This window comes from Triticum urartu, chromosome 7A (genome assembly GCF_056163025.1).
Source record: "Triticum urartu cultivar PI428250 chromosome 7A, HENAU_Tu73, whole genome shotgun sequence".
Taxonomy (NCBI): Eukaryota; Viridiplantae; Streptophyta; class Magnoliopsida; order Poales; family Poaceae; genus Triticum; species Triticum urartu.
The window spans coordinates 714,777,197-714,847,699 of NC_141879.1; the positions used below are offsets into that span (position 1 = coordinate 714,777,197).

Consider the following 70,503-nt stretch of genomic DNA (forward strand, 5'->3'; position numbering starts at 1 on the left):
GTTCCGCTACCAGTGACTGTTCCCCTTACAATAGAAGCACTCAGTCTCGGGTTTGGGTTCAACTTTGGGTTCCTTCACTGGAGCGGCAACTGGTTTGCCATCCATGAAGTTTCCCTTCTAGCCCTTGCCCTTCTTGAAACCAGTAGTCTTGACAAACCATCAACACTTGATGCTCCTTCTTGATTTCTACCTTTTGCGGTCTTAAGCACCGCGAACAGCTCCGGGATCAACTCCATCCCTTGCATGTCATAGTTCATCACGAAGATATAGTAGCTTAGTGATAGTGGCTAGAGAACTCTATTAATCGCTATCTTATCTGGAAGTTTAACTCCCACTTGATTTAAGTGATTGTAGCACCCAGACATTCTGAGCACATGCTCACTAGCTGAGCTATTCTCCTCCATCTTGTAGGCAAAGAACTTGTCAGAGGTCTCATACCTCTCAATACGGGCGTGAGCCTGAAATCCCAATTTCAGCTCTTGGAACATCTCATATGTTCTATGGCGTTCAAAACGTCATTGGAATCCCGATTCTAAGCCGTAAAGTATGGTGCACTTAACTATCAAGTAGTCATCAGGACGTATCTGTCAGATGTTCATAACATCCACAGACGACGTTGTAGGGGTTTGCACATCGAGCGGTGCATCAAAGACGTAAGCCTTCTGTGTAGCAGTGAGGACACTCCTCGGACTACGGACCTAGTCCGCATCATTGCTTACAATATCTTTCAACTTAATCTTTCTCTAGGAACGTATTGAAACAGGGAGCTACAACGTGAGCTATTTATCTACAACATATTTGCAAAGACAATTTAGACTATGTTCATGATAATTAAGTTCATCTAATCAAATTATTTAATGAACTCCCACTTAGATAGACATCCCTCTAGTAATCTAAGTGAAACATGATCCGAGTCAACTAGGCCGTGTCCGATCATCACGTGAGACGGACTAGCCAACATCGGTGAACATCTTCATGTTGATCGTATCTTCTATATGACTCATGCTCGACCTTTCGGTCTTCCGTGTTCCGAGGCCATGTCTGTACATGCTAGGCTCGTCAAGTCAACCTAAGTGTATTGCGTGTGTAAATCTGGCTTACACCCGTTGTATTTGAACGTTAGAATCTATCACACCCAATCATCACGTGGTGCTTCGAAACAACGAACCTTCGCAACGGTGCACAGTTAGGGGGAACACTTTTCTTGAAATTTTAGTGAGGATCATCTTATTTAAGCTACCGTCGTTCTAAGCAAATAAGATGTAAAACATGATAAACATCACATGCAATCAAATAGTGACATGATATGGCCAGTATCATTTTGCTCCTTTTGATCTCCATCTTCGGGGCTCCATGATCATCATTGTCACCGGCATGACACCATGATCTCCATCATCGTGTCTTCTTGAAGTTGTCTCGTCATCTATTACTTCTACTACTATGGCTAACGCTTTAGCAATAAAGTAACGTAATTACATGACGTTTATGTTGACACGCAGGTCATAAATTAATTAAGACAACTCCTATGGCTCCTGCCGGTTGTCATACTCATCGACATGCAAGTTGTGATTCCTATTACAAGAACATGATCAATCTCATACATCACATATATCATTCATCACATCCTTTTGGCCATATCACATCACAAGGCATATGCTGCAAAAACAAGTTAGACGTCCTCTAATTATTGTTGCAAGTTTTTACGTGGCTGCTATAGGTTTCTAGCAAGAACGTTTCTTACCTACGCCAAAACCACAACGTGATATGCCAATTTCTATTTACCCTTCATAAGGACCCTTTTCATCGAATCCGATCAGACTAAAGTGGGAGAGACAGACACCCGCTAGCCACCTTATGCAACTAGTGCATGTCAGTCCGTGAAACCAGTCTCACGTAAGAGTACGTGTAAGGTCGGTCTGGGCCGCTTCATCCCACGATGCCGCCGAATCAAGATAAGACTAGTAACGGCAAGCAAATTGACAAAATCGACGCCCACAACAACTTGTGTTCTACTCGTGCATAGAAACTACGCATAGACCTAGCTCATGATGCCACTGTTGGGGATCGTAGCAGAAATTTAAAATTTTCTACGCATCACCAAGATCAATCTATGGAGTAATCTAGCAACGAGGGGAAGGAGAGTGCATCTACATACCCTTGTAGATCGCTAAGCGGAAGCGTTGCAAGAACGCGGATGAAGGAGTCGTACTCGTAGCGATTCAGATCGCGGTTGATTCCGATCTAAGCGCCGAACCACAGCGCCTCCGCGTTCAACACACGTGCAGCCCGGTGACGTGTCCTACGCCTTGATCCAGCAAGGGGAGAAGGAGATGTTGGGGAAGACTCCATCCAGCAGCAGCATGACGGCGTGGTGGTGAAGGAGGAGCGTGGCAATCCTGCAGGGCTTCGCCAAGCACCGCGGGAGAGGAGGAGGACTTGGGAGAGGGGGAGGGCTGCGCCAGAACTTGGGTGCGGCTGCCCTCCCACCCCCCACATAAATATAGGGGCAAGGGAGAGGGGGCCGGCCCCCTCAGATCCAATCTGAGGAGGGGGCGGCAGCCAGGGGGGTTGCCTTGCCCCCCAAGGCAAGGGGGGCGCCCCCTTTTAGGGTTCCCCCAAACCCTAGGCGCATGGGCCCTAGGGGGGGAGGCGCCCAGCCCACTAAGGGGCTGGTCCCTCTCCACACACAGCCCATAGGGCCCTCCGGGGCAGGTGGACCCTCCCGGTGGACCCCCGGAACCCCTCCGGTGGTCTCGGTACAATACCGGTAACCCCCGAATTATTCCGGTGACCATATGATGACTTCCCATATATAAATCTTTACCTCCGGACCATTCCGGAACTCCTCGTGATGTCCGGGATCTCATCCGGGACTCTGAACAACATTCGGTAATCACATACAAGTCTTCCTAACAACCCTAGCGTCACTGAACCTTAAGTGTGTAGACCCTACGGGTTCGGGAGACATACAGACATGACCGAGATGACTCTCCGGTCAATAACCAACAGCGGGATCTGGATACCCATGTTGGTTCCCACATGCTCCACGATGATCTCATCGGATGAACCACGATGTCAAGGATTCAATCAATCCCATATACAATTCCCTTTGTCTAGCGGTACGATACTTGCCCGAGATTCGATCGTCGGTATCCCCATACCTTGTTCAATCTCGTTACCGGCAAGTCTCTTTACTTGTTCCGTAACACATCATCCCGTGATCAACTCCTTGGTCACATTGTGCATATTATGATGATGTCCTACCGAGTGGGCCTAGAGATACCTCTCCGTTTACACGGAGTGACAAATCCCAGTCTCGATTCGTGCCAACCCAACAGACACTTTCGGAGATACTTGTAGTGTACCTTTATAGCCACCCAGTTACGTTGTGACGTTTGGTACACCCAAAGCACTCTTACGGTATCCGGGAGTTGCACAATCTCATGGTCTAAGGAAATGATACTTGACATTAGAAAAGCTTTAGCATACGAACTACACGATCTTTGTGCTAGGCTTAGGATTGGGTCTTGTCCATCACATCATTCTCCTAATGATGTGATCCCGTTATCAACGACATCCAGTGTCCATGGTCAGGAAACCGTAACCATCTATTGATCAACGAGCTAGTCAACTAGAGGCTTACTAGGGACATGGTGTTGTCTATGTATCCACACATGTATCTGAGTTTCCTATCAATACAATTCTAGCATGGATAATAAACGATTATCATGAACAAGGAAATAATAATCACTAATTTATTATTGCCTCTAGGGCATATTTCCAACGTAGGCATCACGTCCGAGACAAGTAGACTGACTCCTGCCTGCATCTACTACTATTACTCCACTCATCGACCGCTATCCAGCATGCATCTAGAGTATTAAGTTAAAAACAAAGTAACGCCTTAAGCAAGAAGACATGATGTAGAGGGATAGACTCATGCAATATGATGAAAACCCCATCTTGTTATCCTCGATGGCAACAATACAATATGTGCCTTGCTGCCCCTACTGTCACTGGGAAAGGACACCGCAAGATTGAACCCAAAGCTAAGCACTTCTCCCATTGCAAGAAAGATCAATCTAGTAGGCCAAACCAAACTGATAATTCGAAGAGACTTGCAAAGATAACCAATCATACATAAAAGAATTCAGAGAAGATTCAAATATTATTCATAGATAGGCTTGATCATAAACCCACAATTCATCGGTCTCAACAAACACACCGCAAAAAGAAGATTACATCGAATAGTTCTCCACAAGAGAGGGGGAGAACATTTTATTGAGATCCAAAAAGAGAGAAAAAGCCATCTAGATACTAACTATGGACCCATAGGTCTGAGGTAAACTACTCACACTTCATCGGAGAGGCTATGGTGTTGATGTAGAAGCCCTCCGTGATCGATGCCCCCTCCGGCGGAGCTCCGGAACAGGCCCCAAGATGGGATCTCGTGGATACAGAAAGTTGCGACAGTGGAATTAGGGTTTTGGCTCCGTATCTGATCGTTTGGGGGTACGTAGATATATATAGGAGGAAGGAGTACGTTGGTGGAGCAACAGGGGGGCCACGAGGGTGGAGGGCGCGCCTAGGGTAGGCAGGCGCGCCCCCCTACCTCGTGGCCTCCTCTTTTCTTTCTTGACGTAGGGTCCAAGTCTCCCAGGTCTTGTTCGTTGAGAAAATCACGTTCCCGAATGTTCCATTCCGTTTGGACTCCGTTTGATATTCCTTTTATTCGAAACCCTAAAACAGGCAAAAAAACAACAATTCTGGGCTAGGCCACCGGTTAATAGGTTAGTCCCAAAAGTAATATAAAAGTGGATAATAAAGCCCAATAATGTCCAAAACAGTAGATAATATAGCATGGAGCAATCAAAAATTATAGATACGTTGGAGACGTATCAGGCGACATGGCGAGGGAGGTGGGGCGCGGGTGGCTCGGGCTCGGATCGGCCCGAGGCAAGCTCCTTTGGCGGCGGCGGTTCTGACCCGGAGAGAGAGAGAGACCTAACAAGGGGGGCCCACCCAGGTCAAAACCGCCGTTGACTAGTGCCTCATCAGCAGTGGGTGGAGAAAACCAGCCCGGTGGGTCTTTTGTTCGGTTTGGGTTTGTTTGGGGGTAAAAGAAGCCGAAAAATAGATCAGGGGGTAAAGTAAACCGCCCACTTTATTCAGGGTAGTAAAATGGACTTTTTCATAATAGAACGATACTCTAAAATAAAATTATCTAATGCACAACCTTGGACGAAATAAAACTATCTAATGTACAACCTCGGACACACCTTACTCCATACCCTTCTCTCAAATCTGAGCCTTTGGATCGCCATCCAGCGGATCAGAGCATCACACCCAAAGTCACCCCTACTATGTAAGAATTTCTTTTATTTTTGGGTAGCTTCCTACCTCCAAAATAGGTAAAACCCTAATCTCTAGCCTTCTTCCCTGAAATCCTAGCCAGGCCTCATATATAAGATCCAGGGCCAAGATTCGGTCACAAAGCGCATCGGACAATGTCCGCCAAAAAGGCGGATGTGTCCGCACCTGCGGGAGCCATTGTCGCCTGCCACAACCGATATTTATACTAAACATTTTTACTTTTGTATTGACCTCTGTAACTAAATATTAATGAGATTTTCTCATTTGTGTCACATTTATAACACATCATTAACTATGATTTGCTTTGTGGTATTTAACATTACAGTTTTGCTAAAGCATATCTAGATGTGCTCTAACTATTGCACATCTAAGTCCTATGTTATTGATTTTATGCTAATATTCGTGCAAGCATTTTCTTATGTCCTTTTTTATTTTTTTCCTAGATTGATTGAGTCACTTAGATGTGAGATAATTAGGGCACATCTAAATATGCCCTAGACAGACCCTTAACATTATTAACATATAATGATGTTGGTAATATTATAATTCAATTTTAAAAAAATTAGATGTATATTAGTACGAATAGAACAATGTTAAATTATGAACCTTTTATACTGGAAATTGCTATATTTTTAGTTTTAGACTTCATATAAAGTGAATTTTATCTAATCTAAACCACATATAAACTATGCGAAAATCACATGCATATATTTGTATGTTATTGTGCCTATTTTTTTAATTTACCCACCTATTTTATTATATATATAAATATCTAGATAGATTCTTATTATATATAATACACGAAAGTAGGAGATACAACAAAAAGTCAAAGAAAAGGGTATAGTTCCAAGTTTTGAAAACATTATTCTTCCAAGAGTGCGCTGTCAGGGTGATGCTTTGTGTACACGTTGGCTTCCCTAATGGCCTACCCTCACAACCATGTGTGTTTTCTTACATTTGTAATAAATATGTGTGTCGTGGGGGCATGGCTATTTCTAAGTTGTTTAAAAATATTGGAGTCAAAATTTTCTCCAATTCTCATGTTCCTAATGCCTTCCTTCTCCTTTTCCTCCATCTTCCTCCACGCCCGCTTGCCTCCATGCATCTCCTTCGGCTATGATGGCACACCTCGCTGCCACACACCGCCTCATCCCCGCCTCTGGCGTGTTTGCTGTCTAATCCAAGCATGATTTTTTTTGGAAAAGCTCGCCTTGCCTCCACCTAAGATGTCACGATTGGTCTCGTCGTCCCCAGCTTGTGCCAAGCTCCACCTCGCCAATGGATCCGCGCCTTGCCGCAGCTCGGCAGCCCCCCCCCCCCCCCCCAATCTTTGGCTCGAGGTCACACTCTCTAGAAATTGACCGCTTAAGTTTGTGGTCAAACAAAAGTGCAGTTGTGCTCGCACTTTAGCGACTCTATATTAAGTGGCAATACAAAATTCAACAGAACGTTGCAAACTACATCCAGTTTGACCCATTCTGTGAATTATATCTAAATTAGTTGTACATGCTCAATACAGTACGATGTGTGAAAATGCGTCTTGGGCCCCGCGTGACATGGGCCCCGTGTCCAGTGTGCACATCCTCCTCCTTGGTTGTGATGCATGCCCTTTTTGGCCTTTGTATTCATCACAACATCATAGTCCGTATCTATTTCAGTTTGGGATTTCGCACAATCCACATGCCCCTCCTTGCATGTGATTTTCTTATGTTGATGGACTGGAGGGATGTTGGACATGGTCTTATTCACTGTTTCGGTTTTATGCAACATAGATGTAAGTTGGACTTACAAGAATATTTTCTGGACTTGATTGACAAGGTAACATACAAATTTGGACTTGATTAACAGAGTAATCTGGAGATCATGTTTAAGCACTCCAACAATTAACAGTGGACATCAAGCAAACATTTGTTAGCATTGAAAAAATTGTCCGTCTAGTGACCAGCAGCTAGCTGCTAGTCCACAAGACAGTGATTACAACTTAATCCAACACGTGAAATAAAAAAACACACAAGAAAAGATCATCAAAACGTAAGAAGGGAAGTAGAACCAGCCACCTCATCGCCGAGCTCCGCATCCAGAGCGTGCCAAACAACATCACTGCCGCTTGGCTTTACATAAGTGCAGTACAAGATGCATATACCGGTTGGAGTTGGAGTTAAACCCTATTTTGTTTTGGTCTTCTCCGATCCGTGGATACCGCTTTATTCGTTCCGGCAAGGGCGCATAACTCCAGCACCGACAACGTCGACGCATGCACAATCGACATGTGCGGGGTAGGGAGCATGGAGGGCTCCCGAGGACTGGAGTGTATTTCCTTTTCTTCTAGGGTTGTGTATGATTTCGGCTCCATTGTAGGGAAAAGAAAAGGTTAAGTACTTTTTAGGGGTACTTTTATTTTTCTTTGAGCATGGCGTGTTTGACAACCACATCCCACCTCCTCATCGCCTCCCTGTCCAACCCACGTGGCTGGGCTAAGAAACCCAGGGTAAGCCGCACCGCACAACACGCCCATGCCCGGCCGGCCTGGCTCCGCTCCATCTCTTTCTAGGTTTCCTACTCATGTATTTGTGTAGGGATCGTTTTGTTTGATGTCCACGAATTCGATTCTATAGAGGTGCGGTAGTACTACTTTGAGATGAAATTTAGCTTCTTTGCTAGATTGGTTCACTCTCACAATTGTTTAAGCAGGAAAATCCACCGCCATGTGAAGTTCATATACCAAAAATTTTTTGGGTGTGCAACTAAGACTGATTTTTATAATCATTCATTGGACACACAATATCATTCTGCAGAACTGGCATGGAAGATGAGAAATCATACGAGATGAGAGTTGTGTTTGTGAGGATCATTGGTTTAATTCTTGCGGTTCCATTTATTGCTAATACCAGTTAATCAAATGTTGGTCAATTTCATCTCTTGCTTACAGTTTACTGGTGGGACAATCGGTATTGGTAGGAGGCCGATAGCGGGTTGGATGGACTGCGGAAGCATGCTGTCGGAGATGCAAATATAATGATCGGTGAGTGTTTTTGCTTGGATCACTTATGCACACCCATGAAATTTTAGGTTCATAGTACTTGACTGGTCTAAATATGACGCCATATTTTAATAATGAATGTGAGTGATGGAGGATTCTTAACTTTCATGTTATGTCCATTTTCCTTTAGTGGCCTGATATTTGTTGTGTAAGAAATGCAAAAAAAAAAAACTATGCGTTCATCAAGCTCTTTTGCGTATACCTAGCATATATAGGTTATATCATCGTATCAAGAAAAGGCTGCAGAATCCGCAATAAAACACATTAGGTGCAACAACTAATTTTGGTGTCAAACACATGAACCTGCCATGGAAGCACAACTTTAGATTGACATGGTTTAACTTTGTAGCAGAGAACATGACAAGTTCATCTTAATATGGGGAAAAGAAAAACAAGACGGGTCATGCTAGCAAACTAATTTTAACAAAGAAGATCTATGAAAAGGCTGAATTCTACATGGTTGCTCATGGTAAGGATGGGGGAAGTGTTAAATATTCCTTCAAGTCGAATAGACCCTTACCGGCATGTCTTTTCAAAAAGGCATTACTAAGTCAGTACTCACTTTTATTCATGTTCTTTACTCACCTAATTTGTTTTTATTTTAGGTTGCGTTACAAGTGGAGTTTCAAAACTCTTTTTTATATATACACACAGGAAGTGTAGTTTCAATAATTCTTTTGTCATGCCTGCTGACGGCAGTACCATTGTATAAGTAGGGAAACCTACAATGTGGGTTATGTGGTTCCCTTCTCAAGCATGAGTCGGCAGTTGCTGCTTGAGGGCATATAATGGTAGACGAGAGCGCTTCTTTCCATGATTTATGCACTAACCTCTATACTGCACGAGCTTGACTTCCATAATATTTGTAGGTGGACATATATGAGTAGATTTATAATATAATTTAAATGCTTATCTATTTCTTGGGCACTCTGTCCGTGTATAAAGTAGATGCATGTTGCATATAAAGCTACTCATATAAGGGATAGTTATTGCCCATTTCTTGGATAGAAATTGGCTTCACTGTGCCTCCATGATTATTTTCTCATTGTGTTGGTTAGGCAAGATTAATGTGAGCCACACAATAAAAAAGCAGGCGCATACGCACCGTAATCATTGTTTAGCATGAGAGCAACATGTGATTCAGTTCACATGGCTTCAGTTTTGGTTAAATGATGAAGTCACTCTTTTTGCAAATTTTGAGTTTGAGTTTACATTATTTTGTTTTAAGTAGAACTAAATTATTTATTTTTGAATGCTTTCTGCAATATTTACACGCCCAAGGTTATACATGCTGGAGCCTGAAAGTTTGACCACATTATGTTGACAAGCCTAGTCTTGATGTATCCGTTGCTTTTCATGTTTTGTGGTGGTTAGGTGAAATGAAGAGCATGATGGTGACTTTCAGCCTAATCTACTATTGTGTTGATGATAGGTAGACAAATGAACAAGAGAGTAGTTATTTAGACAAATGATATTTCTGTTCTAAGTACATAATCTACAGTTTTGTATATGCAAGAAATGTCCAAGATTTCATATATGTTTCGTATGTTACTCACTAATGATGGAAGGGCTGGGCAACACATAGCCATTCTTCCATGTGCTCTTACCAATTGTCAAACACAAGTATGCTTTTTAATGTCGTTCTAACTTTTATGTTTGACACCCTAATAATGTCTTGCCCCATTATCAGTTCTTATGGTTGGGAGTAATTTTTGTCATAATAAAGTTTCACTAATAAAAAAGGTTGTAAACATATATGCTTGCATAAGGTTGGTCAGAGAGTAAACTGAAGAATAAAAAACTGTGCGGCAAGGCGCGCGTCACACACTAGTCGTCATCTATTTACACTAAACAATTTTGCCTTCTATATTGACCTCTACAACAAAATATTAATGAGATTTTTTCATTGGTGTCATATTTACTGCTCTGTGATATTTAACACTATTAACCATATAATTATGTTGGTGACGTTACAATTGAACGTTACAAAATCGGATGTATATAGTATGAATACAACAATTATAAAGTATATAAACCTTTTATCTTGTAAATTGTCATATTTTTAGTTTTAGACCTTTTAAAAAGTGACTTCTATCTAATGTAAACCACATATAAAGAATAAAGATGAAAAAAACCCGCATATGGTATATTTATATGTTACTACGCCTTTCTTTTACTTTTCCCTCCTATTTTATTATATATAAATATCTTGATAGATTCTTCTATAATGCACGAAACTAGGAGATATTAAAAAGTCAAAGAAAGAAGTATTGTTTCAAAATTTGAAAATACTATTCTTCCAAAAAAAAGTATACATAACCCCCTAAAGTATCACATTTTAGCCACATCACCCCCTCACCTCTAAAACCAGATACTTAATCCCCTGAAGTTTACAAAACCAGACAGAACACCCCCTCCCAAGATCATCTAAAGTTGTTTTGGCAGGTTGTTTTGCTGACGTGGACATCTAGCTCCGCCTATATACCGTGTTCAGGTCCTTCTTTATCCCGGTGTCTCCTTGTCCATCGCTGCATCAACACTGGGACTCCTATACTCAACACTCAGTAGCTCGTTGTAGATGACATGGCGCTCTCGGATGCTTCATTCATAGGTGGATATTGTGCTCCACCACAGACGTCGTGCGGGCATAACTATTTCTGCAACTAGTTCCTTCATCGGGGCTCCGTCAGGACGCGTCCTCTCCTCTACCAATAAGGACTCTCGATGCCAGCCCTTGGCTGGTGAGGCGTACCGCGTATGACTCCACGACGACATGTGTCGCGACCATGGCGGCCTTCGACGAAGAGGAGGGAGTGGAGGGAGAACGCGATGGGGGGGGGGAGGTAGGCGTCGACATGGCCGGACTGCAAGATCAAGATATGATCTGTGTAGGCGGTCGTGGGGTCTATCTCAGACCAACGTAGCTATTGTCTGGTCTTTGACTATCCCAATGCATGCCACATAGACAATACCGCCCACAGAAACTACTTAAAACAGGCCGAGGGGGTGTTTTGTATGGTTTAAAAACTTCAGAGGATTAAGATGTCAGTTTTAGAGGTGAGGGGGTGATGTAGCCGAAAGGTGATACTTTAGGGGGTTATGTATACTTTTTTCCTTCTTCCAAGAGTCCGCAGTCAGCCTGATTCTTTCGATGCAAGCTCCCCTACCGGCCTACCCCTCATAGCCATGTGCTTTTCCTACATTCATGTTTGCAAATAAGCTCTTAAGATAAAACTCATCAGTTAAGTGAACTAACAAACCTGGCCTATACAATAACATATGTGTCATAGGGGAGTGGCTATCTGTAAGTTGTCTATGATGCCAGCCAATTTTTTTCTCCCGCTCCTCCTCTTGCTCCTGGCTCCCTTCTTCCTTCCCTTCATCTTCATCATCCCTTCTTTCTCTTCCGACCATTCGCGTCCATGCTTCTCCTATGGTTGCAATTGGCGCGTATTGCTACCGCTCATCGCCTCATCCTTGCTCCTGGCAAGGTCGTTGTATAATCCAACCAGTAGTTAAAAAAAGCCCTACCTGCACCTATCAAGCCCCCACCTGAGATGTCATGACTGGTCCCGTCGTCTACGACTTCGGCTCGTTCTAGGCTCGACTCGTCGTCGGCTCTGCACCTTGCCACGGCTCGTGGCAAGCCCCCATCTCTGCCTCAGGGTCGCGCCATCTAGAAATAGACTGACACGAGTTACAAATTCAGGCAACTTACTGCTAGCAAATGCGGTGTCATAGATCAACGTCCATCTAGTACATTATTCAAACCATAGATGACACAAACAATTTCTACAACTATATTTTACACGGTGGAACAAGAAAGCACGTGATACTTAAGTTTGCGGTCAAACAAAAGTGGAGTTATGACCGCATTTTTATGACCCACTATTAAGTGGCAATGCATATTTCAACCGAACATGGAAACTACCTCTAGTTGACCCATTCTGTGACTTATATTTAAATTAATTCTAGATGCTCAATAGAGTATGAAGTGTGAAAATGCATTTTGCCCCCAGTGTTATCGGGCCTGGTATCTAGCCGCACATCTGCGTCCTGATTGCGACGCATGCCCTTTTTGGCCTTCGTATTCATTACAGTATAGACCATATCAATTACAGTTCGGGATTTCACACAATCTACATGCCCCTCCCCCGCCCGTGGTTTCCTTATGTTCACAGGCTTGAGGAACATTGGACATGGCCTCATTCACAATTATGGTTTTACAACATAAACATAAGTTGGACTTAAAAAGATGTTTCGGGACTTTATTGGCAAGATAACATCAAATTTTGGGTAGGAGATCATGTTCAAGCATTGCAACAATTAACGATGAAAATTAAGCAAGTATTTGTTGGAATTGAAGATTGCCTGTCCAATGAACCGTCAGCTACCCGCTAGTCCACAAGACAGTGATTACAACTTAATCCAACACGTGAAACAAAAAAATCAACATGAAAAGATCATCAAACTTCCGAAGGGAAGTAGGACCAGCCACCTCCTCACCGAGGTCCGCATCCAGAACGCGCCAAACAGCATCACCGCCGCTTGGCCTTACATAAGTGCAACACGAGATGTATATACCGGTTGGAGTTGGGGTTCTCTTCTTCCCCGATCCGTGGATATCGCTTTCTCCGTTCCGGCAAGGGCACATAACTCCAGCGCCGGCAACGCCGATGCACGCGCAATCGACATGTGCGGGGTAGGGAGGATGAAGGACTCCCAAGGAGTGGACTGTATTTTCCTTTTCTTCTAGGGTTGTGTACTGGTGTTTGATTTCGGCTCTTCTGGAAAAAGGAAAAAGGAAAAAAGAAAGTTACCTCCTTTTTTTCTTTGGCGTGGCGTGTCTGACAACCCTGTCCCACCTCCTCATCTCCTCCCTGTCCAAGCCGCGTGGCTGGGCTGAGAAACCCAGGCTGAGCCGCACCGCACGGCACGCCCACGCCCGGCCGGCCCATCCCCCCACTCCCACCAACGCCACGGCGAAGAAGCTGCTGGGTCTGGGAGGGTGGCGTTGACAGTTAGATTCGCCACCGCCGCGGGAGCCTCCGCCTCCGCCTCCGCCCCCGCCCCCGCCCCAGCTCCAATCTCCCTCTCGGGGCCGTCGGCGCGGAGGACTCCGCCCCACCCCGCCCCCAGCTCGATCCCGCCGCCCCGCCCCGCCCCGGAGGAGGGAGAGGCAGCGGGCCCGGCGATGGCGTCGGCGTCGTCGTCGTCCGCGGCCGCGAGGAGGACGCCCCGCGGCAGCCCCCCGAAGCACCGCCACGACGGCACCTCGCCGCTGCCGCTCGGCATGGACTGGAGCCCGCCCCCCAAGCGATGGGTAAGCAGCTCCCGCGATCCCCCTCCCCCCTCCCTGAATTCCCCGCCTCGATCCCGCCCGCGCTCTGATCCGTCCGGAGGCCGGCGCCGCGCCGGCCGGCCCGGTGGCGCTGGCCACTTCTGACCCTTCCCCGCAAGCGTCAGATTCGGCGCTCCCGTGTCCGATTCTGCCGCTGGATTGCTTCCGCTCTCGGGGTTGCTCTCCACCCGATCGCCCGAGCGGGCGGCGAGCAGGGTTTCAGCTCGGGTTCGTTGCGGATGTGCGGTCCGCGGCAGCAGCTAGTTAAGTCCGCCGATGTATTTAATGTTGGGGATAGGATCTATCTGCATTGGGATTTTGCAAATTAAGTGTTGCCAAGTTGCCTGCGGTTACTGATTCAGTGACTAGTGATTTGGAGCTTGCCCCAGGCTAGGGTTCAGACTTCTGAATCTCAACAAGTTGGGTTTATGAATTTTACCAGCCTGTTGGGCTTATGAATTTTATCGGCCTGAGTGGGCTGTAGCTTCGCCTGCCGAGCCTATGTCTGATAGTTGCATTTGAGTGCATAACTAGGTTAATTCATCTCATGGTAGATGTAGGTTTGGTCCTTCTTTTATTATTCCGAGCGTGCTATTGAATTGACCTCTTAGGCCTGCCTATGTTGTGTGCTGATCATGCCTGTACCCCTGTTTGAGCGACAGACATCCTTACCGTGCATTCGCCAGAAATGGTCTTACACAACCAACTGAATAACGCCTTTGTACTCAAAAACACCTTGGTTAATACACTGAGAATCCCTGACCCTTATTACTAGGGGTTGCGATCCTCTGCAGTAACGCACCATGCAGTATGGTTGCTGCATTTTTTTTTTGCCTAATCCCATGCATTGAATTTGTTCCCACCCAAAAAGGAAAGAAATTAACTGCTATGCACAACCGAACCAAGTGGATATTTTGTTTAATTAGCAAAATTTAGTAGTGCGTACGCAATTAGGAAGTTGCATGAAGAGTGAATTATTTTTTAGAACAGGTTCCGTCGCAAAGATGAGGGCGTTACCAACAGAATGCTCTGTACATTATCTGAGCCTTCTTACGAGCTCATATTTATTGCCTGCACGCAGGAGGGAAGGAACACCGTATGGCCACATAACCCTCAAACAGGCTGGAGTTACTGTGTGACTATACCTTCTTGGATTGCTCAAACACCCGAAGCCGGTGTAGCCTCTGACAACTTCTTGAAATCTATAGTTGTGAGTATCGTTTATCTTTTACCCTCTTGTTTTTCTCACTTATGTCGGTCCAGGAGTTTAGTCAATCAATTTTGTTACATGTCTGCAGATAGTAATTGACACGTCACCAGTATTAAAACTTCGTGCTATAACAAAATGAGCTAGTTGGAAATACAAGTGATAAAATTTCGACAGATCAATAAAAAGACAAAAATGGTTTGGCATTTATCAAGCCTATATCGAAGTTTTACTTGAGGGCTATCTAAGTTCATATCATGTGGATGTATTAATAAAATTTAGTATATCATGGAGACATGGACTTAAATTTAAGAATTCCAAGTTGTAGATGATATCTTGCACGTCACATTGTTCTATTTTTTGGCCTCATAGGCTTAGGACACAAATTTGCTTGTGGTCTTGCTTCATCTAAATGTTCCTGTTTTTCCATGACCTTTCTTTAATGCCCATAAAGGACAGTTTTACAGGATACATGTTGGTATACAATCACCAGAAGGCGTTAGCTCTAGCCATGGAGTTCTTCGAAGGTTTAGTGACTTTCTAAAGTTGTGCTCTGATGTAAGTTAATACAACTGTTGCTATGTTATTGTTTCACATGTCTTACATGTTAAAGCCGTGGAGTGCATTTTGTGATTTTATGAGTGTACTCTCGCTTCTCACCCACACAATGTGCATTCAGATAGTTGGTGCAGTGTCATTTGCTTTCAAGTGCATGCATATTTCTTGAGTATAACAATTGTATGGCATATTTCCATATTTGATGTGTTCCTGATAGAAGAAAGGATGACTATGTGCTTTGTAATGCTATAATGCAAGATTTTGTTTATATCATCACTCATCATGCTACAATTCTCCCATATTTCAGCTTAAGCGTGCTTTTCCCAGAAAAGACATCCCCCCTGCTCCACCGAAACATGCCTTCTTAAGAATAAATTCAAGCAGGTTGCTTCTAGAAGAGGTTAGCTGTACCCATTGTTAATTGCTACATTCTGTTGTGCTTTGCCTTTTGAACTTGTGGTTCTAAAAATGTTTTGGTTGCAGAGAAGGAATACTTTGGAGGAGTGGATGCAAAAGCTACTTTCTGATATTGACTTATCAAGAAGTGCTCATGTTGCTGCTTTTCTTGAACTTGAAGCCGCCGCACGCTCATGTATGTGCATCGGTCCATATTGAAGATTTTTTTTCTGTGTGTGCATTGATCCATGTCTTAATTGTGCGTGCTGAATATCATAATCGACAATTGAATTCTTCCATTTTACTGAATTCAGATTTCCAAGATTGGAATCAGCGTCCCCCCGAAGCAGGTACTTCAGTAAAAAGCAGTACAGACTCTTCTCGTCATTCTGATGATCCTGGTTCAGGTGCCCTCTCTGAGCCCAGTCAAATAAACCCAGGACTTGTTCGTAGCATCAGTCTGACAGGAGTAACTGGTAACGGTGTGCTGGGAGAATCTATATCAGGTCAGTCTGATCAGCATGCTGGTAGTGTGTCAAAAAGCAGGAAACAGGGTCTTGTCTTTTCAGAACATGATGGAAGGAATGGTTCAGTAGAGTCTTCCAAGGGAGTAGTTTCTGAAGAGGATTGTGATTCTAACCCTGGTCATGCTCGGAAGGATTCTTCTGAAAGTTTAGGCAGTGATTTGAGTTCTTTAAGAGGAAGTGAATTGTCAACTCCAGGGGCTAGTAGTTCCCTATGGGATGGTCCTGTGGATGTCCCAAGTGGTGTGGATGGACATAGTCAAACAGAAAATCTTGCTGGTGTAGATATGCAGTTTTTGTATGATATGGATGCCCAAGTCATCCTTCCAACTGATCAAAGACAGAAGTTGAGTAGACTTTTGGTAACCATGCAAAGAAGAATCGGGACAGCAAAAACTGGTCAAACAGAAAATCTTGCTGGTGTAGATATGCAGTTTTTGTATGATATGGATGCCCAAGTCATCCTTCCAACTGATCAAAGACAGAAGTTGAGTAGACTTTTGGTAACCATGCAAAGAAGAATCGGGACAGCAAAAACTGATATGGAGGATCTCATAGCACGCCTAAATCAGGAAGTAGCAGTCAAAGATTATCTTTCCACAAAGGTATCACTTTTTATCTGATATTTAACTTCTATGCTTTAGTGTAAATCAGGCTCTTGGTATTACAGGATTAGGCCAAGCGTCTTTTGTTGCTTTTATGCGTTTTTCATTGGCATTCAGTGGACTTTCTTGGGCCTCGTATAGTTATTATGTGGCTTCTAGGTACTTTCCTTCCACTGATGACTTCTGATGCAGGTAAAAGACTTGGAGGGTGAGTTGGAAGCTACAAAGCAAAAAGGCAGAGACACATTACATCAAGCTATCTTAGCTGAAAGAGAGAGGATTACCCAGATGCAATGGGATATGGACGAGCTTCGCAGGAAGTACTCTGAGATGGAGTCAAACCTGAAGGCGGAACAAGTCAGTTTTTTCACTGTTCCTGTGCCTTAGCATTTCTTAATTCATCATATTATGAGGATTCTGATTATCTTCCTCTATTTACTTACAGGATGAGAAAACTCGTGTGGAGTCAGAGAAAGCAACCGCCAGTGGTAATAGAGAAGAGTTAGCCGAAGAACTTGAAACGAAACGAAAAGAAGTTGAGAGTTTGCAACGGCAGCTTGGAGAAGTTGAGGCAAAGTCTAAAACAGATATGAAGGTTCTTGTTAAAGAAGTCAAGTCCCTTAGGAATTCTCAAAGAGAGATGAAGAAAGTGCTGAATCAGTATGTTGAGGAGAAGACTGAACTAGAGGTACTCGTAAAATTATAATCCATTCCTCCTTTGAGAATTGCAACAATAGCAATATTTAACATCGGTAGAGGCTTGCTGCCACCAGATTAACCCTGTTATGCCTGTTTACACCTTTAAACCAATTATTTATATGCCAACTCATCAATGTTTCCTTAACAGTATCCTACTTGTATGTGATCAGTGTTTCTCTCTCTCTAATTTTTAGTTATTTTCCATTTGTTCAGAGGATTATTAATAGAGAGAAGCAGCGGTCAGCACGTGTGAAGTCATCCCGTGAAAAAATGCTTCATGAATGCCGACTGCTCCGTGAGCGTCTACAAGAATGTAGTGCTAAATTTCTTGCAGAAGAACAAGATAACTTGACTGTTGACCCATCATCTTTGCCTGATGCACTAGACCTTCTGGCGACGTCTGACAATAGAATACGCCTTCTTGTTGCTCAGGTAAATTTTCTTCTTCTGGTAGGCTGTTTTCATTTGACATGAAGCCCTGCTTTGTCAAACTCCAGCTCTAGCTTGTCGTATAGAAGCCAAAGTCGTAAATTGGAGCTCGAGTTCCAGTTGAGAACTTGGACCATTGGAGTCCTACTTTTGTATTAGAAAGACTTTACTTACAGATCATTTTTGGTTCGGAGCTGCAGCCGTCATTGAAATAGCATTTATTTTAACTTGAAAGTACTGTAGCTAGACTTCCCTCGTTCCAAGTTTTGATCATGAATGTGTTACCTGTCAGCTAATTAGTACAGTCTGGAACATGCGCAATCAATCTCAATATCTTAATGTACGTACTTACTATCTTTCCTGCTGATTTAAAATGTGGGGAAAATCCTTGCTTTACGTTGGTGTCTGTAGGCTCAGCATCTAGCACTGGATGACGAACAGGGGGGCTCTTCCGATGATGGCGAAAATTCCGATGGTAAATCCTCAATTACCATGGGCAGCGAAGACTCAAGCCTCACCGATGAAGAGACAACAAAGATGTTATCTGACCTGCTCATCGACAACGCGCAGCTGAGGATGCACCTCAACTCCGTGATCCGCAACGCTGTAAATACCTCCGTGAAACCGGAGAAAGAAGACGCCGACGGAGTCGTCCCAAAAAAGACGGTCCTCAATTGGCTGCTGGACAGATAGAAACGCCGGTGTATATATCCTTGTGAATTAGCCCCCCTAGTTATGCGGCCTGATGAGAGTTGATATGATGAGTATACTGCCAGAGTAACAGCAGGAGGAGTCTCACACTGTCCTGCCCCCTCTGGTCTCGGCGTGGAGGCGGTACTGTCGTGGTGTTGTGTTATTGCTTGTTGACGTGGAAAATCCATGGGAGGATAATATATATATTTAGATGGATGTGGGGAGGTTTTCTGTTGCTGAGTGATGATGATAGAAAGAAAATAAACAAGTCCCCATTTTGTGCCATGCTTCTATATATGTAATTGCAGAGCTGCTAGTATACATGATTGCTTTATCTCTGTGTAGATGTTTGAGGTGGTGAGGTGAGAACTCCACTGCGCAGTTTGCTCCAGATGAATCTTCTTCCATGGAGTTTTGCGCTGTTTTGACTTTGTAACTGAGAAAGAATTGTGTTCTCTCATGGAGCATTCTGCATTTTGCCGAGCTGTTGATCAGCTGCATCTTGAATTCCTGTGACCAGTTATGAATATGCTTTCTGTTTCCTGCTAGAAGTGAATGGTTTTACATGAAACCTAACGAACTTCACGTTTGCTCTTGAAATTCTTGAAAGTCATGCGAGAATTGAAAGCATCCTGCATTCCGCTTCGTCTTGAATTCTTGTGACCAGTTGTGAATATGTTTTCTGCTTCATGTGAGAAATGGAATTTTTTTTACATGAAGCCTAATGAAATTCGCATTTGTGCTTGAAATTCATGCAATAAATGAAAATGTTTTTTTTTGTGTGTGAAACCTAATGATTCATGTTTGCTATTCTTCGATCACTTGGAAAATGATCTTATATTATGGTACAGAGGGAGTAGAATCTTTCATTCTCCGGTTCAAACACATGATAGTAAAGAAAACAAGAATATGATAAAATGTATGAACCGCGAGTCATGTCTTGCAAATTCATACAGGATTCTATAAACGGAGATGCTTCGGTTCACCCGACTGATTTCTAGAAGAAATCCGTCACATTCTTCACGCGGCATGTGTCGTGAGCCCTAGCAACATCGTTTTACCCTCCCTTATCCTTATCATTTCTCTAGACACTCATCTCATTCGCCCCCTTTCTCCTCCCTCCACCGACCACTGCTTCATCCACTGTCACTCAGCTACAACCTCACGTGCTATAAAGAGGGAAGAACCACTAATCTCGCCTGTGGCCGCTTCACCTCCCGCATCGGGGCGTTCCGCGCGATGTGACAACGACGACTGGTGGCCGTTGCTGGAAAGAAGGGGTGCGACCACCCACGAGTATGGCGCCCGATGACATGACGCGCGGGTGGCCGCACCGGGCTACATTGGTCTTAATTTTTTTGTTTTTAAACCCTTTCGGATGAAAAGGAGACCCCGGATCCTGCTGTTTCCTGTGTGTGCGCGTGTTTTTTTTGTTTGTTTTTAATAATGGGAAATGATCTCTGGTTGCGGCGGCGGTGATTGAAAAATGAAGGAATCATTTTCTTTCGTTTCAAACACTAACTAAAAACATATGAAGGAATCCTTGCTAGTGCCAAAAAACATTCGTAGATGCGTATAATTCTCAAAAGAAAATAATAATAATAATAATAATAAAAGATAATGGCGCCGCGTCATCCCATCGTCCTGGCTTTCTCCTTCCCACGGGCGACACGGCGACCGTCATCGGAGAGTAGCCCGACCGAAAGGCGCACGTGGGCCCCGCCCGTCAGCCGCGTCGCCGGGGGAAAAGCGCGTGCCCCGGCCAGGGTGGGGCCCGCCTGTCAGCCGCGTCCCGCCGCTGGAATTGGCAGGTGGTAATTCTCGACGCAAGCGTAGACAACAAGGGACAGCCAGCGCCCCCCTCCGATAAATACGAGGGGTCAGAGGGTCGGAGGAGCCTCGCCATTCTCCCCCCAGCCAACATCCATCCGCCGTCGCGATCCGTCCGGCCCGACCAGACCCGAAAGCCCATCCACCCTCCCGGACCGGGCCAGGCGGCGGGCGACGACCGGGGCGGAGGCGGCGGCGGATCGGGGGGGCGGACGGACGGATGGGCGGCGGGCAGTAGGACGGCGGCGAGACGCGGCGCGACCGGGAGGAGGACGAGGGCGGCGCCACCACCATGTCTGCGGTAGTCTGCGGCAAGAGGTCCTCCTCCATCTTCGCGGACGACCTGCTGCTCCAACAGGCCTCCTCCTCCCCTCCCTCCCCCCGCCACAGCCCCGCGCCCAAGCGCTCCCGCTACGCGCACCACCACCACCGCCGGGACGCGCTCCTCCAACACCTCCGGGCCGCCTTCCCCGCCATGGACCCCCAGGTAAAGACCACACCCCCGCTTTCCCTTCACTTTTCCCCTCGATTTGACCTAGTTTCCGAGTCTCCGGCGCCGAAAGGCGGCTCATTTAGGCGTTCCCTCGTAGATTCGTCGGCTAGATTTCCCGGCCATTTTTGGGCGGATTCCCCCGTTACTTTCAATTATGATGAATGGCATGGGACGGGGCCTTGTCCGCCGTTTCTAGATTTGAGATTTGCTATTACGGGCGCCTCGATGCCGAAAGCTAGATCCCCAAAGGTTTACGCGTGCTCGTCTCCTTGCCTGATGTGGATGTGCAAGGGGAGGCGTGCAAGCAACCCCAATCTGAATGGATTCAGCCTGGGTCGCGCAGGGGCAAGGCATCCCGATGTGGTCAGGAAACACAACTTGGTTCTGATGAATTCGGTCAGCGTCAACCCGGTCTGAGGGGGAGGCCGCCCTGCGATTCTGGACCAAGAGGGAAAAGTATTGGTCTTTTTTAGTAGACAGAAAAAATGCAATTGAGAACGCATATGCCTGTTATTCTTTTTGACTGAGGATGAGTTTAGTATACTATGGCATTCCTGGGAAGCTTAGAAGGGCAGATACAGGGAAAAGTAGCTGCTTCTACTTCAGTTTGATACATATGTAATACTGTACATGCTTAAGAATCCAGCCCAAGACGGGTAATTACTTGCGTATTGTGCGCTTGCGTGTGCTAAGGATGACTTGCAGGGGTTTCCTGCCCCCAGGGACCCTGACCTGGTTTTACCCTCCTCTTAGAATCCTGATGGGGTCAATTGCTTCTGTAGTTTATGAGCTCAATAGTTTATGGTCTCAATCGCTGTACCACTGACTAAATGTGCAGATGTTTGCTATTGTTTATGTTCATATAGCTGACTATGGTTTCTCATAATGATTTCAGCTGCTTGAGAGAGCCCTTGAAGCGTCTGGAGATGATTTGGATGATGCAATAAAGAGTTTGAAGGAGCTGCACCTCATGGAGTCAAATCAGGCTAACCTGCCAGCCACTGGATCCACATTTGAAAACGGGCTAACAGCAGTTCAGCCATCTGTTGAAGGTTCATTTTCCTCTAAAAGCTATTCCATTCCTAGGGTACATAGTAGTAACATGCTTCCTCATGCATTTGTCCTAGTTGTACTAACAACACACTCCAAACACTGCAATATTATTATCTTCGTATGATATATATAGAATCTCTGCAGGTTGCATTTACTTCTATTTTGTTGTTATATTTCTACAATGCCATGTGCTGTCAAATCAGAACAGAGAACATGTGTGGATCCATTTGTGTCATAAGAACTTCTGGAGTATGCATGTCACTGTATGTGATTGTCTACCCATATATTCAGATCACCGCACCCTTGCCCACTCTTATATGTTTCGCATTGAGTAGAATAGCAATTCATCTGTCTATCCAGTAGCACCAAGCACTCGATTTCTTGCACTATTGCATACTACATGACTGCTCTGTATTGAACATCATATGAGTAGTCGTATCTCACTATTTCCTAGCACATTTTGTTAATTTCATGAACTTAGAATCATATTAACAAGAACAACAAATTTTGCATATGTTGGCAGGCATTGTTACCAGCGGCGGTGTGGACACAGCTACTGAACACCAACCTGCTGCAGATGGCCAACAGCCAAGTAATAGTGGCCCTGAATGGGTTGATCTTTTTGTGAGGGAGATGTCAAATGCTTCTGACATGGATGACGCGCGGGCCCGTGCGTCAAGAGCTCTTGAAGCCTTAACGAAGTCCATCCTGGAGGGTGCAGGAGCTGAAGCAGCGCAGAGCTTGCATCAGGTACCCACCAAATATGTCTTGAGGAAATAAATAGCCTTAGGATTACAAGGAGGGAATTGCAATGCCTGACAAGATCCTGTTTTCCCCTTTCTTGGCAAAACAGGAAAACATGATGCTCAAGGAGCAGATGACAGCCGTCCTGTCGCAGAACGCGGTCCTGAAGCGCGCGGTGGCGATCCAGCACGAGCGGCAGAAGGAGTTTGACGAGCGGAGCAACGAGGTGCAGGGCCTGAAGCAGCTCGTCCTGCAGTACCAGGAGCAGCTGAGGACTCTCGAGGTGACGATCGACCCTAGGCCCCTCCTTTCGGCAAATTCACACATCCTTTTCTGTTTGATGACATATGAACTGAAGAATCTACTTTGTGTCGCAGATCAACAACTACGCGCTGCAGATGCATCTGAAGCAGGCCCAGCAGAGCAGCTCCATGCCCGGGCGCTACAACCCGGACGTCTTCTAATTTGGCTTGAGGGTGATGATGGTGAGCCCTGGCCCTTGGGGATTGAGAGTTGAGAATAGCGGTGCTCTGCCGTATGATGATGATGAAGATGACTAGAAAATGTTGTTGTCTGGGATTTGTTGGGTGGATGTTGGCTTGCTGACCACCCCGTTGGCCGTGGGATGGGGCGCAAGGCTCCCATGATAGATGATGTGCTGGTTCAAACGTGCTGCGTTTAAACGGTTTTTCGTATTTAATATATATACAAAACAATCCCGATTCTTTGCATGATTGTCACTCGGTCTGAAACTTGCTTATGTTTTGCGTTGAATTATGTATATTTTCAATAAGCCCTTAAAACTGTCATGTTGGGAGTTAGAGCACCTCTAGCAGATCCCTCAAAACTGTTGAAACTTCAACAAAATTTCTGAGAGCCCTAGAAAAACACCCTCGGCTCGCTCCTCCCGCCTATCTCTGAAACCAAAGCCATCTTTCTTTTGGCTTGTGAAGTTTCACTGCGTCCAATAGCCGCCCCGAACCCTTCCCGCCCCACCCGCCGCCCCGAACCCTTCCCATCCCACCCGCCGTGCCGAACCCTTCCCACCCCACCAGCTCCATCTCAATGCCACCACCATCCTTAAGCTCATCCCCGCCGTCGCGTGCCCCATAGCCCTATTTTGCCGCATGCTGACGTGTCCACTAAGCCATTGGCGTCGTCCGTAGCCTTCTTTGCGCCGCCAGAGTAAGCTGATGGGTTTAGCAGAATTATTACATCATCAGAAAATCCGATGTGTGGTTGAGGCGCTAAGGTCTTTTAAAGAAGCAACACTTGGCTCAAATTTGTGAGGAAATACTACATTGGTTTTCCGCATCCAACCCTTATGACACTCTTAATATTGACCGAGTTGGTTTGGTGTATAATGCTATGTGAATGGGCTGAGATCTCATTTGAGTATCAGTTACGTCCACCGAGACCAGTGAGACCGGCTGATGCATATTGGTTATATGTGGATTTAGAGCAAGGAACACCTGTCAGGAAACCGTTTCAGCAAGAAGAAATGGGAGCAAACGAACAAGAGGGAAAAAAAAAAGTAGAGGAACAATGTACGGAAATTTCACTACTAGCCCCGCAAACTGACAGTGTAAATACAACATCCATTCTGGTTTGTATTGTTGTTGTAGCACGAGAGGCCGAAAATATGCGGCTGTCCCAATTTTTTTGCAGCACTATTGATGCTTTGTTTTGGGCCCAAATATGTAAAAAAAAAGGGGGTCTAGGCACTAGCCTTATTTTTGTGTCATCTGCTTGAGATGCTCTTGTATCCTGTACTATTGTGCATTTCTTCCCAACCCGACCAAACAGGCCAGCCCACGAGCACGCGTGCCCGGCATGCGACTAAATGAACCATGCCTGGCCCGCGGCACATCGTGCTCGTCCGTTAAGGTGAGGCCCGCGTGCCAGGAACGACATGACATGTTTAGTAGCGGGCCGGCACGACATGCCGTGGTTTTCTTATCCTTTTATAATTTAGAGTAAGCTTTGTACTCTTTTTCCTTTTGAGGGATGGATGGTTTTAATGGTGCAACTACTAATGTGAATCAATCTGTGGTTGGATGGTTAGAGAGACAGTGGTATCTCCAGCCCATCAGGGTTCAAGTCCTGGTGCTCACATTATTCCTAGATTTGTTTCAGGATTTCCGGCGATGCGCTTTTAGTGGGAGGATACGTTTCTGTCGATGACGAGGCGCCTACGATGACTTTGTAAATTTCAAGATGTAGGGGTGAGTGTACGCGCGTATGTATGAGCGCTTGCGTCTGTACCGATGTTAAAAAAAACTACTAATCCTGCTCAGTATTTATCCCATATAACACTTTGCCTCATTTTTAGTTTTTCGCTTTTTTATTTTTATTTTCTCAGATTCTTCTCGATTTTCCAAAGGGACGAAGCCCACGTGCCGGCACAGCACGGCCCAGTGCCGTGACCGGGCCGGCCCGTTGGGCACCTTTGGTTTCTTCTCCCAACGGCCGTTCCGCCGCCACCGCCCGCCTGAGAGTATAAACAGTCACGGCCCCGCCCCGCCCGCATCCACCGGCCACACACCTCGCCTCGCCACACCGCAAACCATCGAGAGCAGGGACACCAAACGAAGGAGCGCGCGGCAAGCTCGTCGTCATCCAAGCCCCGGCCCCTTTCTCGCCGGGCCGGCCATGGCGGCGGAGGTCGAGGGCACCCGGAAGCGCGGGGCGGCGGCCTTCCTGGACGACCCCTTCGAGGTGCTGCTGCAGGCGAAGCGGGACCGGAGCTCGCCGTCCGCCGCGGTGGCCGACCTCGGCATCAGCATGGAGTTCGACCCCGTCGAGGCGCTCCAGTCCGTCTTCCCCGGCGCCGACCCGCAGGTGCCCGCCCCCGCCGCCGCGCCGTGCCTCTTTCTTTCGCTTCTTGTTCTTTCGGTTGATTGGTAGGCCATGCGCAGGAATATAGAGCCCGCCGATTTAGACATTTAGTTGACCGCAAGAACTGATTGAGCTTGGTTACGCCGCAAGAAAGATAGTGCCTTGAATCTTGAATTTTCTTTCCTGTTGTCGATTCACATCCCCTTTCTTGAATCAGACTAGACCAGAGTTCAGAGATTGATGGAATTGGAAATCAGTAGTTCAGAAGAATCATCCACGACGATTTTCCCTCTTGCGCGAGCCAAGCGCTCAGTGTATACACCGTTACAGAGGAAGCAGGGTAGGAATCACCCATGAGCAGGGATCATTCCACTTTGAATCCTCACATATGATGGCTAAATTTAGGATTCATCAGAAATAAACTGTCTGAACTAATAAATATCTCAAAACAAATAGCATGTACATCTGTTTTCTCCTTGTGCACACAAGTTCTTCCATGGTGTTCTGAAACCCTGATACAGCTTTGGTTTGTGTCACAACAGTGGACTTGAGAACCCCGATTTGCACCGTGTTGCTCTGTACACGCCTAATGGGTAATTTTGGGGGAATTTTTAGCTTCTGCGAGGCTATCTCCAAGCGTCGGGAAATGTCCTGGACGCTGCCATCAGAAGCTTCAGGGATTATTTGGCATCGGATTCAGCGACGACCAATGCCGGTGCCTCCACATCTGGAGGTATGGCCGACCCGACTGAAAAAGAAGCCCATCTGCTTGTTCCTCTTGTTATCTGATACTGATAGTAATGTCCAGAGATGTATATTTTTCATAGACCAGAACTAGTCTTGCAATGTGCATCTTTTCTAACTCTTGAACGATTGTTAATCGCAGTGGCATCTGACGCGCCGGTGATGAATGCTCCAACCAACAGCACTGAATGGGCGGAGCTAATTGTCAAGGGGATGTCGTCCGCTTCGGATCTGAACGACGCCAGGAATCGAGCCTTCAGGATACTTGAAATGTTCGGCAAATCTGCCGCAAACTGCAGTACTCCTGATGAAGCGCAGAAAATGCGTGAGGTAACTAATGCATCCGCAGTTGCTTGATACCCTCCCGTTCGAAAACATTGCATATCATAATCGTCCAAGTTCATACATTGACAGTGCAATAGTTAGAAAATCACAACACGGGGCACAAATCTAATGATATCAAATTTGTGCCCCCATAAAGTATATGTTATTGGATTAGCTTATAGAAAAGCAAAATACGCTTTATTTTTCTGGAAAGGGGTTAGTTGATGCTGCCAAATTGCCGGCTTCTTCTGAGATGTGTTTCTGGAAATATCGATGTGCTCACCTGTGTGGCTTTTCTCCTTTTGCTCCATCCATCCAGGAGAACAAGATACCGAAGCAGATGCTGGGAGCCCTGCTTCAGCAGGCCAGCATCCTGAAGCGAGCCGTCGTCATCCAGCACAACCGGCTCAACGACTACCAGAACATGGTGCAGGAGCGGTCCCAGTTCAATGAGACCGTCGCCAAGTACCAGCAGCAGATCAAGGAGCTGCAGGTCTGTGAAACTCGTCGAAAACGTATCGCCTTAATCTGCCATTCATCTCCATTCTCCATGGCTTTGCTTGCTCATCAGCTCTTGTGTTGCCTTTGGTTGCATGGGATGAACGATTTGCTGTCGTTCCATCTCAGGAGGGCGAATCAACAGAGTAGCATACCTGGGCGCCGCAACCCCGACGTCTTCTAGGCGGTCACCGCATCTGCGCTGAAGGTTATGTGCTGACTCTGACGCGAGATCCTGAAGCTGCGATTGTCGAAGGAGTCATATACAAGAAAACATCTTTGTGCAGTTTATGTTGGCGCGATATTTTCGAATTCGTGTCGGTAGCATGGACGAGCATGTGTGAATATGATGGTGATCACTGGGTATTATGTCTGGCAACACCACTGGTTGACTTTGGATGAGATGCAAATGCAACAAGTGATTAGCTTTTACTAACAAATAAGACGCTGATTGATCAGGCCTACTAAACTACTCTTAAGTGATGATGATTTAGACAGCTACAACGAAAACCAGTCCATTTTGGGAGCAACAATGGCAACAATGGCTAGCTCCTACATATAAGCTCCATAGGATGGTCCCAACTCCCAAGCCATGGCGGCGAACCACGAGAACCATGGCCTGCTCTTGGCCGCCGCTGTCCTGCTGCTCCCTCTTTTCCTCCTAGTCAAGCTCAGTCGGCATCGCAAGAAGTATGGTGGGGTGCCGCTGAATCTGAACCCGCCTCCGGGGCCATGGCAGCTGCCGGTGATCGGCAGCATGCACCACCTCGTGGGCGCGCTCCCGCACCGCGCCATGCGCGACCTCGCCCTCCGGCACGGCCCGCTCATGCTGCTCCGCATGGGCGAGCTCCCCGTCGTCGTGGCCTCGTCGGCGGCCGCGGCGAGGGACGTCCTCAAGACCCACGACGTCGCCTTCGCCACGCGTCCGAGAACGAACACCATCGCCACGCTCGCCGGAGACGGCCTCGGCTTCGCTCTCGCGCCGTACGGCGACCACTGGCGCCGCGTCCGCAAGCTCTGCGTCACGGAGCTGCTCGGCGCGCCGCGGGTCCGGTCGTTCCGCGCGACGCGCGAGGCCGAGGCGGCCGCCCTCGTCGCGTCCGTGGCCGCCGCGGCGGCGTCCGGGGACGTCGTGAACGTCAGCTCCCTCGTCAGCACGTACGTCGTCGACGCCGCGGTGCGCGTCATTGTCGGCGACCGGATCGCGGGCCGCGACGCCTTCCTGGCGTGCCTGGAGGAGGGCCTCAGGTTGTCCTCCGGGTTCAGCCTCGCCGACCTGTTCCCGTCGTCGCGCCTCGCGCGCGCGCTCAGCAGGAGGTCGCGCCAGGTGGAGGCGACAGCCCAGGAGATGTCCAGGGTCATGGACGGCGTCATCGAGGAGAAACGCGCGAGGAAGGCGGCCGGCATCGGCAGGGAGGAAGAGGAGGACATCCTGGACGTGCTTCTGGACGGCGGCGGTACCGCGCCTCTCGACATCGGGACCATCCGTGCCGTGGTGAGGGATCTCTTCGGAGCCGGGAGCGAGTCCTCGGCGTCGACGCTGCAGTGGGCCATGGCGGAGCTGATGCGGAAACCCGCAGCGCTCCGGAGAGCGCAGGCGGAGGTGCGCGGCGCGCTCGCCGGGCAGAGCCACGTCGGGGAGGAGGCCCTTCAGGAGCTGCCGTACCTGCGGCTGGTGATCAAGGAGACGCTCCGGCTGCACGCGACGGTGCCGCTGATGCTCCCGAGGGAGAGCCGCGAGGCCACCCGCGTCCTCGGGTACGACGTGCCCCAGGGCACCATGGTGCTGGTCAACGCGTGGGCCATCGGCCGGGACCCGGCGACCTTCGGCGCGGACGCCGAGGAGTTCCGGCCGGAGAGGTTCGAGGAGGGGACCGCGGCGGCGCTGGACTTCAGGGGGACAGACTTCGAGCTCCTGCCGTTCGGCGCGGGTCGGAGGATGTGCCCCGGGATCACGTTCGGGCTCGCCGTCATTGAGCTCGCGCTGGCGAGCCTCCTCTTCCATTTCAACTGGGAGCTCCCCGGCGGCACGGTGGAACTGGACATGGCGGAGACGTTCGGGGTCACGGCGAAGATGAAGAACGACCTGTGGCTGCATGCTACCGTCATCGTGCCACCTCTCTAAATAAATTTGCACGTGGAGATCGATCAACGATTCGTCTAGCTTGCGTCTCTGCAAATTTGTCTCAAAATTACCTGCTTGTGATAAATTATTTAAGGGTCTGTCTAGGACACATATCTAGATGTAACATAGTTATGTCACATCTAACTTGATATCCATTATGTTTGTGGTCTGTTTTTATTTTTTGTCCCAGTTTTTTTTTTGTTTCTTGCTGCTGCGTTATTTGTGGGGGATTAGATGTGACATCTTTAAAAAACATCTAGATGTGAATTAGACAAATTAATTATTTAAATTTTGCATCTTGAATAAAGCAAGGTGGGTGATTTCTCTAATTTTTTATCTGTTCATCACCCATATCATTGTTTTTGATTTGTTGAGATTTTTTAATATCCAAGATGATACTAAATTTTTGCGTAAATAATTTTATCTTGCAAAGCTTCTACTGGATTACAAAGTTCTTGAGTGGCAGCAAAATTTGCAACTTTGAAACTTTTGTCATACCTGCCAGTTCCATCACTAAAAACTTTAGGCTTAAATATACCTTTTTTAGCCCATGTGTTCGGGCGTGTAGCCACAGGAGATCCGGTGGTTGTCGTAGAGGATCCGTCACCTCGTACCAGCAGAGAATCCTCCTCGGCTATCGCCCGGTCGGGCGTGGGATCGCATGCCCGTGCGCCAGAGGCTGGGTCCACCGAATCCAACGTGGGATCACGCACCCGCGTGCCAGGAGATGGGTGGAAAGCGACCCGGACCCACCCGATCGTCGCAAGTTGTCAGAGGAGGGCCCCGCTGCATCGAGGCTGCCGCCCCGCACGGGAGACCGGCGCTGCGTGTTGCGCGTCGGCTGGCTGCCCGTTGGCCCAGCGCCTGGCGGTGTCGGAGGGGCGCCTGCATCAGGTTCTGCGCCAGGGTCTGCGTCGCCGCCAGATCTCTCGGGATCCGGCACGGCAGTTGGATCCGCCTCGGTTCTGGTGTCGGACCTGTTTGGACTCATCTGCTGCATAAAATGACGTTTCTGAGTGCTGTTTTTTTCACTGTTTTCATCAGCACAGCCTCCGTTAGTGGCAGTATTAAGGTTATTAAACACATGATCATCAGTACATTCACCCCCATGATCAGAAGGATTTAATAACTCCGGAGAAAGTAATAGGATTTCGGCACGAAGACGAGCGCCGGCGTTGGGATGAAGACTAGCAAAGGGAAAAATATTTTCATCAAAGATAACATCTCTGGAAATATAAACTCGTCCAGTGGATATGTCAAGACATTTAAACCCTTTGTGAAGATTGTTGTACCCAAGAAAAGCACATTGCTTAGAACGAAATTGAAGTTTATGATTATTGTAGGGTCTTAGGTTCGGCCAGCAAGCACACCCAAAGATTCTAAGAATGGAATAATTGGGTTTTTCATGGAAGAGTTTTTCAAAGGGTGTCTCAAACTTGATGACTTTGCTAGGAATTCGGTTTATCAAGTAGGTTGCCACAATGAAGGCCTCATCCCAGAACTTTAAGGGCATAGAGGCTTGAGCAAGAAGGGATAAACCTACTTCGACAATGTGTCGATGTTTCCTCTCAGCTGACCCATTTTGTTGGTGAGCGTGAGGACACGAAACGTGATGAGATATGCCTATCTTGATGAAGGAGTTCAACTTTTCATACTCTCCTCCCCAATCTGTTTGTAGAGCGAGGATCTTACGATCAAATTGACGCTCTACTAGGTTTTAAAAGTCATGAAACTTCTGAAATACTTTGGACTTGTGTTTGATCAAGTATATCCATGTGAATTTACTGAAATCGTCAATGAAACTCACATAGTATTTTTTTTCTTCCTACTATTTCAACAGCAGGACCCCAAACATCAGAGAACACAAGTTCTAAAGGAAATTTTGATTCACTTATTGACTTTGGATAAGGCAACTAGTGTCTTTTGCCTTTTTGACAGGCGTCACAAACAGAATCTTTATTGAAAGAATTTGCACACGGGAGATTATTCTTGCTAATGATTTTGCTAACAATAAGAGGAGATGGATGGCCTAGACGCCGGTGCCACCTATCCGAGGATAGCTTGGTGACACTGAGCATGTGCTTCTTGGCGTCGGATCCCGTGTGCCTAACTGGGTAGAGTCCTCTTCTACCCCTGCCTCGAAGGAGCACCTTCTTCGTTCCCCGTTCCTTAACAAGAAAAGAATAGGGATGAATTTCAACAAAAGCATCATTATCAACAGCAAGGCGGCTAGCAGAGATTAGACTTTTGTTGGCTTGAGGTACATGAAGGATGTTGTTTAGGAGGAGATCTCGATCAGGAGTATGAATAGCTGAATGACCAATGTGCTTGATAACCATACCTGAACCACTAGCAGTATGAATCTGCTCGTTTCCATCGTAGCGATCGCGTATGGTCAGCTTCTCCAAGTCTCCTGTGATGTGATCAGTGGCACCACTGTCCAGGTACCAGTTCGTGTCCACCCCGTACTGCGGTGCAGCGAGGTTGGCCGACTTTTCCTTTACGCCTTGATAGGATTCGTCGTAGCGCTTCCAGCACTTCCAGGCTGGGTGGCCCATCTTGCCACAGATCTGGCACTGGACCCTGGGGACGGAGGCATGATTGTTGTTGTAGTTGCCCCTGCCGCCGTTGTTGCCGCTGTGTCCGCCGCCGCGTCCGCCAGACTTGGAGTAGCCGCCACGCCCGCCGCGGTCACCACCATTGCCGCCTTGTCTGCGGCCGCGGTCACCACCGCCACCACCATTTCTACGGCCTCGGGTAGCGGCGTTGGCAGAGGATTGAGAACCCCCGCCGTGAAGGTTGAGCATCGTCTCGAAGCTCAGCAGCTGCGAGAACAGCTCAGCCACGGTCACCGGCTCCACCCGGGAACACATGGCCGACACCACCGGGTCAAAATCTTCGTCTAGCCCGGCCAGGATGTGGGAGACGATGTCGTCGTCGTCGTCCACCTTCTTCCCTGCAGCGATCAGCTCGTCGTAGAGGGACTTGATCTTCCCGACGTAGTCGGTGATGGAGGAGTTGCCCTTCTGCAAGTTTGCGAGGGCGATCCGAACATTGATGGCCTGGGAACGAGTGTGGGATGCAAGCATCCCTTCCACCGTGTTCCAGAGCTCAGCAGAGGTGTGACATGAGGCGACCTGGATAGCTATCTCGCGAGGAAGAGTCGTCAGGAGATAGGAGAAGACTTGTTGATCTTGTGCATACCAGGTTTGGAATTCAGGGTTCGGCGCTTTTGCCGTCGTCTTGCCATCGGAGGAGGTCACATCGATCTGCATGGGAGGTGGCTGCTGCTCGACGTCAAGGTACTTGGCCATCTGCGCTCCACGGATGGCCGAGAGCACCGTCGCGCGCCACAGGGCTTGGTTGCCCTTCGTCAGCTTCTCGGTGGCAGCGTGCACGAATGGCGAGGACGGGAAGGAGCTTGAAGACGACGCTGCCATGGATGTGTTCGAGGATGGCTCTGATTACCATGAAAGAACTAGGATTGGAAGCGTGTGCTCTCAGCAGGGACGCGTGCGTGTTTATATAGGCAATAGGTTACATGATGCGGCTAGGTTGTTGTAGACTTGATCCATACTCCAAGGCTATACAAGAGAGGATCTATCTATCCTAACAACCTGCCTAGATACAACAAACTCAACGTACAAACACGCACACATTACGTATTGTCACGTTACAACTTAAGCCTATAACTTAACATACATTAAAAAAACTGTACATAAAAGTTTGAAAAAATGTTAATGATGGGTTCAAAAAATGTTAAATGTGCATTTGATAATATTTCTGATGTATACATAAATTATTTAACCATATGAACAGAATTAGGTATCACACTATGTATGTGAAAGAAAATCTTGATCGTGCATTTGAAAAATTTCAGGCTGGTATACAAAATGTTCCTAGTGTATTCAGAAAGTGTACTACAAGGACTAGTGGAAGAAAGTATACATCAAAAATTATATTTTCAAAAATGTTAGTCATATGCTGAAAAATGTTAAACATGTATAAAAATGTTTATATGTATACAAAAAATGTACAATGTGTATGAAAAAGATAGACATCAAAACATTATTTTCGGAACTGTTTATCATGTACTTAAAAAATGTTAAATGTGTATAACTAAATGTTCCTGATGTATAAAAAATGTGTAAGGTGTTTTAAGAAACTATTGTTTTTAAACTGTTAATCATATATTGGAAAATATTAAATGTGTATAAAAATGTTTATATGTACATAAAAATATAATTTATATAAAAAAGATAGAGATCATAACATGTATTTTCAAAAATGTTAACCTTCAGTTGGAAAAATGTGAAACATCTATTAAAATAGGATTGTTCTAAGGCACATCTAGGTGTGCTCTAATTATTGTCCATGTAAGTGACTCAATCAAACTTGAAACGAAAAAGGAAAAAGGCAAAAAACAAAATGCTTGCACGAATCTTTGCGTAAAATCAATGGCATAGGACTTAGATGTGCAATACTTAAAGCACGTCTAGGTGTGTTTTAGCAAAACTCATAAAAATATTAGTTATGTACATAAAATTTTACAATGATAGGCATCAAAACATATATTTTATAATATGATAATCATTTATTTGAAAAATCTTAGACATGTATAAAAATATACCTGTGTGTACGAAAAATATATACTTGTTTTGAAAACACCGCGAAGAAAGCCAAAAAACAATTAAAGAAAATAAGAAACCATTGAAAACACCAAAAATCAAGAAAACAAACGAATTATAAGGAAGAAAAATAAAAAAATAATGGTGCAGGAACTAAAAAGTAACCGACGTATACCAAAGATAAAAAAAAAATAAGAACCAAAGAAACCAATGAAGAAATATTGAAAATTGAAGAAAAAAAGGAAAGAAAACTAAAGTGACGAATTAGAGAAGCAACCACGAGCGAGTGAGCGAACGACAAGGCTGGCCTTGTACTAAATCATGCTTGGAAATCTTTCACGCGAGTGCTTTCATCTCGTGATAAGTCTTGCGGGGCAGCGCTTAGTCTCGCTTATGCGAGGGATCACCATAAATGGGTCAGCCCATTTAGCTTCGATACAGTTTCATCTCGCTTCTGCTGTTTCATTCTTTCATTGTTTTGTCTTGTTTTCAAAAACATTGTAAATACATATATTTCAAACCATCAGTAACTCAAACATTAACAAACTTAAATTGAGAAAGGTTTAGCATAGTTAATAAATTGTTTAGCTTAACTAAAAACTGATAGCATTAAGGAACATGTTTGTGAAATTTTTAAAAGTATTCACATGATTCAGCAAATGCACGTGACATTTTTTTTACAACTTTTGAAAACTTTGTGTAATTCAAAAAATGTTTTGAACCATTCAAAAAATGTACATCACATTTTAAAAAATGTTGAAATGTTTAAAAAATATGTGCATGGCATGTCTTTTTAAATGTTTATGCAATCTAGAAAAATGTTTGCAGATTTTAATAAAAATCTTTCATATCATAAAAAAAGTGTTTCAATGTGTATTTGAAAAACTTGTTTAAAACGTTCTCAAAATCATGTGTTTGAAAAATGTTAAATGTATACAAAGAACTATTTTCGATGTATATATCAAATTTCAATGCGTACGAAAAACAGTAGGAATCAAAACCTATATTAAAAAAAATTATAGTCATGTATTTGAAAATTGTTAAACATGTATAAAAAACATTCCTGATGTATTTGAAAAATGTAGATTTTGCATGAAAAATATAGACATGTGTTTGTAAAAAGGAATGGAAAAAAGGAAATTGTTTATGTCATTAAAAAATGGTCAACATGTATTTGAAAAGGTTTACCATGTATTCGATTTTTTTTCAAACCATGTGTCAAGAAAATGTACATCGTGTATTTATAAAATGGCCGACTTGTATAAAAAAAGGTTCCACTGGTACAATGAAAATATATATTGTGTAAAAGTAGACATTTTTAGAAATAAATTAGAATAAAAAACAAAGAAAACCGTGATGAAACAAAGAAGTACAAAACCCCGACGAAGAAAAGCAAAGAAATAAACCCCCAAAGAAGACCGTGCAGAACAGTGGAAACAGAAAACCATACAACAGTGCTGGTACAAGACACGACCTCGACACGCCAGAGGCGTGGCCAGGCTATACTATGAGATATAGCCCTTGTGTGCAGCGGACACAATTAACGTACGAAATCATGGGCTGTGGGTTTATTCTCATAAAAATCAAGAGGTTTTGTGCAAAAGTTCATGACGGACCAAGAAACTTACCCCCCCCCCCCCTATTTATTACTAGCAATAGGGCTCGTGCGCTGTAACGGACGAAATTTCTTTTTCCAAACACCTCTAACCCAATAACCATGAGTCAAGACCTCAATAGGTCCATGTGCATACCATCTATGTTGCCACTTATCTTCCTTCTTAATCTTGCCGATGGTGGCCTCAGTGCTGACACATTCACAGTGCGTTTAAATATGGCCAATCCTAAGTTCTCTCTCCGCATAAGATGAGAGATTTGCTTTCTTTTCCGCCTGCGATGTTTCACCGAGGTGTGCATACATGGTTATAAATGATTCTTTTGTCTCCAATGTGCTTTTGTTGAGGTGTTGATTTTCAATCCGGATCTACACCGGTACGAAAGAAAAACGTATCGTGCACTATTGTTTAAGGTTGCACCCTAAATAGCATTATAAAAATGTTTAACTAATAAGACAACATCACATCTAGATCACATTTTTCTAACCAATTTTCATATATAACATGTCAAAATTGGAGTTATGATTTAAAATATATAGATATTAAAAAAACATTTGATTTTGCCAAAAAATAACGTTATTTTCTAAATGGTCCGCGAGTTTATTAACCAAAATATTACAGGGGTTTCTGCAAAAAACCAAAACATTTTCTAGAATCACTTAAAACATGACCACTGGTTAATTAACCGAAAGATAAGGGGGTTTTCTATAAAAAGCAAATATTTTTCTAGACTCACTTAAAACAACAACGCGGGTTGATTTGGTGAAACAGTAGGGGATTTTCTCCAGAATGCACGATGGACGGGCAGAAACGCTTCTTCCTTTAGGTATAGTTATTAACCAAAATATTAGAGGGGTTTCTGCAAAAAAAAACATTTTTTAGAATCACTTAAAACAGGACCATGGATTAATTAACCGAAAGATCATGGGGTTTTCTATAAAAAGTGAATATTTTTCTAGACTCACTTAAAACAAGAACGCGGGTTGATTTGGAGAAATGGTAGGGGATTTTCTCCAAAATGCATGATGGACGGGCAGAAACGCTTCTTCCTTTCGGTATAATATAGGTAGAAATTATGCCAGGTGTCACAAAAGATTGGAATTATGATTTATGCCAAAAGAAAATATATTTTAATGCATGAAACTTGAAGTGCTCAAATCCAAAAACAAAGTTCAGATTTGAGATCTGGTCAAGAATTCTTGGAACATGGTTACATGCACACCCGTTAGAACGAAAATCAACTTTTTTTTTAGAAAAACAAAGCAAAAATCTTTTGTTTAACATACATAGTGGACTCAGTGTACTCGCGTGTGAATATCATAAAGAAATGACATCTGTCATGGTCAGAGCAAAAATGATGAAATAGATTGTAAGGTCTCGACTCTTCACTAAAAATACAACGGGTGTCAATAATTTATGAAACTTCTCAGGTGAGTAGAACGGTCGACCAGGTCTGAACCCCCAAAATTTCAGAAATTTTAAAATTTCCCTGGTATTTTTTCTACTGCATTTTCTGTTCACGTGAGTAAGCTCGTGAAACCAGGTTTAGGCAGAAATCACTGTTCTGACCTAAGGACGAAATCAATTCACAAACTGAACTATCTTGAAAAAAATTTCACCCAACTGACCTTTTTTTATGGCGTCCGACAGTTAGGCGCTACACTACACTATGCAGCGCCTAGCACACAGGCGCTACACATCTGGACAGCGTGGCACCCCGGAGCCAGGCTTGGCCCCACCCCTAATGGTGCAGCGCCTAGGCGAAAGGCGCTACACTATCATATGCAACGCCTAAACGAAAGGTGCTACACATGCACTCACTAACCACCTCGGGGCAACAGAAAACAAAGCTGAAAATTGCTAAGTCAGTATGCAGCGCCTGAGAGTTAGGCGCTACACTATGCAGTGTAGCGCCTGACTTCTGGGCGCTGCATGATTGATCCACCACGCGTGGCCTGACCGGCGAGCTTAAACGCATAGGGCGCTGCACCATGTGTAGCGTCTTTCGTCTAGGCGTTGCAAAAAATTTCAAGACAGTTTAGTTTGTGAATTGATTTCGTCCTTAGGTCAAAACAGTGATTTCTGCCCCAGGTTTACCATGATATTTTGATTTGAGATTTACACACTTTTTTCTGCGCAAAATCCTTGGGCACGTAATCGGACGGTCGCTATCGGGCCGGCGTCCGATCGCACGGCACCGCGGCCGTGTCCTCCAAGGCTTCTCCCTCCCTCCCTCCCTCCTCCTGCCCCCACCAAACCGCCGTCGTCTGAGACTCTTGGGTAGATATAAACACGCATCGATCCACCACATCACACAGTTCGCCACCCCTCCCTGCATCTCTCTTCCACACCTCGCCGCAAGCATGACGGCGAAAGTGGCCGGCTGCCGGAAGCGCGGGGCGGAGGCCTTCATGGAGGACCCCTTCGCGGCGCTCCCGCCGCTGAACGCGAAGAGGGGGCGATGCTCGCCGTCCGCCGCCGCCGACGTGGCGGAGCTCGGGGTCAGCATGGACTTCGACCCCGTCGACGCGCTCCAGCTCATCTTCCCCGGCGCCGACCCGCAGGTACGTACCTTGGCCGCTGCGCCCTATGTTTCTTCTGCTTTTACTTCTGCTGATTCTTAGTAGATCATGTACAACACCGACTAAATTGATCACAAAATCCCCTCGCGAATCAACTGAAAAAGGTTGAATCCTGATGCAAACTTTTCTCTGAGGAAAAAACAACATCCTGATCCAAATTTATTCTGAGAGAGCCGTCATCAGGTAAAAGTAAAATCAGCGTCGGTAAAATAATTTGACAGTCAGATCACCATCCAACGGACAGGATCACGTTGCAACTGTTGTCTTCAATCTCCAATCGTCCTGTCGCTCGATCCACTGCAGGCCGGGCAGCTTGCTGCCACCACGGCCGGCCGGCGGAGCTCCGGCGATCGCCCCGCTGTTCCGCCCTCCGCGCCATCACCCTCGGCCATCCCTCTTAGCCTCCCGAGCAGTTGACTTTTCCGGCGAGCCCGCATACCCTCTCACCCCAATCTGCTTCTCTCGCCCTAGCGCCACCGTCTTCGACCTTGGAGCTGACACGAAAATTGACCGACGCGATTCACGTTTTGAGGTACATGAGAATTAGAAAAAACCATTATTTTAAAAGTCTGGAAAGGGAAGGCAGGCCCCTGCCTTGTTTATCCATACCCCCTTTTGAGGAAGTAGATCAATCATACTTCCTCTGTTTTTATTTACTCTGCATAAATATCTTTTACAAAAGTCAAACTTTATAAAGTTTAACCAATTAAGTTTATATAAAACTATTTGAACATTTACATTAAAAAGTACATATGATTTGAAAATATATTCGATGATGATTCCAGTTGTATTGGTTTGGTATTATAAATACTAGCAAACTTTTATATAAACTTGATCAAAGTTTACAATGTCTGACTTAAGACAAAGCTAATATGGAGAGTAAATAAAAGGGTACAGGGGAGTAGTAGAGTTCATCAAGGTAAATGGATATGCTATTCCTCGGGCAACTGAAAATTTGTTTGGATCGGTGGATTTTCTATGAAGAGAGCAACACAACACTGAGCTCAAGGGGACATCGCAGCTTGCTGTGGCGTCGCCAGCAAGGGCTTCTAAGGACCTTGTCGAAGGCAGAAATGACGAAGGAGAGGAAGTGGGTTCGCTGGTTGGGCTTTTTAATTTCGACCCCCCTGAGATTAGGCAGCGCTCGAGCTTGAGCCGGGACACCACGACCTGCCTCGATGTCGTCAGCGAGGGCTCGCGAAGACCAATCATCAAGCTGTAGACGATGTAATTCGGAAGAATCATCCACGGCCATTTCTCTCGCGGAAGGAGGTCATGAATCACCCATGAGGATTATTCCTCTGTTTTGTGGGATCATTTGACCACTACACACTTTTGCCTCGACAGATTGCCCGCTACTTTGGATCTTCAGAGATGATGACTGAAATAAGTATTCAGCAAAAAAAAAAAGGATTGAACTAAGAAACAGTAGCATGTGTATCAAAGTTGTCTGGTGGAAAACATCTAGGCCGAGGTTTTCTTGAATCCTGACATAACATTGGTTCATGTCACCATGGTGGAGACTTGAGAACCCTGGTTCATACAGTATTGCTCAGTAGGCATCTAATGGGTTATTCTGGGGATTTTTTTTAGCTTCTTCGAGGCTATTTCGAAGCGTCGGGAAATGTCTTGGATGCTGCAATCAGAGGCTTCAAGGATTATTTGGCGTCGGGTTCAGCACCGACCAATGCTGATGCGGCCTCATCTGGAGGTATGGTTGCACGACATTATGAATATTGTTCAAAATTGAACCTGGCCGTTTCTTCCTCATGTTGCCTGATGATTATGTCAGGTGATATAGACGAGCACTATTGTTACAATGTCGATCTTGTCTAACTCAAGTCGTTCATATGTGGATGATTGTTAATCACAGTGGCATCTGATGTCCCGGTGATGAAGATAAATAATCCGAAAAACGGCACTGACTGGGCGGAGCTAATTGTCAAGGAGATATCAGCTGCTTCAGATTTGATCGACGCCAAGAATCGAGCCTTCAGGATACTTGAATTGTTCGACAAATCTGCCGCAGACTGCAATACTCCTGATGAAAAGCAGAAAATGCGTGAGGTAACTGATGCATCTACCGTTGATTGATACACGCCCTGTTGATAATTATGACAAAGTATTTTGCTAGTCCCAAGTTCAGACACCGACAGTAAATCACAACCATAAGACACCAATTGATACATGATACTGCTAAATCCCATGTTACTTCTGGGATGTTACTCTGGAAATACCAATGTGCTCACCTGTGCTCGATCCATCCAGGAGCACAAGATACTGAAGCAGATGCTGGGAGGCCTGCTACACCAGAACGGCGTCCTGAAGAGGGCCTTTCTTATCCAGCACAACCGGCTCAAGGACTACCAGGACATGGTGCAGGAGCGGTCCCAGTTCAAGGAGATCGTCGACAAGTACCAGCAGCAGATCAAGGCGCTAGAGGTATGCAAAACTCGCCGAAAACGTATCGCTTTATTCTGCATATCATCTCCACTACAGGCTTTGCTTTGCTCATCAGCTCTTTGCGTTGCATTTGGTTGCAGGATAGGAACTATGTGCTGTCGTTGCATCTCGCGCAGTCGGATCATCGGAGTGGCATATCTGGGCACCGCAACCCCGACATCTTCTAGGCGTCTACTGCATCCTGCTGGATTCGGATGCGAGACCCTGAAGCTGTGATTGTTGAAGAAATCATGAATACAAGAAAACATCTTTGTGTAGTTATGTTGACACAATATATATGTGTGGTGCGATCGTTTCGAATTCGTATCGGTAGCATTGAGGAGCATTTGTGAACTCGTATCTGGTTGGCTCAAAGAGATGCAACAAGTGACAAACTCAAACTAACAAATAAGACTATGAATAATGATTGTTCTGATGATGCATACTCAAACTAACAAACATGTGACAAACTCAAGTTTTGGAACGGAGCTAGCAAGCATCTGCTAGCTTCTCAAACGGCATCCATCACCATCTTGAGAGCAACAGCTACATCTGCTAGCTCCTACATAAACCCAGACCGATTGGTTCCAAGCCATAGCCATGGCGGGGAACCACGAGAACCATGGCCTGCTTTTGGCCGGTGCCATCCTGCTTCTCACTCTTCTCCTCGTCGTCGACCTCAGGCGGCGTCGCAAGAAGTATGGTGGCTTGACGCTGAACCCGCCTCCGGGGCCGTGGCAGCTGCCGGTGATCGGCAGCATGCACCACGTCGTGGGCGCGCTCCCTCACCGCGCCATGCGCGACCTCGCCCTCCGGCACGGCCCGCTCATGCTGCTCCGCATGGGCGAGCTCCCCGTCGTCGTGGCCTCGTCGGCGGCCGCGGCGAGGGAGGTGATGAAGACCCACGACGCCGCCTTTGCCTCGCGGCCGAGGACCAACACCTTTGCCACGCTCACCAAGGATGGCCTCGGCGTCGCCCTCGCGCCGCTCGGAGACCACTGGCGCCGCGTCCGCAAGCTCTGCGCCACGGAGCTGCTAGGTGCGCCGCGGGTCCGGTCGTTCCGAGGGACGCGTGAGGCCGAGGCGGCCGCCCTCGTCGCGTCCGTGACCGGGGCGGCGGCGTCTGGGGACGTCGTGAACGTCAGCTCCCTCGTCACCACGTACGTCGTCGACGCCGTGGTGCGCGTCATGGTCGGCGACCGGATCACGGACCGCGAAGCCTTCCTGGCGTGCCTGGACGAGGCTGTCGGGGTGGCCGCTGGGTTCAGCCTCGCCGACCTGTTCCCGTCGTCGCGCCTCGCGCGTGCACTCAGCAGGACGGCGCGCCGGGTGGAGGCGGTGTTCGGAGAGATGTCCCGGCTGATGGACACCGTCATCAAGGAGAAACGCGCGAGGAAGGCGGCGGGCGTCGGCCGCGAGGAAGAAGAGGATATCCTTGACGTGCTTCTGGACGGCGGCGGCGACGGTGTGCCTCTCTCCATCGAGACCGTCCGTGCTATGATGAGGGATCTCTTCGGGGCCGGTAGCGAGACCTCGGCGTCGACGCTGCTGTGGGCCATGGCGGAGCTGATGCGGAAACCGGCGGCGCTCCGGAGGGCTCAGGCGGAGGTGCGCGGCGCGCTCGCCGGGCAAAGCCGCGTTCGGGAGGAGTCGCTGCAAGAGCTGCCGTATCTGCGGCTGGTGATCAAGGAGACGCTCCGGCTGCACGCAACGCTGCCGCTGCTGCTCCCGCGGGAGTGCCGTGAGGCCAGCCGCGTCCTCGGGTACGACGTGCCCCAGGGCGCCATGGTGCTGGTCAACGTGTGGGCCATCGGCCGGGACGCGGTGACCTTTGGCTCGGACGCCGAGGAGTTCCGGCCGGAGAGGTTCGAGGAGGGGGCCGTGGCGGCGCTGGACTTCAGGGGGACAGACTTCGAGCTCGTGCCGTTCGGCGCGGGGCGGAGGATGTGCCCCGGGATCACGTTCGGGCTCGCCGTCATGGAGCTCGCGCTCGCGAGCCTCCTCTTCCATTTCGACTGGGAGCTCCCCGGCGGTACGACGAAGCTGGACATGGCGGAGGCGTTGGGGATCACGGCGAAGAGGAAGAGCGACTTGTGGCTGCATGCTACCGTCATCATACCACCTCTGTAAATGAGTTCGTATTTGGAGATCGATCAGCGTACGTGTGGGTAATTGATCGATCGTCTAGCTTGCGCCTCTGCAAATTTGTCTCAAAATTCATATGGATGCATGTGGTAAATTATTTCACTTTTGCGTCCTGTGGAAATTCTTGAAGTAGTACATGTTAATGAGAGAAGTGCGAAAATGCCAAACGAAGACCGAGCTCCATGAAAACCTTATTTGGAAAACTTCAAAATTCAAACTTTCCAGCTTCAAAAAATTCTGCAAAAAAAATACACATATACCTAGATGAATATTGTACATATGCGCAAATTTTCAGATCGAAATACATTAAAATGAGATATACACACAAAAAAATCTGGGGCCTTTTAGCATATAACTGTTCATCTTCAAAGTCCATGATTTTAATTTTTTTTGTGCAGCTCGCAATTCAAGGCAAATTTTTGGCACATAGTACACTTCACATCCTTGCATACTTGTGTATTTATTTTCAAGAATTTTATTTTTCAAAATAAAGGCCTTTATGGAGTTGGCTTCGGCCCTCAAAATGCCCTGCTCAGAAGTGAGTATTTCAATCCTAAAGTCTAGGGATAGCTTAATTTACGGGACTGGCTAGCGGTAAAGTGACTGGATTTTTTATTTGGGTCAGTTATTTTTTTTCTTTGTCAAAAGGGCAGGCGTACATACTGGCCACGAACTGCAGTCGTACGTGGTATACTCGCGTCAGTGCGCCAGCACCTGAAGTATATACATTTGTGCTCTTATTAGTGACCTTTTCGTCATCCCGATATACATATACATCATGTAGGACTGTTTTCGGGAACCAATCATGGCATTTACCGAGGTACTTGACTGAAAATTTGGGACCGGCTACTACAGTATTTTGCTAGTCAAGTACTCCTTTCGTTTCATATTAGTTGTCGCTCAAACGGATGTATTTAGCACTTAAATAAGTCTAGATACATCCATTTCAGAAACAACTAATATAGAACTGAGGGAGTATGAGATGCTAGTGTCAACAAACGTCCTTTACTATGAGACGGAGGAAGCAATATTTACGATTTTTTAAAAACATTATCTTTTTAATAACAAATTACGAAAATATATGACCTAATTTGTAAATTACAAATATATAACCCTGCCGGCCTTGTTTAGCCCCAAGAGGCGATCTTCGGGCTACTGTAGGCCGAAGAACTATTTTCAAGCGCGTATATAAGCCGAAGACTAGAAGACCTGTGCCGAGCACACACTCCTCGGCGTTGGGTGGGCCGAAGAGATTATCTTTGAACGCGTCAAGACCGAAGAGTGATCTTCGGTTTTCTGGCGACCGAAGACTTCGGAGGGTGGGGTCAGCCACAGGAGTGCTGTGCGACCAAGACGGAGGTCCTGGCGATCCTGGTCATCAAGCTTATATCCATCCAATATGTTGACGGCGCACAAAAGTAAATGCATGGCCATTTTTGTCTGCTCGAAACTAGCCAGCTTAGAGCCAGAAATTGTTAATTTGGACCCCTAAATATCTGCGGGCGCGTTGGACGCGCCCGCGGACACTGACCAAGCACATCTTGAATTTTATTTCTCACAACCGAATACCTCAATTATTACATCTCAAATTCATGCAAAGACATGCTACGTTACGTGAACAATGCATCACACATTGTCTGGCTCCTACAACAAAATATGTGATCGGACTATCAAATTTTGGCATGTTCTACCTACATACTAGTTATGGAGAAGATCATCCATAGGCGGGCGTCCTTTTCCAAAACTATGATTAAGAATAAGAAGAAGAAAACGTGCGTGCAATGTCTCGGTGCTTGCCATCACAAACTCTTCGGTAGCCAGAAAACCAAGGATCTCTTCAGCCCACATAACACTGAAGAGTGTCTCTTCAGCCCAGCACATGTAGTCTTCGACCCTATACGCGACTGAAAAGCCACTTCGGCCTAAGCGAGGCCAAATAGTGACTCTTCGGCCTACACGAAGCCGACCGGGTCATATATTTGTAATTTACAAATTAGGTCATATATTTTTGTAATTTGTTATAAAAAAAGGTAATATATTTTTTAAAAATCGTATTTATGCTAGTTCAAGTTCAGACATGGACAGTAAATCACAACCATAAGACACCAATTGATACATAATACAGCTAAATCAAATGTTACTTCTGGGATGTTGTTCTGGAAATACACATGTCAAACCTTTGTGGCTGGTTATGCTTTCCTCGATTCATCTCGAAGCACAAGATACTCAAACAGATGTTGGGAGGCCTGCTTCACCATAACGGCGTCATGAAGAGGGCCTTTCTTATCTGGCACAACCGGCTTAGGGTCAGTTCTTTTGCAGCTTCTAGCAGCTTATTGTCAAAATAAGCCAAAAGCTCAAAAGAACTCGTTTTGGGGAAGTGAGCTTAGCTTATTTCCGCCTCCTTCACAATGGAAAAAAAGCTGGGGGAGCGTGGCTTCCCGAAGCTTCTGACTTAAAATGAAGGGGTATAGCAAAGTGTCCTTGTTGTTTCCTCTTATTTACACCAAAGTTGCCACTGCCCAGGCCCGTGTTTGAACTGACCCTCCCTCGACCCCCTCCCTCTCGCACTTGATCCCCTGTCCCTCTCGCTCCTGCAGGCTAGGGTTGCTCCAGCTCCACCTACCCGCTGCTGTCGCCGGTCCCCAGCTCCTCGACGAGGCCGTCTCCGGTGACATGGACGGCGCGCAGGCCTCCATCTCCCGCCGATACTCCTCTCCTTCCTCGGGGGCGATCCCTCCTTCCTTTCTCAGGCACGACCGCTACCTCGCTCGGTGTGCAGCAGCAGCAACACTCCGGTGGACGGCACCCCACTCCGGCCGACGTCCCCCTCCGGCGAAGAACCCCCGTGTTGGGGAACGCAGTATTTCAAAAAAATTCCTACGATCACGCAAGATCTATCTAGGAGATGCATAACAACGAGAGGGGAGAGTGTGTCTACGTACCCTCTTAGACCGAAAGCGGAAGCGTTAAGCAACGCAGTTGATGTAGTCGAACGTCTTCGCCAACCGATCAATTACCGAACGTACGACACCTCCGCGATCCGCACATGTTCAGCTCGGTGACGTCCCTCGAACTCTTGATCCAGCTGAGGCCGAGGGAGAGTTTCGTCAACACGTCGGCGTGGTGATGGTAATGATGAAGTTACCGGCGCAGGGCTTTGCCTAAGCACTACGACGATATGACCGAGGTGTGTTTCTGTGGGGGGGGGGGCACTGCACACGGCTAAGAGAAATTTCGGTGTGTCTTTGGGGTGCCTCCCTGCCCACGTATATAAAGGAGGGGGGAAGAGGAGGCCAGCCTAGGAGGGGCGCGCCTATAGGGGGAGTACAACTAGGATTCCCAATCCTAGTTGGAGTCCCCTTCCTTTTCCAAGAGGGGAGAGAGGGAAGGAGTAGGAGAGGGAGAAGGAAAGAGAGGGGGCGCCGCTCGCTCCCTAGTCCAATTCAGACTTGCCATGTGGGGGGGGGGCACCCCTTGAGGCCCTTCTCTCCTTTCCCGTATGGCCCATTAAGGCCCACTACTTCCCCTGGCGAATTCCCGTAACTCTCCAGTACTTCGAAAAATACCCCAGGACCTCGGAACCTTTCCAATGTCCAAATATAGCCTTCAAATATATAGATCTTTACGTCTCGACCATTTCGAGACTCCTCGTCATGTCCGTGACCTCATCCGGGACTCCGAACAACCTTCGGTACATCAAATCACATAACTCATAATACAAATCGTCATCGAACATTAAGCGTGCGGACCCTACGGGTTCGAGAACTATGTAGACATGACCGAGACACATCTCCGGTCAATAACCAATAGCGGAACCTGGATGCTCATATTGGCTCCTACATATTCTACGAAGATCTTTATCGGTAAAAACCGCACAACAACATACGTTGTTCCCTTTGTCATCGGTATGTTACTGATGGGGAACGTAGCAGGATTTAAAATTTTCTATGCATCACCAAGATCAATCTGTGGAGTTATCTAGCAACGAGGGAAAGGGGAGTGCATCTACATACCCTTGTAGATCGCGAGCGGAAGCGTTCAAGAGAACAGGGTTGATGGAGTCGTACTCGTCGTGATCCAAATCACCGATGACCGAGCGCCGAACGGACGGCACCTCGCGTTCAACACACGTACGGTTGGGAAGACGTCTCCTCCTTCTTGATCCAGCAAGGGGAAGGAGAGGTTGATGGAGATCCAGCAGCACGACGGCGTGGTGGTGGAAGCAACGGCGATCTCGGCAGGGCTTCGCCAAGCTCAGCGAGAGGGAGAGGTGTCACGGGAGGGAGAGGGAGGCGCCAGCGGATAGGGTACGGCTGCCCTCCCTCCCTCCACTATATATAGGGCCCCCGGCTCCGGCCCTAGATATTGGATCTCAAGGGGGGGGGGCAAGGGGGGTGGCTTGCCCCCCAAGCCAAGTGGGGGGCCCCCACCCCTAGGGTTTCCAACCCTAGGCATAGGGGGAGGCCCAAGGGGGGCGCACCAGCCCACCAGGGGCTGGTTCCCTTCCCCAATTCAGCCCATGGGGCCCTCCGGGATAGGTGGCCCCACCCGATGGACTCCCGGGACCCTTTCGGTGGTCCCGGTACAATACCGGTGACCCCCGAAACTTTCCCGATGGCTGAAACTGGACTTCCTATATATAATTCTTCACATCCGGACCATTCCGGAACTCCTCATGACGTCCGGGATCTCATCCGGGACTCCGAACAACTTTCGGGTTACCGCATACTAATATCTCTACAACCCTAGCGTCACCGAACCTTAAGTGTGTAGGCCCTACGAGTTCGGGAGACATGTAGACATAACCGAGACGACTCTCCGGTCAATAACCAACAGAGGGATCTGGATACCCATGTTGGCTCCCACATGTTCCACGATGATCTCATCAGATGAACCACGATGTCGAGGATTCAATCAATCCCGTATACAATTCCCTTTGTCAATCGGTACGTTACTTGCCCAAGACTCGATCATCGGTATCCCAATACCTCGTTCAATCTCGTTACCGGCAAGTCACTTTACTCGTACCGTAATGCATGATCCCGTGATCAACCACTTGGTCACATTGAGCTCATTATGATGATGCATTACCGAGTGGGCCCAGAGATACCTCTCCGTCATACGGAGTGACAAATCCCAGTCTCGATTCGTGCCAACCCAACAGACACTTTCGGAGATACCCGTAGTGCACCTTTATAGTCACCCAGTTACGTTGTGACGTTTGGCACACCCAAAGCACTCCTATGGTATCCGGGAGTTGCACAATCTCATGGTCTAAGGAAATGATACTTGACATTCGGAAAAGCTCTAGCAAACGAACTACACGATCTTTGAGCTATGCTTATGATTGGGTCTTGTCCATCACATCATTCTCCTAATGATGTGATCCCGTTATCAATGACATCTAATGTCCATAGTCAGGCAACCATGACTATCTTTTGATCAACGAGCTAGTCAACTAGAGGCTTGATAACCCACAAGTATAGGGGATCAATTGTAGCCTCTTTCGATAAGTAAGAGTGTCAAACCCAACGAGGAGCTAAAGGTAGAACAAATATTCCCTCAAGTTCTATCGACCACCGATACAACTCTACGCACACTTGACGTTCGCTTTACCGGAAACAAGTATGAAACTAGAAGTACTTTGTAGGTGTTGTTGGATAGGTATGCAAGATAATAAAGAGCAAGTAAATATAAAGTAGGGGCTGTTTAGATGAAGACACAACTAAATTAGTTTTGGTAAAGAGCTTTTGTCAACAAGAAGGCTATTTGTCCCTAGGCAATCAATAACTAGACCGGTAATCATTATGCAATTTTATTTGAGGGAGAGGCATAAGCTAACATACTTTCTCTACTTGGATCATATGCACTTATGATTGGAACTCTAGCAAGCATCCGCAACTACTAAAGATTCATTAAGGTAAAACCCAACCATAGCATTAAAGTATCAAGTCCCCTTTATCCCATATGCAAACAACCTACTTACTCGGGTCTGTGCTTCTGTCACTCACGCCACCCACCATAAGCAAATCATAAGCATATTGCAAACCCTACAGCGGGAATCCCTCACGCTTGCGCGACACGGAGAGCACCATAGGACAACACCAATAATAAAACATACAACTCAAACCAATCACGATCATCAAATAGCCATTAGGACAAAACGGATCTACTCAAACATCATAGGATAGCCATACATCATAGGGAAATAATATATAGCGTTGAGCACCATGTTTAAGTAGAGATTACAGCGGGTAAGAGAGAGGTTACACCGCTGCATAGAGGGGGGAAGAGTTGGTGATGATGGCGGTTAAGTTGTTGGTGAAGATCGCGGTGATGATGATGGTCCCCGGTGGCACTCCGGTGCCACCGGAAGTGAGGGGGAGAGAGCCCCCCTCCTTCTTCTTCTTCCTTGACCTCCTCCCTAAATGGGAGAAGGGTTTCCCCTCTGGTCCTTGGCTCCCATGGCGTGGGAGGGGCGAGAGCCCCTCCGAGATTGGATCTATCTCTCTGTCTCTCTCTGTTTCCGCGTTCTCTTCTGGCTCTGTTTCACCGTTTCGTGTATATATGGAGATCCGTAACTCCGATTGGCCCGAAACCTTCACCGTGATTTTCCCCCTAAAATTAGCTTTCTTGCGGCAAAAGAAGAGCGTCAACCGCCTTACGGGTGGCTCACGAGGGTAGGGGGCGCGCCCCCCTACCTCGTGACCACCTCGGGCACCGTCTCGCGTGGATTTTTCTTCCGGAATTTTCCAAATATTTCAAAAATAAGCTCTGTCCGTTTTTATCCCGTTTGGATTCCGTTTGGTATGGATATTCTGCGAAACGTAAAACATGCAACAAACAGGAACTGGCACTGGGCACTGGATCAATATGTTAGTCCCAAAAATAATATAAAAAGTTGCCAAAAAGTATATGAAAGTTGAATAATATTGGCATGGAACAATCAAAAATTATAGATATGACGGAGACGTATCAAGGCTCACTAGGGATGTGTTGTGGCCTATGTATTCACACATGTATTACGATTTCCGGATAACACAATTATAGCATGAACAATAGACAATTATCATGAACAAGGAAATATAATAATAACCATTTTATTATTACCTCTAGGGCATATTTCCAACAGTATCCCACTTGCACTAGAGTCAATAATCTAGTTACATTGTGATGAATCGAACACCCATAGAGTTCTGGTGTTGATCATGTTTTGCTCTAGGGAGAGGTTTAGTCAACGGATCTGCCACATTCAGTTTCGTATGTACTTTACAAATATCTATGTCTCCATTTTGAACACTTTCACGAATGGAGTTGAAGCGATGCTTGATATGCCTGGTCTTCTTGTGAAACCTGGGCTCCTTGGTAAGGGCAATAGCTCCAGTGTTGTCACAGAAGAGGGTCATCGGGCCAGATGCATTCGGAATGACTCCTAGGTCGGTAATGAACTCCTTCACCCAGATTACTTCTTGTGCTGCCTCCGAGGCTGCCATGTACTCCGCTTCACATGTAGATCCCGCCACAACGCTTTGCTTGCAACTGCACCAGCTTACTGCCCCACCATTCAAAATATACACGTATCCGGTTTGTGACTTAGAGTCATCCAGATCTGTGTCGAAGCTAGAATCGACGTAACCCTTTACGACGAGCTCTTCGTCACCTCCATAAACGAGAAACATATCCTTAGTCCTCTTCAGGTACTTCAGGATATTCTTGACCGCTGTCCAGTGTTCCATGCCGGGATTACTTTGGTACCTTCCTACCAAACTTACGGCAAGGTTTACATCAGGTCTAGTACACAGCATGGCATACATAATAGACCCTATGGCCGAGGCATAGGGGACGACACTCATCTTTTCTCTATCTTCTGCCGTGGTCGGGCATTGAGCCGTGCTCAATTGCATACCTTGCAATACAGGCAAGAACCCCTTCTTGGACTGATCCATATTGAACTTCTTTAATATCTTGTCAAGGTACGTACTTTGTGAAAGACCAATGAGGGGTCTCGATCTATGTCTATAGATTTTGATGCCTAATATATAAGCAGCTTCTCCAAGGTCCTTCATTGAAAAACACTTGTTCAAGTAGGCCTTTATGCTTTCCAAGAATTCTATATCATTTCCCATCAACACTATGTCATCCACATATAATATGAGAAATGCTACGGAGCTCCCACTCACTTTCTTGTAAACACAGGCTTCTCCATAAGTCCGTGTAAACCCAAACGCTTTGATCATCTCATCAAATCAAATGTTCCAACTCCGAGATGCTTGCACCAGCCCATATATTGAGCGTTGGAGCTTGCACACCTTGTTAGCATTCTTAGGATCGACAAAACCTTCCGGCTGCATCATATACAATTCTTTCTTAAGAAAGCCGTTAAGGAATGCCGTTTTGACGTCCATTTGCCATATCTCATAATCATAGAATGCGACAATTGCTAACATGATTCGGACGCACTTCAGCTTCGCTACGGGTGAGAAAGTCTCATCATAGTCAACCCCTTGAACTTGTCGATAACCCTTAGCGACAAGCCGAGCTTTATAGATGGTCACATTACCATCCGCGTCTATATTCTTCATAAAGATTCATTTATTTTCTATGGCTTGCTGATCATCGAGCAAGTCAGTCAAAGTCCATACTTCATTTTCATACATGGATTCTATCTCGGATTTCATGGCTTCTAGCCATTTGTTGGAATCTGGGCCCGCCATCGCTTCCTCATAGTTCGAAGGTTCAGCGTTGTCTAACAACATGATTTCCAAGACAGGATTGCCGTACCACTCTAGTGCGGAACGTGTCCTTGTGGACCTACGAAGTTCAGTAGCAACTTGATCTGAAGTTTCATGATCATCATCATTAACTTCCTCTCTAGTTGGTGCAGGCACCTCAGGAACATTTTCCTGAGTTGCGCCACTTTCCGGTTCAAGAGGTAATACTTCATCAAGTTCTACTTTCCTCCCACTTACTTCTTTCGAGAGAAACTCTTTCTCTAGAAAGGATCCATTCTTGGCAACAAAGATCTTGCCTTCGGATTTGAGGTAGAAGGTATACCCAATAGTTTCTTTAGGGTATCCTATGAAGACGCATTTTTCCGACTTGGGTTTGAGCTTTTCAGGTTGAAGTTTATTGACATAAGCATCGCATCCCCAAACTTTTAGAAACGACAGCTTAGGTTTCTTCCCAAACCATAATTCATACGGTGTCGTCTCAACGGATTTTGACGGAGCCCTATTTTAAGTGAATGCGGCAGTCTCTAAAGCATAGCCCCAAAATGACAGCGGTAGATCGGTAAGAGACATAATAGATCGCACCATATCCAATAGAGTGCGATTACGACGTTCGGACACACCATTACGCTGAAGTGTTCCAGGCGGCGTGAGTTGTGAAACTATTCCACATTTCCTTAAGTGCATGCCAAATTCGTGACTCAAGTATTCTCCCCCACGATCTGATCGCAAGAACTTGATTTTACTGTCACGTTGATTCTCAACCTCACTCTGAAATTCCTTGAACTTTTCAAAGGTCTCAGACTTGTGTTTCATTAAGTAGACATACCCATATCTACTCAAGTCATCAGTGAGGGTGAGAACATAACGATAGCCACCGCGAGCCTCAACACTCATTGGACCGCACACATCAGTATGTATGATTTCCAATAAGTTGGTTGCTCGCTCCATTGTTCCTGAGAACGGAGTCTTGGTCATTTTACCCATGAGGCATGGTTCGCACGTGTCAAATGATTCATAATCAAGAGACCCCAAAAGTCCATCTGCATGGAGCTTCTTCAAGCGTTTGACACCTATGTGACCAAGGCGGCAGTGCCACAAGTATGTGGGACTATCATTATCAACCTTACATCTTTTGGTATTCACACTATGAATATGTGTAACATTACGCTCGAGATTCATTAAGAATAAACCATTCACCAGCGGGGCATGACCATAAAACATATCTCTCATATAAATAGAACAACCATTATTCTCGGATTTAAATGAGTAGCCATCTCGAATTAAACGAGATCCTGATACAATGTTCATGCTCAAAGCTGGCACTAAATAACAATTATTGAGGTTTAAACTAATCCCGTAGGTAAATGTAGAGGTAGCGTGCCGACGGCGATCACATCGACCTTGGAACCATTCCCGACGCGCATCGTCACCTCGTCCTTCGCCAGCCTCCGCTTATTCCGCAACTCCTGCTTTGAGTTACAAATGTGAGCAACCGCACCGGTATCAAATACCCAGGAGCTACTACGAGTACTGGTAAGGTACACATAAGTTACATGTATATCACATATACCTTTAGTGTTGCCGGCCTTCTTGTCCGCTAAGTATTTGGGGCAGTTCCGCTTCCAGTGACCACTTCCCTTGCAATAAAAACACTCAGTCTCGGGCTTGGGTCCATTCTTTGGCTTCTTCCCGGCAGCTTGCTTACCGGGCGCGGCAACCCCCTTGCCGTCCTTCTTGAAGTTCTTCTTACCCTTGCCTTTCTTAAACTTAGTGGTTTTATTCACCATCAACACTTGATGTTCCTTTTTGATCTCCACCTCCGCTGATTTCAACATTGAATATACCTCAGGAATGGTCTTTTCCATCCCCTGCATATTGAAGTTCATCACAAAGCTCTTGTAGCTCGGTGGAAGCGACTGAAGGATTCTGTCAATGACCGCGTCATCCGGGAAATTAACTCCCAGCTGAGTCGAGCAGTTGTGCAACCCAGACATTTTGAGTATGTGCTCACTGATAGAACTATTTTCCTCCATCTTACAACTGAAGAACTTGTCGGAGACTTCATATCTCTCGACCCGGGCATGAGCTTGGAAAACCATTTTCAGCTCTTCGAACATCTCATGTGCTCCGTGTTGCTCAAAACGCTTTTGGAGCCCCGGTTCTAAGCTGTAAAGCATGCCGCATTGAACGAGGGAGTAATCATCAGCATGTGACTGCCAAGCGTTCATAATGTCTTGGTTCTTTGGGATGGGTGCATCACCTAGCGGTGCTTCTAGGATATAATCTTTCCTGGCAGCTATGAGGATGATCCTCAGGTTCCGGACCCAGTCCATATAGTTGCTGCCATCATCTTTCAGCTTGGTTTTCTCTAGGAACGCGTTGAAGTTGAGGGCAACATTAGCGTGGGCCATTTGATCTACAATACATATTGCAAAGATTTTAGACTAACTTCATGATAATTAAGTTCATCTAATCAAATTATTCAATGAACTCCCACTCAGATAAACATCCCTCTAGTCATCTAAGTGAAACATGATCCGAGTCGACTAGGCCGTGTCCGATCATCACGTGAGACGGACTAGTCAACATCGGTGAACATCTTCATGTTGATCGTATCTTCTATACGACTCATGCTCGACCTTTCGGTCTTTCGTGTTCCGAGGCCATGTCTGTACATGCTAGGCTCGTCAAGTCAACCTAAGTGTATTGCGTGTGTAAAACTGGCTTACACCCGTTGTATTCGAACGTTAGAATCTATCACACCCGATCATCACGTGGTGCTTCGAAACAACGAACCTTCGCAACGGTGCACAGTTAGGGGGAACACTTTCTTGAAATTATTGCGAGGGATCATCTTATTTAAGCTACCGTCGTTCTAAGCAAATAAGATGTAAAACATGATAAACGTCACATGCAATCAAATAGTGACATGATATGGCCAATATCATTTTGCTCCTTTTGATCTCCATCTTCGGGGCGCCATGATCATCGTCGTCACCGGCATGACACCATGATCTCCATCATCGTGTCTTCATGAAGTTCTCTCGTCATCTATTGCTTCTACTACTATGGCTAACGGTTTAGCAATAAAGTAAAGTAATTACATGATGTTATATGTTGACACGCATGTCATAAATAAATTAAGACAACTCCTATGGCTCCTGCCGGTTGTCATACTCATCGACACGCAAGTCGTGATTCCTATTACAAGAACATGATCAATCTCATACATCACATATATCATTCATCACATCCTTTTGGCTATATCACATCACACGGCACATGCTGCAAAAACGAGTTAGACGTCCTCTAATTGTTGTTGCAAGTTTTTATGTGGCTGCTATAGGTTTCTTAGCAAGAACGTTTCTTACCTACGCCAAAACCACAACGTGATATGACAATTTCTATTTACCCTTCATAAGGACCCTTTTCATCGAAACCGATCCGACTAAAGTGGGAGAGACAGACACCCGCTAGCCACCTTATGCAACTAGTGCATGTCAGTCGGTGGAACCAGTCTCACGTAAGCGTACGTGTAAGGTCGGTCCGGGCCGCTTCATCCCACGATGCCGCCGAATCAAGATAAGACTAGTAACGGCAAGTAAATTGACAATATCGACGCCCACAACTGCTTTGTGTTCTACTCATGCATAGAAACTACGCATAGACCTAGCTCATGATGCCACTGTAGGGGAACGTAGCAGAATTTAAAATTTTCTACGCATCACCAAGATCAATCTATGGAGTTATCTAGCAACGAGGGAAAGGGGAGTGCATCTACATACCCTTGTAGATCGTGAGCGGAAGCGTTCAAGAGAACGGGGTTGATGGAGTCGTACTCGTCGTGATCCAAATCACCGATGACCGAGCGCCGAACGGACGGCACCTCCGCGTTCAACACACGTACGGTTGGGAAGACGTCTCCTCCTTCTTGATCCAGCAAGGGGGAAGGAGAGGTTGATGGAGATCCAGCAGCACGACGGCGTGGTGGTGGAAGCAACGGCGATCTCGGCAGGGCTTCGCCAAGCTCAGCGAGAGGGAGAGGTGTCACGGGAGGGAGAGGGAGGCGCCAGGGGCTAGGCGACGGCTGCCCTCCCTCCCCCCACTATATATAGGGCCCCTAGGGGGGGCGCCGGCCCTAGAGATTGGATCTCAAGGGGGGCGGCGGACAAGGGGGGTGGCTTGCTCCCCAAGCCAAGTGGGGCGCCCCCCACCCCTAGGGTTTCCAGCCTTAGGCGCAGGGGAAGGCCCAAGGGGGGCGCACCATCCCACCGGGGGCTGGTTCCCTTCCCCACTTCAGCCCATGGGGCCCTCCGGGATAGGTGGCCCCACCCGGTGGACCCCCGGGACCCTTCCGGTGGTCCCGGTACAATACCGGTGACCCCCAAAACTTTCCCGATGGCCGAAACTGGACTTCCTATATATAATTCTTCACCTCCGGACCATTCTGGAACTCCTCGTGAAGTCCCGGATCTCATTCGAGACTCCGAACAACTTTCGGGTTACCGCATACTAATATCTCTACAACCCTAGCGTCACCGAACCTTAAGTGTGTAGACCCTACGGGTTCGGGAGACACGTAGACATGACCGAGACGACTCTCCGGTCAATAACCAACAGTGGGATCTGGATACCCATGTTGGCTCCCACATTTTCCATGATGATCTCATCGGATGAACCACGATGTCGAGGATTCAATCAATCCCGTATACAATTCCCTTTGTCAATCGGTACGTTACTTGCCCGAGACTCGATCGTCGGTATCGCAATACCTCGTTCAATCTCGTTACCGGCAAGTCACTTTACACTACTAGGGAAAAGCCTATACACAGAATTTTACCAGTAGCGCTGTACAAAATCAAGCGCTGCTGCTACTTAGTAGCAGCGCGCGTAAATAAACCGCGCTACTGCTATGACTTTAGCAGTAGCGCGTACTAGCGAAAAGCGCTGCTGCTACGTTTGAACTGGGCGCACATGGCTAGCCCAACCTAGCAGTAGCGCGTATAACGGCCCAGCGCTACTGCTAATATCCTTAGCTGCAACGCGCTTACGTGTAAAGCGCTGCTGCTAACGGAAATAAAATAAAGTGAAAAACAAGTAGAAAATTAAATGAAAATGAAAGAAATAGAAAAAGGAGAAAGGGAAAAAATAAAATGTAAATAAAAATAAAAGAAAAAGGGAAAAAAGGAGAAAGGAATAGCAGTAGCGGGTTCTGCAGAAAATTGCTATAGCTGCAGCGTGTATTCCAGAACGCGCTGTAGCTAACGTAGCAGTAGCGCCCTTTCTGGAACGCGCTACTGGTACTTCTGACTTAACCACGCGGTTCATCCTTCCCCACGACCACTTCATCCCCCTAATCAACTCCACTCTCGCCGCCGCCGTCGCCCCTCGGCCGCCGCGCGCTCTCCCCACGCTGCCCTGACCCCAGATTCAACGCCGGCCCCGCCCCCGACCTCAACGCCGCCCGGGACGCCGCCCCGACCCCGACCTCAACGTCGCCCCGGCGCCGCCCCCGCCGCCCCCGACCTCAACGCCGCCCCGGAGCCCCGACCACGACCTCGACGCCTCCTGCCCCTCCCTCGTCGCAGGCACCCGAGGTGAGCACGCCTGCTCCTCCCTCTCCCCTACCTCTGCCTAGGGTTTCTACCTCCATCAATAGGGTGGAAACGAATCGGATGCGGATGCGGCTCAAATGAGTTAGGGTTCATGTAAGGGTGGAAACGAATCAAATTTCTAAGATGAATCATAAAACGAGTAAAATTTGACCACTTATTTCACTTTATAGTTGGATAATTGGAATATCCGCTACCACTTTCCACCCCTATAGGTTCATCAAATTAGATGGTAATTAGGGCAGTAGTTCTTAGGTACTAATTAGTTAGTAAGAACTAGGTACTAATTAGGTACTAGAATATTTTTATTTATAGTAAGTTTATTTTTAGTAAGAACTAGTTGAATTAGTAGAACTAGTTAGTAAGAACTTGTTGCTATTTTTTTAGTTAAAGCAATTTTCCCGCATCAACGTTGAAGATGCCTGTCCCGCATCCTCGTCGTCGAGTCGGCGGAGGACGACACCTGCTTGACCAGATGGGCCATGTCCGGGACTGGGCTCCGCCGGGGTGGTACTGGGAGGCGCTACCTACCGGGGGGCGCAGGTTGGTGAGGAGCCAGCCTGTCGTTGACCCGAACCTTCTTTGGTGGAGGTCGCGTGGGCCAGTGACGGTCCAGAGGCTCGAGGACTCCGCGGAGGTGGTGCGTCACCGTGTCAGTGAGGAGGATGCGCACGTCCGTCGCTACTTGTTTGCGTTGGAGCACAGGTTCTCCAATACCTGGTAGGTTCTCTAGGGATCTCACTGGAGCTATGATCCCGTGATGGTTCCTTCTCTGTGGGTGTCCACCACCCGCGCCGATACCCGTCGTGTGCTAGGGTTTTAGTTGTACTAGGGATGTTATATGTATGACACTATTCGGGATGTATTAGTGATAATATTCGACGATGTATGGACGCATGAGATGATTTACTTTTGCTTATTGAATGCATGCTAATTTGAGTCTTATAAGATATTTTGAAATGTATATCTTGTGTTGCTCAATATCCAAGTGGCCGGTCATGTTTGCAGGTTACACCTCCGAGTGGCCTATGTTTTGCCGGAGTGTTGATTCATTTCCGTTCCGGCAAATTTCAGGCGCTCGATATATCCTATTTTAGCAAAGGTCATGCCGGATTTTTCCGTGAATTTTGGCATGACTTTTGCCAGAATATGTAGGAAATATCGAGTGCCCCGGATTTGTGTGTTGAGTATCCTAGTAGTTGTCTCCTATCGATTTTCAATTAATGTTTTAACTATGAACATAGGAAATGTCTGACGACAAAAAGGATTTTGGTATTTGCAAATACTGCGAAGACGAGCGCGGCCTGTGCGACGGAATCTTCCTAGATGATGATAGGCGCTTCAGCATCAAGCTGGACGAGAACTTCGAAGTGGATACAGTAAGTCACAACAACAAGTCTTTTTTCGTAATTAAGCATGACATTTGCTTCATTTGCTTCAACTTATATTTTTTTTTACTATTCTACTAGCGTATCCCCTGCCATGCAAGAGTTTTTGTATTGGATAAGATAGGTTTCAGTCATACTATGGAGGTAAAGAAAGTTTATTTGAAGACCGAGCATGGTTATATTTTCCACGCAAAATTATACAATTCAGACGACTACACCTATTTTGGATGCAAAACATGGCGAGCACTATGCAAGACTTATGCATTTCAGCCTGATATGGTTATCACCTTTGATATTCGTCCGGAAGATGATATTGAAGGTAATACCGACATCTGGGTCGATGTGTAGACGCCTCCAGTTACACCAAAATGTAAGTTTCTCAACCATATTTATGTCTTTGATATTGTTTATTCAAAAATAGTTGACAACTAATTTGTATTGTCAGCTTATTTCGGTGCAAGCAAACATGTCCAGCGCTTGGTAGACAGGACCTACTACTGTCCTGGGGTGAACTAAACTGCGAGGAGCTAAGTCATTATGTTTCATGGCTTGAGGATCTTGATACCGTCAAGACAAATTTTCTTCCTGGACCTAGAAATCTTAGTACTGAAAACGTGCGACCAATAGTGTTCGTCATGAACTACGGTCACATCTATTTAGGAAGGATGGTAAGATTTTTACTATTTGTCCTCAGTGCATCTTTTCCATACATTATTTGTGAAGCTAAACTTCATTGCTAAGTATGTGACCATATGATGTTCTTCAACAGGGACTCCCGATGAATGTTGTGCCTTATGGGATCGAGACTAAAGGTACCATGAGTATTATTAGCTTACGGCCAAGATATCCTACATGTTACTTTAGTGCATTCAAGATCAGCGATGAATGCTTAATAGTGCAAGACTGGACCAGATATGTGATGGGGGAGCGCAGACAAGTACTAGGGGGCAGCAAACAGATGTGCTACCCAAAATTAGGAGACAGGTTCATCTACATGCTCCAACTTGATCAAGGAGGAGAGCTACACATGTTTTATGTTGTTTTACCTAAGAGAGAGCAGCAGGAGTGATTAGCTAGAAATAAGTTTGAGGATGATGATGTGCTACACTATTACTATGATGATAAAATAGCTAGTGTTGGTGGTAATGACTGATGATTATTATTAGCTAGTGTTAGTGGTGATTAAATAAATATTGTTGGTGCTAATGATTATGATGATGATTAAATAGCTTGTGCTGGCGGATTAGATTCAAGTGGAGGCAACATGTGGTGCACATCGAAAGTACTACTAGTCCAAACTAGATCAAGTTTGGATTAGTAGTATACTTTTGACATGCACCACATATTGCCTCCACTTGAACCTAACACACCTTCATTTGACACACTGTTATGGACATAATGATGTAAACCTCATAACTGGTATTGTACCAATATTTGTACGATGGCGCATAAATACACTAAAAATAAAAAAATAAAAAACAATACTAGTAGCGATGGAAATAAAACACGCTGCCAGTAGTTACATTAGCAGCAGCGTGGGAGTGAACAAGCGCTGCAACTATTTGTCCTAGCAGTAGCGCGTGCGGCACGCGTTACTGCTAAGCAATAGCTGTAGCGCCTTATTAGTAGCGCGCCTACCCGCGCCACTAGTGAGCACAAAACCAGCACTACTGCTAGGGTTTTCCCTAGTAGTGTTACTCTTACCGTAATGCATGATCCCGTGATCGACCACTTGGTCACATTGAGCTCATTATGATGATGCATTACCGAGTGGGCCCAGAGATACCTCTCCGTCATACGGAGTGACAAATCCCAGTCTCGATTCGTGCCAACCCAACAGACACTTTCGGAGATACCCGTAGTGCACCTTTATAGTCACCCAGTTAAGTTGTGACGTTTGGCACACCCAAAGCACTCCTACGGTATCCGGGAGTTGCACAATCTCATGGTCTAAGGAAATTATACTTGACATTCGAAAAAGCTCTAGCAAACGAACTACACGATCTTTGAGCTATGCTTATGATTGGGTCTTGTCCATCACATCATTCTCCTAATGATGTGATCCCATTATCAATGACATCTAATGTCCATAGTCAGGAAACCATGACTATCTTTTGATCAACGAGCTAGTCAACTAGAGGCTCACTAGGGACGTGTTGTGGTCTATGTATTCACACATGTATTACGATTTCCGGATAACACAATTATAGCATGAACAATAGACAATTATCATGAACAAGGAAATATAATAATAACCATTTTATTATTGCCTCTAGGGCATATTTCCAACAGTTACTTGCCCGAGATTCGATTGTCGTTATCCTCATACCTAGTTCAATCTCGTTACCGGCAAGTCTCTTTACTCATTCCGTAAAGCATCTTCCCGTAACTAACTCTTTAGTCACATTGCTTGCAAGGCTTATAGTGATGAGCATTACCAAGAGGGCCCAGAGATACCTCTCCGACAATCAGAGTGACAAATCCTAATCTCGATCTATGTCAACTCAACAAACACCATCGGAGACACCTGTAGAGCATCTTTATAATCACCCAGTTATGTTGTGACGTTTGATAGCACACTAAGTGTTCCTCCGGTATTCGGGAGTTGCATAATCTCATAGTCATGGGAACATGTATAAGTAATGAAGAAAGCAATAGCAACAAACTAAACGATCATAGTGCTAAGCTAACAATTGGTCTTGTCCATCACATCATTATCTAATGATGTGATCCCGTTCATCAAATGACAACACATGTCTATGGCTAGGAAACTTAACCATCTTTGATTAACGAGTTAGTCAAGTAGAGGCATACTAGGGACACTCTGTTTGTCTATGTATTCACACATGTATCATGTTTCCGGTTAATACAATTCTAGCATGAATAATAAACATTTATCATGATATAAGGAAATATAAATAACAACTTTATTATTGCCTCTAGGGCATATTTCCTTCAGTCTTCCACTTGCACTAGAGTCAATAATCTAGTTCACATCATCATGTGATTTAACACCAATAGTTCACATCTTTATGTGATTAGTTCACATCTCCATGTGACTAATACCCAAAGGGTTTACTAGATTCAATAATCTAGTTCACATCGCTATGTGATTAACACCCAAAGAGTGATCATGTTTTGCTTGTGAGAGAAATTTAGTCAATGGGTCTGCCACATTCAGAGCCGTATGTATTTTGCAAAAAACAATTATGTCTACAATGCTCTGCACGGAGCTACTCTAGCTAATTGCTCCCACTTTCAATATGTATCCAGGTTGAGACTCAGAATCATTCGGATTGGTGTCAAAACTTGTATTGACGTAACTCTTTATGACAAACTTTTTGTCACATCCATAACCAAGAAACATATCCTTATTCCACTAAGGATAATTTTGATCGATGTCTAGTGATCCACTCCTGGATCACCATTGTACCCTCTTGCCAAACTCTTGGTGAGGTACACAATAGGTCTGGTACACAACATAGCATACTTTATAGAACATATGACCGAGGCATAGGGAATGACTTTTCATTCTCTTTGTATTTTCTGCCGTGGTTGGGTTTTGAGTCTTTACTCAATTTCACACCTTATAACTCAGGCAAGAACTCCTTCTTTGACTGATTCATTTTGAACTCCTTCAAAATGTTATCAAGGTATGTACTCATCGAAAGTCTTATCAAGCGTCTTTATCTATCTTTATAGTTTTTGATGCCCAATATGTAAGTAGCTTTACAGGTAATTCTTTCTTTGAAAACTCCTTTCAAATTCTCCTTTATGCTTTCCAGAAAATTCTAAATCATTTCCGATCAACAATATGTCATTCACATATACTTATCAGAAAGGCTGTAGTGCTCCCACTCACTTTCTTGTAAATACAGCCTTCACCGCAAGTCTGTATGAAACTATATGCTTTGATCAACTCATCAAAGTGTATATTCCAACTCCGAGATGCTTGCACCAGTCCATAGATGGATCGCTGGGGCTTGCACACTTTGTTAACACCTTCAGGATTGACAAAACCTTCTTGTTGCATCATATACAACTCTTCTTTAAGAAATCCATTAAGAAATGCAGTTTTGACATCCATTTGCCAGATTTCATAAAATATGGCAATTGCTAACATGATTCGGACAGACTTAAGCATCGCTACGAGTGAGAAAATCTCATCGTAGTCAACATCTTGAACTTGTCGAAAACCTTTTGCGACAATTCGAGCTTTGTATATAGTAATACTACTATCAACATTTGTCTTCCTCTTGAAGATCCATTTATTCTCAATGGCTTGCCGATCATTGGGCAAGTCAACCAAAGTCCACACTTTGTTCTCATACATGGATCCCATCTCAGATTTCTTGGCCTCAAGCCATTTTGTGGAATCTGGGCTCATCATCGCTTCCTCATAGTTCGTAGGTTCGTCATGGTCTAGTAACATGACTTCCAGAAAGGATTACCGTACCACTCTGGTGCGGACCATACTCTGATTGACCTACGAGGTTCGGTAGTAACTTGATCTGAAGTTTCACGATCATGATCGTTAGCTTCTTCACTAATTGGCGTAGGAATCACTAGAACTGATTTCTGTGATGAACTACTTTCAATTCGGGAGAAGGTACACTTACCTCATCAAGTTCTACATTCCCCCCACTCACTTCTTTCGAGAGAAACTTCTTCTCTAGAAATGATCCATTCTTATCAACGAATATCTTGCCTTCGGATCTGTGATAGAAGGTGTACCCAATAGTTTCCTTTGGGTATCCTACGAAGACGCATTTCTTCGATTTGAGTTCGAACTTATCAGGTTGAAACTTTTTCACATAAGCATCATAGCCCCAAACTTTAAGAAATGACAGCTTAGGTTTCTTGCTAAACCACAGTTCATATGGTGTCATCTCAACGGATTTAGATGGTGCCCTATTTAACGTGAATGCAGCTGTCTCTAATGCATAACCCCAAAAGGATAGTGGTAAATCGGTAAGAGACATCATAGATCGCACCATATCTAATAAAGTACGGTTATGACGTTCGGACACACCATTGCATTGTGGTGTTCCAGGTGGCGTGAGTTGCGAAACTATTCGACATTGTTTCAACTGAAGCCAAACTCGTAACTCAAATATTTTGTCTCTGCGATTAGATCGTAGAAACTTTATTTTCTTGTTACGACGATTCTCCACTTCACTCTGAAATTCTTTGAACTTTTCAAACATTTCAGACTTGTGTTTCATTAAGTAGATATATTCATATCTGCTCAAATCATCTGTGAAGGCCAGAAAATAACGATACCCGCCACGAGCCTCAACACTCATCGGACCGCATACATCAGTATGTATTATTTCCAATAAGTCAGTGGCTCGCTCCATTGTTCTGAAGAACGGAGTCTTAGTCATCTTGCCCATGAGGCATGGTTCACAAGCATCAAATGATTCATAATCAAGTGATTCCAAAAGTCCATCCGCATGGAGTTTCTTCATGCGCTTTACACCAATATGATCTAAACGGCAGTGCCACAAGTATGTTGCACTATCATTATCAACTTTGCATCTTTTGGCATCAATATTATTAATATGTGTATCACTACGATCAAGATTCAATAAACCATTTATATTAAGTGTATGACCATAGAAGGTTTTATTCATGTAAACAGAACAACAATTATTCTTTGACTTAAATGAATAACTGTATTGCAATAAACACGATCCAATCATATTATGCTCAACGTAAACACCAAATAACATTTATTTTAGGTTCAACACTAATCCCGAAGGTAAAGGGAGTGTGCGATGGTGATCTTATCAACCTTGGAATTACTTCCAACACACATCGTCACCTCGCCCTCAACTAGTCTCTGTTCATTTTGTAATTCCTGTTTCAAGTTACTAATCATAGCAGCTGAACCAGTATCAAATACCCAGGGGCTACTATGAACACTAGTAAAGTACACATCAATAACATGTATATCATATATACTTTTGTTCACTTCGCCATCCTTCTTATTCATCAAGTATTTGGGGCAGTTCCGCTTCTAGTGACCATTTCCTTTGCAGTAGAAGCACTCAGTTTCAGGCTTGGGTCTAGCTTTGGCTTCTTCATGGGAGTGGCAACTTTCTTGCCATTCTTCTTGAAGTTCTCTTTCTTTTCCTTGCCCTTTTACTTGAAACTAGTGGTCTTGTCAACCATCAACACTTGATGCTTTTTCTTGATTTCTACCTTCGCCGATTGCAGCATCGCGAAGAGCTTGGGAATCGTTTACGTCATCCCTTGCATATTATAGTTCATCACGAAGTTCTAGTAACTTGTTGATAGTGACTAAAGAACTTTGTTAATCACTATCTTATCTGGAAGATCAACTCCCACTTGATTCAAGCAATTGTAGTACCCAGACAATCTGAGCACATGCTCACTAGTTGAGCTATTCTCCTCCATCTTGTAGGCAAAATATTGTCATAGGTCTCATACCTCTCGACACGGGCATGAGTCTGAAATAATAATTTCAACTCTTGGAATATCTCATATGCTCCATGGCATTCAAAACGTTTTTGAAGTCCCGGTTTTGAGCCGTAAAGCATGGTTCACTAAACTATCAAGTAGTCATCATACCGATCTTTCCAAGCGTTCATAATGTCTGCATCTACTCCTGCAATAGGTCCGTCACCTAGCGGTGCATTAAGGACATAATTCTTCTGTGCAGCAATGAGGATAATCCTCAGATCTCGGACCCAGTCCGTATCATTGCTACTATCATCTTTCAACTTATTTTCTCTAGGAACATATCAAAAAATAAAATAGGGGAGCTATACGCGAGCTATTGATCTATAACATAGATATGCAAAAACTACCAAGACTAAGTTCATGATAAATTAAAGTTCAATTAGTCATATTACTTAAGAACTCCCACTTAGATAGACATCTCTCTAATCATCTAAGTGATCACGTGATCCATATCAACTAAACCATGTCCGATCATCACGTGAGATGTAGTAGTTTTTAATGGTGAACATCACTATGTTGATCATATCTACTATATGATTCACACTCGACCTTACGGTCTCAGTGTTCCGAGGCCATATCTACATATGCTAGGCTCGTCAAGTTTAACCCGAGTATTCTGCGTGTGCAAAACTGGCTTGCACCCGTTGTATGTGAAAGTAGAGCTTATCACATCCAATCATCACGTGGTGTCTCGGCACGACGAACTGTAGCAACGGTGCATACTCAGGGAGAACACTTATACCTTGAAATTTAGTGAGAGATCATCTTATAATGCTACCATCGTACTAAGCAAAATAAGATGCATAAAGGATAAACATCACATGCAATCAATATAAGTATATGATATGGCCATCATCATCTCGTGCCTTTGATCTCCATCTCCAAAGCACCGCCATGATCACCGTCTTGACACCTTGATCTCCATCGTAGCATCGTTGTCATTTCACCAACTATTGCTTCCACGACTATCGCTACCGCTTAGTGATAAAGTAAAGCAATTACATGGTGATTGCATTTCATACAATAAAGCGACAACCATATTGCTCCTGCAGGTGTAAAAAAACCATATGGCTCCTGCCAGTTGCCGATAACTGTGTTACAAAACATGATCATCTCATACAACAATTTATATAATCACGTCATGACCATATCACATCACAACGTGCCCTGCAAAAACAAGTTGGACGTCCTCTACTTTGTTGTTGCAAGTTTTACGTGGCTGCCACGGGCTTAGCAAGAACCGTTCTTACCTACTCATCAAAAACCACAACGCGGTATAGTGATTGCTTTTTGATCTTCAGAAAGAACCATGTTCATTGAATCCGATTCAACTAAAGTTGGAGAAAATGACACCCGCCAGCCACCTGTGTGCAAAGCATGTCGGTAGAACAAGTCTCATGAACGCGGTCATGTAATGTCGGTCCGGGCCGCCTCATCCAACAATACCGCCGAATGAAGAAACAACTAGTGACCGCAAGCAATATGTATATACCCACGCCCACAACTTCTTTGTGTTCTACTCCTGCATATAACATCTACGCATAGACCGGGCTCTGATGCCACTGTTGGGGACGCAGTATTTCAAAAATTTCCTACGGTCACGCAAGATCTATCTAGGAGATGCATAGCAACGAGAGGGGAGAGTGTTTCTACGTACCCTCGCAGACCGAAAGCGGAAGCGTTATGCAACGTGGTTGATGTAGCCGAGCGTCTTCGCGATCCAACCAATCAAGTACCGAACGTACGACACCTCCGCGATCTGCACACGTTCAGCTCGGTGACGTCCCTCGAACTCTTGAGATCCAGCTGAGGCCGAGGGAGAGTTTTGTCAGCACGACGACGTGGTGATGGTGATGATGAAGTTACCGACGCAGGGCTTCGCCTAAGCACTACGACGATATGACTGAGGTGTGTTTCTGTGGAGGCGGGCACCGCGCACGGCTAAGAGAAACTTTGGTGTGTCTTTGGGGTGCCCCCTGCCCACGTATATAAAGGAGGGGGGAAGAGGAGGCCGGCCTAGGAGGGGCGCGCCTATAGGGGGAGTCCAAGTAGGATTCCCAATCCTATCCTAGTTGGAGTCCCCTTCCTTTTCCAAGAGGGGAGAGAGGGAAGGAGTAGGAGAGGGAGAAGGATAGAGAAGGGGGGCGCCGCCCCCTCCCTAGTCCAATTCGGACTTGCCATGGAGGGCGACCATCCCTTGAGGCCCTTCTCTCCTTTTCCGTATGGCCCATTAAGGTCCACTACTTCCCCCGACGAATTCCTGTAACTCTCCGGTACTCCAAAAAATACCCGAATCACTTGGAACCTTTCCGATGTCCGAATATAGCCTTCCAGTATATTAATCTTTACGTCTCGACCATTTCGAGACTCCTATTCATGTCTGTGATCTCATCCGGGACTCCAAACAACCTTCGGTACATCAAATCACATAACTCATAATACAAATCGTCATCGAACGTTAAGCGTGCGGACCCTACAAGTTCGAGAACTATATAGACATGACCGAGACATATCTCCGATCAATAACCAATAGCGGAACCTAGATGCTCATATTGGCTCCTACATATTCTACAAAGATCTTTATCGGTCAAACCGCATAATAACATATGTTGTTCCCTTTGTCATCGGTATGTTACTTGCCCGAGATTCGATCGTCGTTATCCTCATACCTAGTTCAATCTCGTTACCGGCAAGTCTCTTTACTCGTTCCGTAATGCATCATCCCGTAACTAACTCTTTAGTCACATTGCTTGCAAGGCTTATAGTGATGAGCATTACCGAGAGGGCCCAGAGATACCTCTCCGACAATCGAAGTGAAAAATCCTAATCTCGATCTATGTCAACTCAACAAACACCATCAGAGACACCTGTAGAGCATCTTTATAATCACCCAGTTACGTTGTGACGTTTGATAGCACACTAAGTGTTCCTTCGGTATTCGGGAGTTGCATAATCTCATAGTCAGAAGAACATGTATAAGTAATGAAGAAAGCAATAGCAACAAACTAAACGATCATAGTGCTAAGCTAACAGATTGGTCTTGTCCATCACATCATTCTCTAATGATGCGATCCCGTTCATCAAATGACAACACATGTCTATGGCTAGGAAACTTAACCATCTTTGATTAACGAGCTAGTCAAGTAGAGGCATACTAGGGACACTCTGTTTGTCTATGTAGTCACACATGTATCAAGTTTCCGGTTAATACAATTCTAGCATGAATAATAAACATTTATCATGATATGAGGAAATATAAATAATAACTTTATTATTGCCTCTAGGGCATATTTCCTTCACCCCGTCCCCATCCCAGTCGGTGGCCGTGACCATGAGCAGCTCCTATGTTTTTTATTCCAAATTTTTCATCTAGATTTGCTATGAGCGGCTGCTAATGTATAACGTTTTCATACTGATTTGCTATGAGCTGTTGCTTATATATGGTAGAACTAATTTTGATATAGATGTGCTGATTGTGCCTGGTACAGGATTGTTGCCCTCTGATTGCTACCATTTCATTTGCATAGAAGAAACATTGATGGCTTGATGGCTTGTGTGTATGCTACCATATAGTATTTCAATTAGAAGAAATATTGATGGGAGAATCATGTAATAATTTGAAGATCTTTTCTAGTATTCATGTGTTCTTCTCAAGTACTCGTACGTGAGACCATGATGCATGTATGATATTCGTATGTGAGACAATTATCTTCCTTATGTTTGATTATAACATACTTTGGTGTTTTGAAGTCGAATTCATGTTCTTAGTTGCATGCAGCAAAATGCTGAAAAAAATAACACAATATCATTTAATCAGAACAACAATATAGTACAAGGGTATTATAGACTTTTGATTGATCATACCACGGATAATAAGATAAAAATAGGCACTGAAAAGAATTGACTAGCTTATTATTTGGAGCTTCTTTTTAAGCAAGCTTACCCGGAGCTTATTTCGACGGGATAGCTCAAAAGAACTGGCCCTTATTTAGGTGGCACGATGACGGTGGCATGCAGCCACAGGTCGCTCTTCCTCTTCGCCGTGATCCCGAACGCCTCCGCCATGTCCAGCTCATCCGTGCCCCCAGGGAGCTCCCAGTCGAAATGGAAGAGGAGGCTCGCCAACGCGAGCTCTATGATGGCGAGCCCGAACGTAATCCCGGGGCAAATCCTCCGCCCCGCGCCGAACGGCACGAGCTCAAAGTCCGCACCCCGGAAGTCCACCGCCGCGGCGGCCCCCTCCTCGAACCTCTCCGGCCGGAACTCCTCGGCGTCCGGGCCCCAGCTCGCCTCGTCCCGGCCGATGGCCCACGCGTTGACCAGCACCATTGCGCCCTGCGGCACGTCATAACCGAGGACACGGCTGGGCTCGCGGCACTCCCGCGGGAGGAGCAGCGGCCCCACCGCGTGCAGCCGGAGCGTCTCCTTGATCACCCTCCGCAAGTACGGCAGCTCATGCATGGACTCCTCCCCGACACGGCTCTGCCCGGCTCGCGCGCCGCGCACCTCCGCCTGCGCCCTCCTGAGCGCCGCCGGGTTCCGCATCAGCTCCGCCATGGCCCACTGCAGCGTCGACGCGGAGGTCTCGCTACCGGCCCCGATGAGGTCCCTTATCACGGCACGGATGGTCGGGATGTCCATAGGCGCACCGCCGCCGCCGTCCAGAAGCACGTCAAGGATGTCCTCTTCTTCCTCGCGGCCGACGCCCGCCGCCTTCCTCGCGCGTTTCTCCTTGATGACGGCGTCCATGAGCCGGGACATCTCTCCGAACACCGCCTCCACCCGGCGCGCCGTCCCGCTGAGCGCACGCGCAAGGCGCGACGACGGGAACATGTCGGCAAGGCTGAACCCGGCGGCCACCCTGACAGCTTCGTCCAGGCACGCCAGGAAGGCGTCGCGGTCCGCGATCCGGTCTCCGACCACGGCGCGCACCGCGGCGTCGGCGACGTACGTGGCGACGAGGGAGCTGACGTTCACAGCGGCTCCGGACGCCGCCTCCGCGGCCACGGACGCGACGAGGACGGCGGCCTCAGCTTCGCGAGTCCCCCGGAACGTCCGTACGCGTGGCGCGCTGAGCAGCTCCGTGACGCAGAGCTTGCGGACGGCGCGCCAGTGCTCGCCGTGCGGCGCGAGGGCGATGCCGAGGCCGTCGGCGGTGAGGCTGGCGGTGGTGTTCGTTCGCGGCCGCGTGGCGAAGGCGGCGTCGTGGGTCTTCATCACCTCCTTGGCCGCGGCCGCCGACGAGGCCACCACGACGGGGAGCTCGCCCATGCGGAGCAGCATGAGCGGGCCGTGCCGGAGGGCGAGGTCGCGCATGGCATGGTGCGGGAGCGCGCCGACGAGGTGGTGCATGCT

The 70,503-nt window shown here is 46.2% G+C and overlaps 6 protein-coding genes and 3 pseudogenes across 7 annotated transcripts in view; 6 read left to right on the plus strand and 3 right to left on the minus strand.

Annotated features, from left to right (window-relative positions):
* The first annotated feature begins 13,340 nt into the window (after nt 1-13,340).
* LOC147962069 (PX domain-containing protein EREL1-like) lies at nt 13,341-19,186 on the plus strand. Its single transcript, XM_087534045.1, has 10 exons — nt 13,341-13,736; nt 14,836-14,964; nt 15,421-15,519; nt 15,827-15,919; nt 16,003-16,111; nt 16,230-17,044; nt 17,237-17,401; nt 17,490-17,732; nt 17,957-18,175; nt 18,584-19,186. The coding sequence occupies exons 1-10, from the start codon at nt 13,608-13,610 to the stop codon at nt 18,863-18,865; spliced, it is 2,283 nt and encodes a 760-aa protein (XP_087390171.1). The 5' UTR covers nt 13,341-13,607; the 3' UTR covers nt 18,866-19,186.
* Nucleotides 19,187-20,746: 1,560 nt separating this feature from the next.
* LOC147962070 (uncharacterized) lies at nt 20,747-23,716 on the plus strand. Its single transcript, XM_087537724.1, has 5 exons — nt 20,747-21,182; nt 22,084-22,240; nt 22,765-22,991; nt 23,095-23,268; nt 23,363-23,716. The coding sequence occupies exons 1-5, from the start codon at nt 20,988-20,990 to the stop codon at nt 23,447-23,449; spliced, it is 840 nt and encodes a 279-aa protein (XP_087393850.1). The 5' UTR covers nt 20,747-20,987; the 3' UTR covers nt 23,450-23,716.
* A 137-nt stretch (nt 23,717-23,853) lies between these two features.
* On the plus strand, nt 23,854-27,573 carry LOC147962071 (uncharacterized). The gene is made up of 4 exons (XM_087537725.1): nt 23,854-25,826; nt 26,439-26,556; nt 26,710-26,897; nt 27,211-27,573. Exons 1-4 carry the CDS (start codon nt 25,638-25,640, stop codon nt 27,571-27,573), a joined length of 858 nt encoding a protein of 285 aa, XP_087393851.1. The 5' UTR covers nt 23,854-25,637.
* A 361-nt stretch (nt 27,574-27,934) lies between these two features.
* On the plus strand, nt 27,935-29,825 carry LOC147962072 (desmethyl-deoxy-podophyllotoxin synthase pseudogene; annotated as a pseudogene).
* A 1,816-nt stretch (nt 29,826-31,641) lies between these two features.
* LOC147962073 (uncharacterized) lies at nt 31,642-32,387 on the minus strand. Its single transcript, XM_087536147.1, has 2 exons — nt 31,856-32,387; nt 31,642-31,682 (listed from the first exon to the last, which is right to left on the minus strand). The coding sequence occupies exons 1-2, from the start codon at nt 32,385-32,387 to the stop codon at nt 31,642-31,644; spliced, it is 573 nt and encodes a 190-aa protein (XP_087392273.1).
* On the minus strand, nt 32,324-32,462 carry LOC125527648 (small nucleolar RNA Z247; annotated as a pseudogene).
* A 5,552-nt stretch (nt 32,463-38,014) lies between these two features.
* Nucleotides 38,015-41,133, plus strand: LOC147962074 (uncharacterized). 2 transcript variants are annotated; one of them, XM_087535187.1, is made up of 5 exons: nt 38,015-38,319; nt 39,931-40,048; nt 40,211-40,404; nt 40,606-40,779; nt 40,881-41,133. In XM_087535187.1, exons 1-5 carry the CDS (start codon nt 38,119-38,121, stop codon nt 40,965-40,967), a joined length of 774 nt encoding a protein of 257 aa, XP_087391313.1. In that variant the 5' UTR covers nt 38,015-38,118; the 3' UTR covers nt 40,968-41,133. The 2 variants fall into 2 exon arrangements, with proteins under 2 accessions (XP_087391313.1, XP_087391312.1); XM_087535186.1 differs by having other exon boundaries at nt 40,606-41,133.
* A 131-nt stretch (nt 41,134-41,264) lies between these two features.
* LOC125527647 (desmethyl-deoxy-podophyllotoxin synthase pseudogene) lies at nt 41,265-43,094 on the plus strand (annotated as a pseudogene).
* Nucleotides 43,095-68,973: 25,879 nt separating this feature from the next.
* LOC125528998 (desmethyl-deoxy-podophyllotoxin synthase) overlaps nt 68,974-70,503 on the minus strand; it is a 2,006-nt gene continuing 476 nt past the window's right edge. The window contains exon 1 of the mRNA XM_048693411.2: nt 68,974-70,503. This exon is cut by the window's right edge and continues 476 nt beyond it. Within this exon, the coding sequence (XP_048549368.1) occupies nt 69,133-70,503 (1,371 nt within the window). The 3' untranslated portion in view covers nt 68,974-69,132.

Coding starts and splice junctions, on each gene's coding strand:
- LOC147962069 (XM_087534045.1), top strand. CDS start 13,608: ATGGCGTCGGCGTCGTCGTCGTCCGCGGCCGCGAGGAGGACGCCCCGC. Junction 17,402..17,489: donor CAAACCTGAAGGCGGAACAA/GTCAGTTTTTTC, acceptor ATTTACTTACAG/GATGAGAAAACTCGTGTGGA. Junction 18,176..18,583: donor TACGCCTTCTTGTTGCTCAG/GTAAATTTTCTT, acceptor TGGTGTCTGTAG/GCTCAGCATCTAGCACTGGA.
- LOC147962070 (XM_087537724.1), top strand. CDS start 20,988: ATGTCTGCGGTAGTCTGCGGCAAGAGGTCCTCCTCCATCTTCGCGGAC. Junction 22,241..22,764: donor AGTTCAGCCATCTGTTGAAG/GTTCATTTTCCT, acceptor ATATGTTGGCAG/GCATTGTTACCAGCGGCGGT. Junction 22,992..23,094: donor CAGCGCAGAGCTTGCATCAG/GTACCCACCAAA, acceptor TTGGCAAAACAG/GAAAACATGATGCTCAAGGA.
- LOC147962071 (XM_087537725.1), top strand. CDS start 25,638: ATGGCGGCGGAGGTCGAGGGCACCCGGAAGCGCGGGGCGGCGGCCTTC. Junction 25,827..26,438: donor TCCCCGGCGCCGACCCGCAG/GTGCCCGCCCCC, acceptor GGGAATTTTTAG/CTTCTGCGAGGCTATCTCCA. Junction 26,898..27,210: donor AAGCGCAGAAAATGCGTGAG/GTAACTAATGCA, acceptor CCATCCATCCAG/GAGAACAAGATACCGAAGCA.
- LOC147962073 (XM_087536147.1), bottom strand. CDS start 32,387: ATGTGTTCCCGGGTGGAGCCGGTGACCGTGGCTGAGCTGTTCTCGCAG. Junction 31,683..31,855: donor TCATACTGCTAGTGGTTCAG/GTATGGTTATCA, acceptor TTTCTTGTTAAG/GAACGGGGAACGAAGAAGGT.
- LOC147962074 (XM_087535186.1), top strand. CDS start 38,119: ATGACGGCGAAAGTGGCCGGCTGCCGGAAGCGCGGGGCGGAGGCCTTC. Junction 38,320..39,930: donor TCCCCGGCGCCGACCCGCAG/GTACGTACCTTG, acceptor GATTTTTTTTAG/CTTCTTCGAGGCTATTTCGA. Junction 40,405..40,605: donor AAAAGCAGAAAATGCGTGAG/GTAACTGATGCA, acceptor CGATCCATCCAG/GAGCACAAGATACTGAAGCA.